The sequence below is a fragment of the Pyrus communis genome, chromosome 5 (genome assembly GCF_041283825.1).
Source record: "Pyrus communis isolate YQ-2024b chromosome 5, ASM4128382v1, whole genome shotgun sequence".
Lineage (NCBI taxonomy): Eukaryota > Viridiplantae > Streptophyta > Magnoliopsida > Rosales > Rosaceae > Pyrus > Pyrus communis.
The window spans coordinates 8,871,049-8,940,786 of NC_142569.1; the positions used below are offsets into that span (position 1 = coordinate 8,871,049).

Below are 69,738 nucleotides of genomic sequence, written 5' to 3' on the forward strand. Positions count from 1 at the left end.
ATGGGATGTGAGTGAGTGGGCATGGGATATCAACGCCAGTCTTGGATAATTCTATTACTTCGCTTCGAAGTTATGAGAAGGCATGGGATACCCATATACATTTTTTTTTTCATTTTTCAGTCGTTAATAAATACATTAATGAGAATAATGCACATTTCTTACATTCATTCCTTACAAGAAAATATGTCATAAAATCAAAGGAAAATTAATAAAAATGGTTTGAAAATTTTGAGTTTTTGAATTTTAATAATAAGAACAAAATAAATGGTAAAGTAATAGAATTATGGTACCAGAATTGACTTTTTAATGTATAAATATGATTTTTCGTTAAAATGAACAATACCAGAAGCTTTTCGTTAAAGTTCTTTAAAATTAAATCCTAATCGAATACATCTGTACTTTTAAGATGATTGCATTCATAGAAGGTTAAACAAAGCACGGGTCCCTCCAAAATATTAGTTTCCAATGTATTGCTAGAACAATATTTTTTTTGTGTCTATAGCAACAAAGAGCTAGTCATTTAGAAATTTATTCATTTCTAAATGATAAAAAATCCTAAGTTTGAATATCTTAAATAGCAGTTCAATAATACAACGACTGTCAGCTATGCATTATAAACTCTTCTAAAATTCTAATTGAACTCAAATTTATTTGTAAAATTTTCATATACTCATTTAAAATCATGATTGAACATTCCGAGATTTTTAATAAAATCTTTTAAAATCCCTGTTAAATACATAACAAATAATATTTTTAAAATTTTTTTTAGTAGAGCAACGAGAAGTAAAAAAAAGGAAAATAAATAGAAGGAACCAAAACCAAAACAAAAGAGGAAAGCCAAAAGGGTGGCCCTCAAAACCTGAAACATCGATCTCTGTCTCTCCCTCTTGCTCTCGCTCCACACCACAAAACCCTAGCTTCGAAATTCGAATTGGGAAAATTCGCCAACTTTCCTGCCCTACTGCTCTTCGTCTTCGTCAATTCAAGGTAACAATCCTTCGTTTAACTTTTTTTTTCTTCTTTTCTGTTTCCACTATTTAATTCTATCCCACGAATCGTAGTATTTGATCCTGTTTATAGTTTAAGGTAATTGTATGAAATTTAGGGTTAATTGCTACTTTACGCACACTAAATATCGGGTCTTTTCTGTTTCGATTGAAAAGTAAATGACTTCGGCGGAATTTATGTGCATCCTTTTCCTTTTCCCTTCGATAATTTGAAAAAATTAGGGGTAATGCTTTTTAGCCATATATCCTTATGTGCGTTTTAGTTTATTCAATTAGTATCAAAATTTAATGAATTTACCCTTAAAAAGAGTTTTTTTTTTTTTTAATATTTATTTATTTATTAATATATATATTTTTTAATCTAGTTGTTTATTGAATGAGATGACAATGTGCAAGATGAGTGCACTGTTTCTTTAGTGAGTTTTTTTAATTTTTGGTTTCCAGGTACACCGTTTGGTCTTTGTAGCTTAAGAGATTCTTAGTGATAAGGAATGCATGTAGAAAGTGTGTTGTGTGGAAATTATTGGGTTTCTTTTGCATTTTCTGAAATTTAATAAATTGTCCCACTGTGTATGCTTCTGAACCTTGATTAGGATTGAGGCAGTTCTGAGAAGTGGATGAATAATTATTTTGATCCTGGAAATTAGTTTTCCATATAATTTGGTGTGCTTTTGAAAATTTTAAAATGAAACAAAGATATAGGTCATATGATTGAGCTTGTTACGACCTCTTATATAAATCTTTGGTAGTGGAACTGGTCTTGTTTTGTGACAGGAAGTGAGGGATTCTTGATACATGAAAACGTGGACTTTCAAAAGTTATGTTGTGGAAGTATTTTCATTACCATGTATAGAGATAAGAGCGGTTGTCATAGGATTTCAAAAGGATGGATTGGGTGACTGTTTTAAACTTTTTATACTTCTTTATCATATGTGTGCATGCTATTATCTTTGCTTTTTGTTTGCTCATAATGTGTTGCTTACGATTTTTTTTCATATTTAGTGTGATTGGAATATAGATCCCTTCATTGTGTAATGGATCAAAATCTTCTTTTGGATCTTGGTTTGGCTGTATGAATCCTAGAACGCCACTACGCTCGGTTTTACGTCAAGTCTTCTGTTAGCTTCAAGTACTCCATGTCTTTTCTTATAGTCTCTTTTCAAGTCTTCCTAGGTCTTCCTCTACCCCTTTTGCCATGAGCCTCTGTCTCATATTCGCATCTTCTAACCGGAGCATCTATAGGTGTTCGGTTCACATGTCCAAACCATCTTAACTGATTTCTTCTCATCTTATCTTCAATTGTGGCCACTCCTACTTTACTTCGGATATCCTTGTTTTTAATCCTATCCTTTCTCTCGTGCCCACTCATCCAACGAAGCATTCTCATCTCCGCTACACTCATTTTTTGCACGTGTTGCTTTTTGACCACCCAAGATTCCATGCTATAAAGCATCGTTGGCTTTATTGCCGTCCTATAAAATTTTCCCTTGAGCTTTAGTGGCATACAACGATCGCACAACACGCTCTATAAAGTCTTCCCTTGAGCTATATTTGTCTTTAAAATAAGAAACAAAATTTTTATTAAAGCCAAGATACTGTACGACCACTATAGATAAGTTGCTCACGGCCATAATTATTAAGTACACTAATCAATATAGAAAGCACTACACTATCTAACTGCGGACATAATCCGGAACAACATTTAGACTATAGAAAATAGTATGTAACTATGTATGCAACTATCTGCTGTCTTAACTCTTCTCAAAAAAAAAAAAAAAAAAAAAAAAAAAAAAAAGCAAACAAACTATCTGCTATCTTAATTTATGTTGAAGCAGCAGCTGTTTTTAACTTTTCTTCCCCAGTAAAACACACATCCAAAACACGAGTAATGCTAATGAACAAAACTTGGAAGAAGAATACCATCGAGATGCTTCCTACTTTATGATAAAGTAACACGTGTTCATGTCTTGCCTTGTCTTTGATTCCCATTTGTGATATTCTTAAGATACCTTCCTGACTTTTGTTGATGACCTGTTGGCAGTTTTAGCACTGAACTATGAGCTGTCTACGTCATATACATTTTTAAGTGGTGAACAGAGATACATATGGCTTCTTTCTTGTCTGGTGATTCCTCTAATTATGGAATGAGTGAAGGTGGTTCCTATAAACACGCTCATGACATATCAGAAGAAGGAGCCAATTGGTATTTTTCCAGGAAGGAAATTGAAGAAAACTCTCCATCTAAACAAGATGGCATTGACTTAAAAAAAGAGGCATATCTGCGCAAGTCATACTGTACTTTTTTACAAGACCTGGGGATGAGACTTAAAGTGTGAGTAAGCCTTATCCATAAATTTATCTTCCTTCACTTGTTATCTCCAAACTAATAGTGTTACTGTTGTTTGATTGTCATTCTATGCTTTTTATCTAAACCTTTGTGCATTTTCCTTTATTATACCCTGTTGAAAAGGAATTGATAATCTAGCTTTGGGTGTGGATGAGAGCTTTGATGATTCAGTGCCTTAATATACTTATAACATACAATGTTAGTTAACCGTAATTGTGTTTTCTGACACCTTGCTGAAGGTTATTATATTCTGTATATGTACGTACGAAAAATTAGATGGCTTTTAAAAGGCTAGTCATGAGCACTGAATATTCTATTCCTTTCACTAGTTTCCTTACAAAATGTTTTTTAACTTCTAAAACCTAAATAAATATTGAATTCAGTTTACCTCAATATTTTGGTATTTAACTCTAGGAGCATATTAGTCGTTGGAACTGCGTATCATTGTAGTTCTCCTACTGAATAGTAGATTTGATACCAATTTCTGTTGTGACTTAAATTCTACCCCATATTTTATGATAATAATTTCTGAACCTGAGCAATTTTTTATGCAGACCTCAGGTAACAATTGCGACGGCCATAATTTTCTGCCACCGATTCTTCCTTTGCCAATCCCATGCAAAGAATGATAGATGGGTGAGTATGAGCAACCTTGAATGGCCCCCAACCCCTATGGTTTCTTATATCTAAGTTATCATTAAACTAATATATAATGCATTGTGTGCCTGTTTCATAATTGACACCCACACACATTAGCGCACCCACAGAGGCCCCTTAAAGGATCTCGTCTGTCAGGATTTGAGACAGACGAGATCCTTTAAGGGAAGGTTGAGGAAATAGGAAAATTTCATGTTCTAAGTTGAAAATGCACAAAGTTCCCGTCTAACAAGTAATAGAAAAATGACTCCTATTACTGAAAAAGGGAAGTTTTTATTGTACTTAACTAAATTCTGTAATACTGTTATGCAGACCATCGCAACTGTGTGTATGTTTCTCGCTGGGAAGGTTGAAGAAACTCCCAGGCCACTGAAAGATGTTATTCTTGTCTCATATGAAATTATTCATAAAAAGGATCCTGCAGCAGTTCATAGAATCAAGCAAAAGGTAGTTATCAACTTATCTCTTAGTTCTTGTGCCTGGCATTGCTGTACTTTTATGAATCAAAAACATTTATTTGGAATTCTACTTGTTTAGGTCTTTCTAATTTTTAACAAGATAATTCTGAGATGTGAACCATTACTCTTCTTGTCTATTGTTTCCCCCAAGTTCTCAGCTGCTTACTATCAGCCCTCTGGTTATACCATATCTAAGTGCCTACTTACCTCTATAGGTTAAGTACAAAGACTCTGCATACCCATGTTGCAATAGTAATGTGTAGTCAGCTGCAAAATCACATAGATTGCAAATCAACTTGCTTTTTCTCTTGTCTACCTCACACTTCCATGTTGCTTTCCTATTTTCATTTTAATATTTCTTTTATCCTGTCTACCTCATGTGTCCATGTTGCTTTTGTTGAGAGTGAATCCAACACTGGAAGCTTTTGGGGTTCCACCATGGACTTATAAGTAGTTGGGGTTCCACCATAAAACCAATTGGCAATATGGAGAGTAGCCCAACTACTTATAAGCACATGCAAGGTCCCTCCTTTTTCCAACGTTGGATTCACTCTCAACACGCGCCAACAGCTTTTCCCTCATTCATTCTTTTATTTATTTTATTTGAAGAACATACTTTTGGATGTTCCCCAGATATGCGCACTCTATCCAAATCCGATATTTAGTTTATTGTTTGTTTTGTTATACAATTACTTTTCTTTCATTCTTTGTAATTGCTTAGTTTATTCATACATCTGCAATGATTATGCAGGAGGTATATGAACAGCAGAAAGAATTAATTTTACTCGGAGAGAGGGTTGTTCTTGGAACCCTTGCTTTCGATTTTAATGTACACCATCCATATAAACCCCTGGTTGAGGCAATAAAGAAATTCAAAGTAGCTCAAAATGCCCTTGCCCAAGTTGCATGGAATTTTGTAAATGATGGGTATGGATCTCTTAGTTCATCTTTCTTGTTCTTGGGCTTTCTTCAGTTTCTTCTTGCTTGAACTTGGTATGTGGCATGCAGACTTCGGACATCACTTTGCCTGCAATTTAAGCCCCACCACATTGCGGCTGGTGCCATTTTTCTTGCTGCTAAGTTCCTCAAAGTAAAGCTTCCATCAGATGGCGAGAAGGTCTGGTGGCAAGAGTTTGATGTCACCCCACGCCAATTGGAGGGTGGGTGTCCTTGCTTTATTTCAATAAGTGATGCTGCAGAGCAATCAAAATTGTTCCTTGCCATCCTCTTTTTCTTCATCTGATAAATTTACTCCATCACTCTTCACTCTTTCATTACTTTTGGCCCTCTTATTCTTTTTGTTAATCACTGTCAAATCAATCCATAACACAGAAAATGTTTCGGAGAGTAGTGAAATCTCTTCTTCTCTCCTACCCTCCTACCTTTGTACAATCTTGAGATCATGTCTAAACTATTAGTTAGGATTCTTTTTGTAGGATTATTGTTTAATATGTTGGTATCAGTTTTAGCATGTTGGTATGAGTTTTAATTGATCATTATTTCTGCAGAGGTTAGCAATCAAATGCTGGAACTATATGAACAAAATCGGTTACCGCCTTCCAATGAAGTTGAAGGAAGTTCAGTGAGTGGTGCTAATCACCAGGCTTCTGCAAAACCTACAACTAGCAATGATGAACAAGCAACAGGCAACAGTCACTTGCAGGCTGGAGGTACAAGACTTGGAACCTCAAAGCTAGCATCGAGGCAAGGGTCTGAGCATTCATATATTGAGAATGGTGGACCCGCTAGAACTTCCCAAAGTCAAAATAATGACTACAGAAACATTGAATTGAAAGGTGCCTTGGAGCAGAATATGAATGCTGAAGCGAAAGATATTCAACCCCCTGAAGTGCGGCACCAGGAGAAGGTGGGTGAAGCTCAAAATGCATCAAGGTTTGTATCAGAGGGACGTAGTGAAGATGGTCAAGAAAGAGAGAACAATATCGGGAAAGGCGAAACAAGGGAAGGATGGGAACCAAAGGATAAACATTTTGGCCGAAATCTGGATAATAGGCAAAGTGCACACGGCCGATCACCTCAGGAAGCTATCAAAAAAATTGACAAGGACAAGGTAAGGGCAGCACTGGAGAAACGAAGGAAATCTGTTGCCGATGTCACTCGAAAGACAGATTTTCTGGATGAGGATGATTTGATTGAGAGAGAACTGGAAGATGGTATTGAACTGGCTTCGGGGAGTGAGAAAAACAAGCGAGACCGGAGGCAAAGCTGGCCAAAGCCCTCAAATAGACCAGAACTTGGAGATGGACCACATTTAAACAATATAGAAGAAGGTGAGGTATCGGCACTTGATTCTGGACATGAATTCCATTCACCCAAATCAAGCAGTCGCAAGAGAAGGGCAGGAAGCCCACCAGATGATCACCGTACTCACCGCAATCACGGTGATTATACAGATGATCACAACAGAGTGGGTCGGGCTGGCCACACAGAAAGAGAGAACAAAAGACATGCACATGAGAATCATCTATGAGGTGGTGTTTCATGCCTGCTGCTGGCCAGAGGTTTTTGTTCATCCCTCAATTTCTTTTCACGTCCAAGATTTTTGCGATTTCTTTGGTGATGATCATGGATACAGGCAAGCTGCTGCAAATATTTTTGCCAACGGTTATTCTCCAAAGGAATATGAAGTCGTGTTTTTGCTTGTGTGCTCTAAGGCTCCGTCGTTTGATGTTTTTGACGTGCCTCCTTGCAGACAACATCCTCGGCCGTTGAGAAATGTCGAAGAGGCTCATGAAAGCCCCAAAAGGACTAGTTTAAAGGTTCCTTTTGAATCTCACGTCTTAGTAAACAAGTTTGGATGTCAACTGTGTACGATAGTTCAAATGATGATAATTTTATTGTAGAATCATAGCAGTAAAAATAGAGAAGAAACCCTTTTGGATTTCTTTTCTAAACGATTCAGACGGTACCGTATCTCTATTGAAACTGGGTCGTAATTCATAAATATCTGCTCCTGTTACATTACAAAGGAACATGTTTTTTCTTACGTAGTCACCATGCTAAGGTGGGATTTGTATATTATTTGCACTTCAAAAAGTCCCTTGGACTTAAGGGGAATGCGAGATGACTTTTTTGTAGTGCCAATAATTATTTACTTTCAAATAGCGGGATTAATACCAAACACCATTTTCTCCCTCTGTAACGGATTGATTCAGAAATTCAGTTACAGACCGAGATACCAACTCCAAAGTTTTTAATTTCTTTGGTACAAAAGTACATTGCTGCAAAAAGAAAAACAAGTCTGCGTCGGTATTCGGATGTCAAAATTATACATCATGAGAAGTTTTTCTCGGGATCAAGATGCCATTATCACCTTCTATGTTCTCTATCCCTTGTAGCTCTATAGGCATCAACATCTGCACTTCTTTTCTTATGGACTGGCTCGTCTCTCTTGTCTCGACGGTCACCATCTGCATGCCTCTTTTTATAGTCTGTTTCATCCCTCCTCTCTACACTTCTCTTCCTATAATCTCCGTTGTCCCTCTTTTCTCGAAGGCTATCATCAGCTGCACTTCTCTTTCTGTACTCTCTGTCACTACTCCGTTCCGCTAGTCTATCACTATCTGCACTCCTCCTGTATTTTACCTCACCCCTCTCACCACCATCTGCATTTCTCTTTCCACTCTCCAGCTGATCGATCTTATCATCTATGTTTCTCTGCCTCTCCTTATGATTCTCTCTATCACTATGTGCACTCCTCTTTCTGTAATCTCTATCGCCCCTCCTGTCTGCATTGGTATCATCTGCATATCTGCTCTCACGCTGATCTGTTTTATCATCTGTGTCTCTTTGTCTGTCCTTACGCCTTTCTCTATCCCTTCCCTCTTCAAGATGATCTCGACCACTTCTGCTTCCACTGGATCGATTTGCTTTACTGTCTCGACTTGAATCCTCTATGTACCCTCTACTTCTGTCACTGTGCCTCTCCCTATAACTTGAGTCTTTATTTTCTCGATCCCTACGCCTTAGGTCCTCGGAACTCTGCCTATTCATCCTTTGTTTCTCGAGTCCACGGTCATTATTGTGACCTTGACTTCTCTTCTCTTGCCTTGGGCTTTCCGGAGTGTCTCCATCAAATACCATATCATAACTACAAAAACAACTTGATATCAGATATACATTTATATGATGTGTGTGTGTGTGTGTGTGTGTGAGAGAGAAGGAGAGAGCATGCAAAATTACCAACCTGGAGCTTTTGCCACCACCACGCTGTACATTATCATCCTTCAATATGAACTTTTGAGGTTGCTGTTTGTTGGCAGGATCACCGGTGCAATCCTTGGCAATGTGATCAAGTGCACCACATTTGAAGCAACCTTTGCCTACAACCACAAAAACATGGAACTCGATTAACTCCCAGGTTTTCGAATTAGAGGAGAAAGGATTCAATGCAATTTCAAACACAGGACACCTTTTTGACAATAAATCCAGGAATTTCACTAAAACCAAAGTTCATATAGCAAATTCCTTCCAATAAAAAGGCATCCAACGAATTTATAAATCATTTATTTCTCCAATTTCCTCTTTAATTTGCCTTATTTTAATCCGAAACTCAACTCCGAACCATCTAGGTGCCCTAGAGCATATAAGCATATCTATATTGATCTGTCAGCCGAATAACAACTTCCTCATTCAGGTAGTAATCAAACAAATACAGGTTGCATGAAAACTTACCACTTTAAAACATGATTGATCCAAGATATTACTAACTCATATTAAATTTACATGTTTACATTCTTTTTTTGCGGATTTTGCCAGCTAAAGGCCGATACATTGACACTTACTATGGTACATGATACAACAAAGACCACAAGAATGAAACAACTTCTGGATATTCCATCATGCAAGAAAACAGCCTATTACTGATATTTTACATCTACAATTAATTATTTTTTTAGGGCAAGCTACAAATTTTTTTTCACAACAATGACATATGAAGTTCATGCTAGTCATTACATGGCACAATAAACGAGTCCATATGTTGTCTAAGTTGCTTTTCATAGGTCCACTTCAATTTTGCCACATGTAGGCCTAATTGATTATGATAGTCAAAAAAAAAAAGAAAAAAAGGACGAGTGAACAATAACACATAATGAACAGAAAAAACAATAGCATACAAAAAGATATTCAAAATATTCCTTCAAGTAGCAGGTGATTAAGCAAGCTTCATCTGAGCACATATTGAAAAAATGGCCAAAAAGAAACCCAACATATGTGTTTTCTTCATGCTTTAAAGTCTATACCTTTGCCATTTTGATCTTTGCGCCTGTACTGGGACCACAGTTTTGCGACACTTTGACTAAAATCCACATGTATTCTCCGGTCATCAATCAAAGCATTATCCATCTACAAAAAGAAATCATACAAGACAAGCAAAGCAAAATGGGTTCATATAAAACATAAATTCAAATGATTTCACACTTTATTTTTCAATGGAACTGCATCCAGATGAGAAGAGAAGCCAAAAATATTCGCAAGATTTACATAAGCTCTGCAACAAGTATCTTTACAATCCTGACCGGAAAGGACTATCTGAGCATGCCTTAAAAATACACGTGGAAATGCAACAGATAAGGATATTAAATCTATAGAGTGAATCAGAAAAATGTCGAGGGGTTTTTGGTAGGGCAACAAAGTTTCTCTCTTTTTTTGTTCCCATAATCATAACTACAAGATTTCAATCATAATGAACTCTATTAAAGTTGTTACTGACTATAGCTAAGAACTAAAATAAGAATCAAATGATTGGAGCATGAACTAGGAATGGCAGGCATGCAGGCAGAAGATGCGTGTTAGATTCAACATATAAGTACATTTATTTTTTTCACAGTACCTTAAAATATGCTTGTTCGCATGCTTCTCTGGTCTCAAATTCTGGCATTACAAAATATATCATAGTGATTAGATTTCGTTCTCAGAAATATGAATATTAATTCAAAAAAGTTAAAAAAGAGAATAAAGAGAAAGAAGAACATAAGCAGGACAAAGAGCATTAAGGTGGAGCACTAAATTGTGAAACAGAAATATCGGTCGGAAGACTCATCAAACAAAGGTGCTAAAACCTACATTCTCCAGCATAACAGTCAAGAGATAGTGTATTTCCTATTACAAACAGAAATAAAATACTCACCTATGAATGCATAGCATAAGCTATCTCCAGTCTTGAAATCACGAATTATATCAGCCCTGCCATCATTCACATATCATTACATTACATACACAACTTTCCAATCCCTAATCCACCAACCCCAAAGTTTATCAATAATGAACAAACAAGGTCAATACTTACGCTTGAACAGTTCCAAAACGCGAAAAAATTGTGTATAAGTCCTCATCCTACATCAAAAGCAACCAACCAAAAATTACACGCACCACTCCACAAGTTAAACTATGAAATGGGAAAGGAAACACTACTTACTTCAGTGACTGGATTCAATTTACAAACAAAAAGCACATTGTCGGGAGGTTTTATCTCAACATCAGGAATATCCCCAATCTGTTGTACGGATATGACAAGCAAAATGGTAAAAGAGGATTAACATGTGATTACACAACAGCTCACTCTGAAACTAGAAGGATGGGATAATGATTCAGGTGCTTACACTCTCTAGCACAACTGCACTGGAATGTGCGTCTTTGGCACGAAGTCGCTCTTCAAGTTCTTGTGGACCTAATTGTTCATCCAGAGGAACCCAATCATCTTCAAGCCGCACATTATCATCATCCTAGTCAGGATGGAGATGAGTAAGAACATTGACAATTTTTTAATATATATTAATCGTCAGCTCAGCTTAAGCTTTTGGGAATGGTGGTTAACTAACAAACTTATCATGGTATCAACTATCCAAGAATAAGATTCTGAGTTTGGATCCCTACAACTGAACTTTTCCAATAAAAGCTGGATTTAAATGTTCAACGGCCTAGTGATGGAGAGAGACCCATATGTAAGGGTGGAATATAAAACAATTACCGTTCACATCCTAAAGTTGATCAGAATTAGCCAAAATAGGAGCCCTGTGTTTATGCTGAAGATCCACAACCATGCATTACTATCGAAGAATGCATGATTTCAAGTGTCATAAGGAATACATTTCTCATTGTTATCTTATTTTGGTTTTTCAAAATACCCTATAAATATGGAATAAAAATGGCAATACGGCACTACCTCATCCTTTGGTTTTCCTTCAGGGGAGGCGTCAGGAATTAACTCAGCTAGTTGTGAAGAATCATCAAAAGGGTCATCCAATATGTAAGTATGTTTGATTCTGCCAACACAAATAAAAAATGACAGTATAAGGGAAAGGGAAGTCAATCTAGATCGAGATAAACAGGAAATAAAATATATGCAAGGCCAAACAGGAACTGACCGGATATTTTTATAGGGTCGGTTGTTCTCATCCACATAAGCCTCATTGATCCTTGTCAATGTCTCAAACCCCTCTGCTATCTCACCAAAAACCTGCAATAACATACATTGCTTGAATAATGGCGGACATGAAACAAAAACCAAAGAGAACAATTCCATCCTAGCAGAAGGCATGAGAACATATATAGCTCAGCTTATATTTCGAACCCCTTTGCCGTTGGCTTATTTAGGAGTAGACTAACTGAATAATCACCACACAGGCATAAGGCCTATGCCATCTGCTTGCTTATTTTGTAGATTTATTGGAGAGGCTATCTATTAGTATAAAATTATAAATATATCTAATACACACTACATAAAGACACACAAAGGAAGGACAGTCATGTAAACCATCAAACAGAGAGAACACTATTGCACAGGAAGCTTTGCTGTAATTCACATATGAAACACAAACTCATAAGCACTTATGCACAGCAAGGTGATAACCACTTTTATTTTCCACATTAAGCAGTGTAGCAGTAGATTGAAATCCCTCTCCCACAATCCAGCACTTAACTAGCAGATGTAGAAACCAAGAAATATTGCTAACATGTTTAGAAATAATATTTTAAAAGACATTAAGACCGGAAAAAACTATTGTATCACAATACTTGTCTGATCCTATCTAACTTTATGCCTCAATTGACCTAAGAATCCATTCACCCAGCATAGAATTAAAAAATAAATAAAATTCTGTGTAGTTGACAGAGTTGAGTAATAAAAAAACATATAGTTAGCAAAACAATTGTAGATAGGACTGGACACTTACCGTGTGCTTCCCATCAAGGTACTCAAGATCATCACGCAATGTCAAGTAGAACTGAACAAAAAATAAATCAGTGCATCACTCCAAAGTTTTTGAAAAATGAAAAGTTCATCATCCAAAAGCATAAGTTTACAAAGATACACAACTCAACTAAATAAAACCCCTTTCTCAAAAAGATTGATGCAGGGAAAACAAACTTATAACAGAAAAGCATTAATCTCATACCTGAGAAGCATTGAGATTCTCTCCAGCACTAGCCATCGCAACAGTGCCTGTCTTAGAATGCTTCAAATCAAGATGAATCTCATCGTTGAAAAAGCGAGCCTGATCACCATATAAAAATCTGAAAGCAGAACATGGTCCAAGGTGATTTAAGCGGTAATCTAAAAACTTTAGTCACTTAACTTGTTGTCAAGTAGAGTAATTGAGAACCATAACACAACTTAAGTTGCTGCATGGAAAAGATCATGCAAATTCTTACTTGTAAACTGAATCGCCACCTGAACCCGTTCCAGTTGGGTCACCAGTCTGTGCAGTGAAATCCTTCTGAACCGTGTGAAAAAGGCACCCATTATAATACTTTATCCTGAATCAAGATAAAGGTTAAAGAAAAGACAAAAAGATAGTAATGAAATGATATGCCAAAATACAAATTAAATAAATACAAGACCAATGATTCACGTCCCAATGAACCATAACAATGATGATGTACAAAAAATTCTGAGGCAAGTAAGAAGCTTTATGAATTCAGAAAATATTTCTTACAACACGTAAGCAATTACACGAGAAACTAGTAATTACACAAAGCTGACTAGAATCTCAAGACTCATCAAATAAAGGGCAACTTAACCCACTTTTCTATGCTCAAGGCTCATATATCCATAGATCAAGAAATAAGATATTTGATTGCTGAGAGAAAATACATGAAATTCAACTTAATAAAGAAAAAAGCTTAGGCCTTAGATCTTTATTTATTTGCCAAGTTTCATAGCTGAAATAACGACGACCTGCAATCAGTCAGTGACAAAAACCAAAAGTAAACCAAATGCTATTAACTAGAGGGCAGTGAAGAATGAATATCGACTCACTTGCAGAGCTTCAAGAAGTTTTTACAAGTGAGAGGGCACTTGTCTGTATGCAAATCCACAACTATCTCCCCTAAGCTTGTCACTATAAGCACTGACATTGTCTCTCACTGCATTAAAACAAAACTAATTCAATTCGCTTTTTTGATAACTACTGAAGCTAAACTGAAACCTCCTGATGCAAATTATACTACATACAGCTGAAAAACCCCAAATTGGACCAAATTTTAATCCAAAACTTACGTTTTCAATTAATAATTTACTAATTTGTTTTCAATTCATGATTCTTGAACAGAAATTGGGCACTACATATCGAAAACAAACCCGGAAAAATTCATGAGCTTCAAACTCTAACAACCCAATACTGCATTACCAAAAAAATCCCCAAAAAATTACAGCTTTAATCTACCACATTAAAAAAAGAAAAAGAAAAAAAAAGATCCTTTAAATCCAAAAATAACAGTTGGGTTTTGACGAACCTTTCGCTTTCCCTTGTTGAAGCTGCTGATTGAAGAGCTGTTATTGTAAGCTTTCTGCGATGCAACAACAGAGAATGAGAAGAAAAATACCTAAGAAAAACCCTCAACACTCAACAGATAGCAACGAACAACAAATTTTTGCGGGAAATTTTACGATTGAAATTAGGGGTCTGAAGAACTCACTCGATTATTCGAGTTACGTCCCACAGCAATTGGAGGCAGAGAGGGAGAGAGAGGGGGTGGGAGACGGGCCGGGTATAGTTTTTTCTTTTATGGGCCAAAATACAAAACTTTTGTTCTGTGGGCCTTTATTGTAACATTGGGCTTTGTTTGATGGCCCAAATATTATTGGGCTTTAAATGAATGTTTCAGTTGAAGTTTTGAGGTAATTTAGTCAAACTTCACATATAATATGAAAGTTCAATATACCTTTTGTTAAACCGCATGAATTTATAACTCTTTTAACATCTTTCAACATCCCAATTGGACGCAGAAGCAGAAAAAAGGTGAGATACCAAAAGGTCCAAATCAACATTAATGGTCAGAAAAGACAGAAGCAATGTTTTTCAACTGATAATTCAATTGTAATACGACGTGGATTGACAATTATTACTTTTGCTGGAAAAATTAATAGTAACTTCAAATTATTTTTTAATTATTTTAATTATTATATTTTGTTCTAAAAATATTTATTATTGTTCAAAATTGTTTATGAAATATTTTTAATTTGACATATCAAGTAGAGAACAAAATTTAAAAAATCAAATTCTCATATAACCTGTTTTTTGTTCTTTAACAAAAAATATTATCTACATAAGAGGGAGAGGGGTAAGCTTAGCTTTATAATAGGCTAGCAATAATATGTTTCAAATTTACCTTTAACAAGAATCGAATATCACTAAACCGGTAGTACTATGATTACAAATAAGCTGTTAAACTTAAATTTTTACATTTTAAAAGACATCGAAGAAGATGCTCTTATGGGACAAAAAATGTGTTTTGGTGGGCCTTTATTGCAAAATGGGGGTTTGTTTTGGGCTCAAATACGATTTGAGCTTTATATGTTTCAGGCCTAATATTTGTTTGGATTTTGGAGGGAAACCCACGCAATTTTCGAAAAAAGACGGCGACCCCGTAAAAAGGCCTAAAGTAAGCTGAAAAAAAATATTTAAATATTAAATTTAAAAAAAAAAAAAAAAAAAAAAAAACAGGGAAAGGCCAGAGAGTGGGAATTTATTCAAATGAAACTTATTGAAATTAAAAAAATAAATAATAATTGTCGTTGTGCCCAATGTGATGTTCGAAGAAGGAAAATAATACAATCGAATCAAACCAACGGCCACAATCACCGCGCGGAGACTCGAAGCTCGGAGGAGGAGTCAGCTATGTCGCAGGGCAGTGGAAGCGTCGGTGGTGGTGGAGGTGGCGGTGGGCTCGACTTTCACCTGCCGGACGGGATCTTGTCGGTGATACCGAGCGACCCGTACGACCAGCTGGATCTGGCGCGGAAGATCACGTCGATGGCCATAGCGTCTAGGGTTTCGAAGCTGGAGTCTGAGATGGGGAAGATGAGGCAGAAGCTGCAGGACAAAGATAGGGTTGTGTTTGAGCTCGAGGAAAGGGTCTCGCGCCTCCAGCACGCCAACCACGAGGCTGAGTCCCGCCTGAGAATTTCTCTGGATGAGAATGTAAGAATTTCAACCCCCAATTTTCCATTTTTTTGGAAATTCATATCCTTTTGTCTTTTGAATTTGAAATTTAGGATTTTTCCCCCAATTATTTTTTGTATATTTTTACCCTTTATGTGTTTGCTTGGCTGCTGAAAATTGGAGGAAATTGAAGAGAAGGGAGACAATTTAATCTCTCTCTTTTTTTTTTTCTTTTTTTTTTTTTTTTTTTAAATCTTCTGAACGAAAAAAAAAGAGAAAGGAGGGGGGGGGGGGGGGGGGCGGGGCGGTGTTGAGGGGTTATGGTTGTCTACCTCTTTAAATTAGCATCAAGTAATTCGACCAAAAAATTTGCATCCGCGAAATGTAATACCTTGCTTCTGAATTTGATTCCGGTGGGAATTTTCAGTTGGTTGGTTGCTGAGTAAATTGGTTGGAATTGTTAGAATACGTATATTGTTTGTAATAAACATGCACATGTGTTTCTTTCGATTTGGTTTGTGAAAAGGATAGAAATTTACTAATACATTGATCACATTCACATCAACTTGTTGTGACATTCAGTAAGTTGGATTCATCTTTTTTTGCTGTATTACTGTCTCAAGAAACAAAAGAATAGTAGTGTTCAAGATTCAAGCATAGTTTTAGTAGTGTTCAAGATTCAAGCATAGTTTTAGTAGTGTTCAAGATTCAAGCATAGTTTTCTTTTCTCGTTAACTTTACATCCTCGGCAATGGATGGTGCATCACCCTTGAGTTTCATATTGAAACAAACTTGCATTAACTGTGACTTTGATATGTTCTTGTTGTTCATGAAGTTGAAGCTTTCCAAAGAGCGAGATTCGTTGGCATTGACTACTAAAAAGCTCAGCCGTGACTTATCAAAGGTGTGATTTGTTAGTTGTTTAAAGCATGAGGCTTTTTTCTTTGTTGTTCAAGTGTATCCCATTGCATGTAGATTCTTGTTTTGAAATTGAAGCTAACTCATGATTTATTTTCTTGTTCCTTCATCCTTCCACCTCTCGTTTTATTGCAAACTTGTCTCTTCAACTTGTTTTCATTCTTGTAGCATGTCAACCTATGGACTGACTTTTTTCCCCCTGTTAACAGTTGGAGACATTTAAGAGACAACTAATGCAGTCGCTAAATGATGATAATGGATCTGTAAGGACTTCAGCTTTACCAATTATGGTTTCTTTTTATATATTTGGAAATCTAAGTCTGTTATTTTTCTTCCAGTGATGGAGGTTTTCACGTGGAACTTTGTGTTCTTATATATATTTTATTGAACTCATTCACTATATTTTTTATTTATAGCCAGCTGAAACTGTTGATATTGGCACTGTTCCAAAGGCATATCCTGATAAGGGTACGGTTTCTTTGACCTGACCAAGTGCTCTATAGTTTTCTGCAATAAATCGGTTTTATGTCTAGCATTTTCCCCCTAATGGTGTAGATTCTAACTTTGTTTCTTATTATTTCCTTTCATTTGGTGGTTAATGTGGATTGTTTCTCTGTTCTGCTACAGATGAGGAGACAAATGGCTACATAGGACAATATTCCTCAAGTGGTTCCACAGATAAGGGAGCAACTGATGAAGGTACGTAATCTGACTCTAACGTCCATGGACCTTGATCCTGACTGTATGCTACCTGTTAGAATTGGTAACATTGCAACGAACATATCTGAGGCATAGTTTTTTGTTGGATTAGAAAAGAATATGTGGGTGATTTTTGAAATTTTAACGAAGGGTTTTGTGATGCTGAATCTTTTGAGTTTTTTAGGAGGTACCGATCCATAATTTAGTCAGTTTGGTGGCCTTTGTGACATTGGACCTTCTGGTTTCTTTGAGTGGGTACTGATAGATTAGTTAATAAACTTGGTGAACACACTTTTGTATCCGGCTATTTCTGTTTCTACACTTTTTCTTGTTTCTCTTAAAAAAAATGTTCATCGTACTTTTACTTAAATTATCTCAATTTGTTATGATGAGGTAACATATTCAAATATCATTCAGTTATTCTTTTTAATGAAAATCATGAAACCAACTTTTTGGCTGACAGTCTTGAAGAATTCCAGTCAAGGATTTTCTATAACTCCATATATCACTCCGCGGCTTACTCCAACTGGAACTCCAAAGATTATTTCCACAAGTGGGTCACCTAGAGGGTATTCTGCCATTTCTTCTCCTCAGCAATCATCTGGTGCCACATCTCCCCAAAAATCCGCCTATAAAGAACGGACTTCATTCTCTTCATGGTACTCATCAAGCCAGCAGTCATCAGCAGCAAACTCTCCACCTCGTGGACGTTCACATTCAGGTTTGAATTCATTTTTGCACCTGAACTCAGGAACTTCTGGTTCTCTGTGGCCTGTTTTATCATTTGCCACAAATCTGCGGTTATGTTTCGAAACCAACTGCTCCCCCCTCTTACTCCAAAAGTAAAATATTTCTGGGTCTTTCTGTACAACAGTCAGTTGTTGTTGATGATACTATATGAACACTCAATTCTACTATGTTGAATTACCTTTTGGAATTATAACTCTTCATCTTCTGCATTGCAAACTTGGCAGGGCGCACTCCTCGAATTGACGGAAAAGAGTTCTTTCGTCAGGCCAGGTTGGTGCAATAATTGTAATTCAAGTATGCTGTTACTGATTTGTTGCAATAGTAACTTGCCCTTAACGGACTGATCTAAATGTACTGCAATTCAGGAGTCGTTTATCATATGAGCAGTTCAGTGCATTTCTGGCTAACATCAAGGAACTAAATGCTCATAAGCAAACCAGAGAGGTAAAGCGATAGTCAATTGTTTGATGGTTTGCCAAACTGATACAGCTAAACTTTTAGAAGACCCATGTTTACCAATGTAGTTAAAATTTTATGTACATCTTTTTCAGGAAACTTTAAGGAAAGCAGAAGAAATATTCGGGACTGACAACAAAGATCTATATTTATCATTCCAAGGGTTGCTTAGCCGCAATATACACTAGCATTCACAGTGCAGTTGCTTGCTGCAGATAATAATTGGTATGTCAAACCTTAGTTTTTCTCTCACTCTGCTTTCATATGTGTGTGTGTGTGTGTGTGTTTGCACATGCTAGCCATATTGATGTAAAGTTTACGTAATGAGGCTCCAGACATCATTGTTATGAGTTGCATGAGATGGCACACCCTTAAGTCTTAAATTGACCTGTGACACTGGACAATGTATGGGCCCTTAATAACAAAAAACAGTTCTTTTTTATTTTTTTTAATTTGTGAAATCCATAATTGATGGGTTTTATGCGTTTGAGTTTTCTTTATTTTAAAAATACACCACCGACGTTTATTCTTCTGAATTATCCTGAATGTTGAGTTCATCATTGGGCCCTGTAGATGTTAGTGAACAATCGAGTTCTTTTTGACAGGTTGTGCAAAAGTTATTTGCAGATCCCTTCGTTAGGCTGTGGGTCGAGCTTGTTCTTGGCTGCTTTGGTCCTTTGGATGGAAGGTTCATGGCTTGTCCTCTGTGGCATATCATTTTTTGAGATGTAATCAACATCAAGTTGAGTTAGTGAACTAGAATAAGGTTTTGTAGGCTCCAGAATGTCCTAGAATGCAGGTTTGCCGTGTAAATAATTGCTTAATTATTCTGACTACCTGCCTGTTCATTTGAAACAGAGCTAATTGACATTACCTTTTCATTTGTTGACCTTGGATGTAAAGTTGAAGTTCTCTTCAATGCATCAACTCTCTCTCACTCAACTATATTAGATTGAAAAATATCAATATCTATCCAGTCTCAGGTTTCTTGAATTATTTCAACCGCTGTGCAAGTTTAGTCTTTGTTTTGTTCGGTCATAGTCATATCCACTCGCATCTGTCGCCATTATGCTGCATAATGTGTCCGAGCTGCCTGATAAATGTGAGTTGTTACAAACAATCAAGCGGATTGATGATCAGTGTAGATTGCAGAATATGTTCCTAGTCAATGTGGCACAGAAATTGGGAAGGCATCTCCTATGGTTTTCTCGCTTTGAACAGGTACAGTGACTTAGCTTAGCATAATATCTGCTCTCGACATCGTGAACATTTTGTTTCGAGCTGTTGGATTTGAGATTGGATGTAAAGTTTTTTTTCTTAGCTCGGAGTCGATCATATGATTCAAGATGTGCGTGCATTCAGCAGTATTTTCCTGTCTGCTTCTCGTATTGTGCCGAGTACAAGATAAGTACTGAAACATGTGAATGCATGCCGTAAAATTGAGACAAAAGGAATAAAGTGTGTTATTCCTGTTCCACAATCTGGGGTTCGCAAAATTTTGGCAGGCCACGTGCATGTGAAATACTTTTAATGCCGGCGACTTGAGTTCAACTAAGTTGGTAAGTTTAAATTAAGCTTTAACCGTACTTATCGCTCGAACAAAACAATATTGCTAATGTGCTTTTTGAATTTGAAAGAAACTATGAGAATTTAGTAATAGGAATTGTTATTAGCACTCCAAAAATCTCATTCTACACTCCTCACAAGTGTATTTTTCTTTCTAATTATAGAAAATTTGAAATGCCAAAAGAGATTTTTAGAGTTCTAATAACGTTTCCATTCGTAATTTATCGACCAGAAATGTCATAAATAAACATAGGTGTGCAAGAAGAGAAAAGAGAAACTTTTTTCTGAATTCTAATTAGGGTTTGGACATAAATAATATCTTCCAATAGATATCAAAATTTTCAAGAGATATACATCAAATGTCCAGTTGATATCTATTGATTGACTCTTCCCCAACCCTAATTTCTTATAAGATCTTTCTGGTCACAAACATATCTTCCAAAGGAATACGAACAAGAAAAAGCGGTGTAATGGGATTTATACAAAGGGGGCAATGCTTAGGCTTGAAGAGGATTTAGCCTGTACTGTAAAGTCTGGACAAATCTGAGCAAGGAGGATCTTGACTGGTAAATGATGGGAAACAGAAAGAAAAAAAAAAAAAAATGGTGTGGTGATCTGATGCTCCCAACAAAATCTGCCTTTGGATTTATTTCCAAACAACATGCACCTTGTACCAACATGAACATGTTGGATTGATCTAATTGAATTTGGGTTAGAAATCCCCTAAACAGAAACCCTACACCGTTTTTAATTTAATCTTTCTCCCAAAATCCTCCCTTTATTTTCTTTTCTTTAAAACTAGTGCCACTCGGCTTATGAAGGATTTTGTTGCTATTTTTCCAGTTAGTTTGGGTCATGGTCGTCAAATAAGGATTCTTGTTATTTGGTGTTATGCATAGTTAAATCGTCACAGACTCAGTATTTTTTTCAATATTCGTTCTTATTTATAATATTTGTTGCTAGAGGGGAGCGCACATTTTTTGTCATCTAAAATTTACATGTAATAATGCTATATATTGAAAAATTGTTTCTATTAACACTTTAAAATCTCGTTGTGCACTATTTGAAATGCCAATAAAAATACCCTCAACATGATTTTTTTTTATAAAGTTATTATATAATAATGCTATATATTCAAGTGAAACTATAAAGTTAGAGTTTTTTAAGGGTTTTTTTTTCTTGTTTAGTTGTTTAAGATTGAACATATTTTTAACATAATTGTAAATTTACAATTAGTGAGTCCTAAAGTTTGTTTTGATTTAGGTTATTGTCATATAGCATCAATACATTGTCCTACTTATTTTTGAAAACTATCTTAAAGAGGAAACCTTTTATAAATTTCGTACAGGACCTTAAAAATCTCAGAGACAGCCTTTTTTGTTTCTTGATTGGAAGTGATTGGTTTGATAGTGGCACTTTTGGTGGTGATGATATGCTTATGATTTAGGATATAGCTTGCTTTAGAGTCAGATTGTTCTGTGTTGTGTGAGCTTGGCTGGAAATTTGGCTTAATTTTTGTTATGTGGATTTTCTAATTGTTAGTGCGGTTTTTATGTCTCTGTAAATTTTGCCCCCTTATATTCGTTGCTTTTGTATATGACAATGGGATGTGCTATCCACACACCTCTTTTTATTCTTACACATCCTTTTAATTTTCAGTCGTTGAATCGGAAGAATTTAAGAAGATCAAATGATAAAAATTAACAAGGAATATGTGAGAAGTAAAAAAGAGATATGTGGATAACACACTTCATTGTCTTATACACGTGTTTGATGTACTCTTGCAATCAAGCCAATAAAAATACATTAAATATTTAATTTAAGTTTTTAAAAATAAACCTATTTTTACTTCAAGTTGTACATGGGAAGAACTTGGCTAACTTAAATAAAAATACATTAGATATTTAATTCAAGTTTTTAAAACTTGGCTAACTTAATTTTTCTCTAGGAGTAATGCTAATTAAATAGTCCAAAATTTTAGACCAAGTTTGCAAATTTTGTTATATGTCATCAATAAAAAATAAGCATGTTAATCAATACTTAAGTGAAATCTAATTATCAACAACCACGTTATATTATTTACAAAATATAATTTAAATAGATAATCTCTCTAACATTATCCTTATAGCCAGGTTAGTCAATGTTCACAAAACCATATTTAACTAATGATCAGTAGCTAGTGTTCTGATTTGATGGAATTTAAAAGTGAGTTTATCTAATCCACTAAAGATGCTCTTGCACCTACATATGTACCCTAGGAATAAGGGGTTGGCCTAATAAGATCTTATATATATATATATATATATATATAATTTTTTTTTTCTTTCTTTAAGATCTTTTATTTCTCTCAGATTTTGGGCAAATTGTGTCTGGATTTCATTCTTTCGTGGATGTCAAAAGAAGAGTGAGAGCCTTGCTTAGTGAGGAACAGTTTCACATGCAAGTGGGTGTTAGGGTTCTACAGGCAAATCTAGCTGGTTGATGCCATGGAAAGTATTACCAGGGGACCTGATACTATGTACTACTGCTGCCCACAATATCTTTCAATTCTATCTCAAATTTCACTTTTTGTGGCAAATAGCTAGTGACAGATAAACTTGCATCAAAAAATGGTACCAAAAAATTCTCTTCAAAAACATTATGTGTATCCGGAACACAATGTGGTGTACTACGTGTTATGATATAAATGGATGACATAATTGTTATGTCCCGTATATATTTTTTTAATATCTCTCTACTCATATTATGACACATGATGTATCATATTATATTTCGGAGATTCTGAAATCTCTTAGAAAACAGGTTCCCTAACTTGTGATCGCTTTTGAATTCCTCCATATTTTATTTGATACAGGAGTTGAGTTGGTATGAAAATAAATCCCAGAATCTTTCAAAGACAATGTGCAAAGCCTCTTCAAGAAATCTTGTTGAACCAGATACCTTCACAAAAATCAGAACTTCACAAGAATAAATAAGAAGATCGAAGCCGTGCTTCGTTTCCGTTTCTGTGTGTGACAATCTTTGCTGCTGCATTTCACCTCCATCAACATTTTGCCAAAATGTTAAAAACCCAAGTAATGGATGCTGTAAAATCAGGAAAAGGGAGTCGGTGCATACGAAAGTTCCTAATCTTTCCAAAAAGAAGGAAAATTACTATGTGTCTAGCTAGAAACAGCATATGCATACATACCTCAGCTAACCCCTAATGAATTTAAATGTATGGGAACATTTTTTTTCTTAGTATATAGCTCTTAGCTTCCAACCTAGAACTTTTTTTATAATTAACTTATCATAATAAGAAATATTCCACATCACAAATGTATGGATGATTTCTGAGTTGGTAATTTGGTCAATTCAGAAGAAATATTCCACATCACAAATCTTTTGGGTGAACTTGACACTACTCATTTTTATATGGTTTAGATTGGTTGGTTGGTTAACCCATCTGGGATTCACAATTTAAAAACTCAATCAAATCATAAGAATCAAGATAACCTTTGAATTGTGTGTTTAGATGATTGGTTTTCTCATTAAAAACATATAGCTTTTATATATACCAACCTGAACAAAAATAATCACATAATACGAAAAATAACTTAAATGGAACGAGTACACTTGTTTAATAGATATTTGTCACTAGTCTAGTAGCAAACATCTATTGAGCACTAGATTTATTTCTAACTACAGCCTAGTGCAATTAGAAATAATTTGGTAATAACATTTTATTTATATAGACTAAACATGAGATCTCTCACTAGACTGCAATTAGAAATTCTACTTTTAAAATTTTCCCTCACGCTAACAAATGATAGACTCACAAAGAAAATATGGTTATATTCCATCTACAAATTCCATAGGGTGTTCCTACCTAAACTAAATATCCTTATCTGATATTTATATATGAATGGTTAAGCATAATCAAACTTGAACGCCAATGAAAGCACACAATGAAATAGGTGGAGAATCCATTTTCTTAATAATGAAAAAAGCGCTGTAGCTCTTCGGAACATGCCCTGTATACGAGGAAAATTAAGCAATCCCTACCAAACTAAGAAACTTTATGAACATATAATTAATTTCATAATATGGTAGGCTTAATCGATTTATTGGCGTTGTTACACAGCCGTAATATGGGGCCACGATATGATTGAGATATATTCCTAGCATTAGAATGTCTCACAAGCATAACGAGCAATATATATATTTGCCATTTTATATAGGATAAATTCTAATATCTAATCACATATACATTATTCACATGCAATGCTAAAATCATGTTTACTTGTTTACCTAAAACAAGAAATAAAGAACAATAAGAACACTACCAAAAATGTGATAAAACAGAACATGTTCCCATGCTCGGGCATATTGAACTAAACAGCTTCCTAATCCTAACGACGAGGCCATTTGTCCAGACGTACACATATGTATCAAACAAATATCTTCCTACCAGAAGCATTCATATATTATTGTTGTAACCCGAATTAATTACGCATAAAACACTTCTTACATGTAAGGCAAATGACAGTGAAATAGTTCAGTTATATTTGGGTGTGTAAAGGAATTGATCAAGTTTAAGGCAGGCATATATGTTGTACTTGATTTGTTGATGCAAAAACCATACATGCCCCATGTGTTAGATTCTTGGCCTATAACTGGGTCAGTTCTTTAGTACGTAGTACCTATAGGTGTACAGCTTTAAACAATAAGAATAGTATTCACATGAGTCCCTCTCTATATCTCTTTATCTGGTCTCCTCAGGCCAACTTTTTGTTCTAAGTTGCCTACATATTCGTTCACCACTTTATCATATACGTACGCTTCTTCAAAACAGTTGTCTTGAAGAATGAACAAAAATACGTTATATTATTTCATAGTCTCTCTTTGGTTGTGTAGTTCTGCTCCTAATTGCCTACTTTAGTTAAAGGGGTATTTGCTTATATATAAGGGATTAGTTTATAAGAACATTCTACTAGATCATGTATGACATTAATGAGAGGCAAACAACACTAGGGCTTTTGGATCCAAGTCTCTATATTTAGCATTATTATTAGTAGAACTGAAAGCATTAATATCTTGTGTTTGAATGAGTATAGGGCATGCATGGTTTGATTGGACTTGCTTAGTAACAGAAAGACATTGTTGTGATTAAATAGTGCGGTAGGATAGAATCGTATGCAGCTAGCACTATGGGCATCCAAAGTTTGGTTAACTTTCTTGTGAAGTTAAACAGTCTCATGTACTTGAGAATTAACGAATGTCACATGTTTTAGAGACGCTAAAAAATGATGAGATTGATAAATAATTTATATCTTAGGTGGTTAAGAGTATTTTAATTTTGTATTTGAAGTTTTGTGTTCGATTATCCACTTCTTAATATCACTTGTGTCAACAAAAAAAAACCAAAGAGGGAGGGTTGCAATGGAGATTGATCTAAAAGATAGATAAGGAGTTAGAAACTTTGCATAAGCTTATAAGAAGGTGAGTTACTCCTCCCACTACTAATTATTTTACCGTGGAACATAACTAACTTTCATCAAGTATTGTCCAATTAAGGGCCATTTTGGAAATGATGTTGCTTCTTTTTCTTTTTAAAAAAAAAAAAAAAAAAACTATTTCTGACGTGTTTTAAGAATAATCAGCAACAAATTAAAGTAGTTGAGCGTTTTATAAATTGTATTTTTAAAAATATTGTGAGTATGAAAAACAATGTAAAAGCATTTGATAAATTTTAATGTAAAATTGATATATTGTATATAATGACAAAAATGGACATGATAGCAGTGTTGGCGATGGTGAGGACAATGGTTGTGATGGTGGTGGTGGTGCCAATAAATGAATGTGGTGGTTGGGTTGCAACGGTAACAATGGTGGTAGGGGTGGTGACAACAACGGTGGTGGTGGTTGTGGTTGTGGTGGCAGTAGTGACGCTTGTGTCTATGGTGGTGGCGGTGGCTGTTGGTGGTGGCAACAATGGTTATGGCAATTGTGGTTGTGGTGGTAGTGGTAGCATGTATTGTTGTAGTGGTGGCGGTGGCGCGATTGTGGTATGGTGGTGGAGGTTACTTTGTTCTCCAAGGATAAAGTGTGTCTAGAAGGATAAATAACATCATATTTTAAAATTAATGAGCAGATTACAATAATTAAAAATATTCATTAAAAGCTTAACGCCGCTTTTTATTAAAGTAACTTTTAAAAGCAATCTACATACTACTTCTAAAAACTGTTGTTTGGAGGCCATTTCTTTTAAAATAAGTAGGATATCATATTTTACTAAACATTTTTTTTTACTGCTTAACTTTAAAGTGAAGCAGCTTTTAGTGAAAAAAACAATAACAAATTGGACCTACAATATATATCCTAATTCCCATTTTTTACTATTTTATATAAAAGACTGTTAACATTACTTTGTAAAATATTAATTGTACAAACTGAGAAATTTTATAGGCTTAAACATGATTCATCACCAATATCACAATATTGTCCCAACTTAACCATTTATTACTTGGTGTTGGGTTTTATCACAAGGCCTAAGTGATATTAGGGATGGAAACTCCCATATATTAATTGTATATTATTTTATCATATGATCAATGTAGGATCCTATTATCCAATACACTCCTCATGAGTGACCCCACACAAGGTCAAAAGGGAAACTAATTCCCACATCGAGAACTGGTCAAATCATGACACCGGAGCTAACACAACTTTTTGAGAGCCCCAACATCATTCAAGTACTAGAGCCAACACAATTTTTGAGGGCCCATCATTTAATATCCTTATATTGGAGCTAGCGCAACTTTTCAAAAGCCCAACTTAAGAAGGCAAATTTGAGCCTAATAAATTGGCCCAAAATGTGTCTAAAGAATACCTTGCTCTAATATCATGAGAAACTTTATAAGACCAAACATGGTTCACCGCTAATATCACTAGAGAAAGCACAAATTATTATTGCCTTGCCCCTTCCCGCATGTGTAGGTACGTAACATCTTGAACAAATTCGTACCTTAATAGTTAATTAACAGCACTTTAGCTAGAACTTGTCGGTAACCTTAAACAGTTAAAAACCAAAAGTTTACGCGCTTACAACTTCTCAATAGCAGTAAAGTGTGATAGTTACACGGAGCTAGCTATATGATTAGCTCCAACTTGCTATCTTTGTCTAAGCAGCAGCACCCCGGCAGTTGCCCGAAACTGTACGGGTAGACCAACTTGTCGCCAGTATCTACTATCCAATTGGCCATTGCTATATAAATGTTCAAAGCCTCATCAAACCAAGTTCACACAAAAAGTCAGTTCCTTATTAACCCCTCACCAGCTAGCTCTCTTGTCCATATATGGCTTCCATTCCTCATCAATTCTACAATGACTATTCACTCCCTTCTCATTTTTATGGGTACCCAACTCCAATGGTGAGTGGAGAAAATGGTTGCAGTACTGCAGTTTTAGGTGGAACAATGTGGGGTGCTAGTACTACTTGTGAAGAAAGCTTGTTACCGTTTTGTGATATTAGCAATGCTGCGGCTAATTTTGAAGTGGTGTCACCAGAATCCGACATCTCTTCGTCTGTTATGGTAGCTTCGTTCCCGGAGCTACTAGGATTTTCGGAAGATATTGCTGTCCCTGGTACATACTCGGAATATGGTAATATGGGGATGCATGGAATTGCAGGGACTCCGAATTTTGGTGGAGAACTAAACCTACCTTATATGAATGATCAGTTGGGGGAGGATCGTTGTACTGGACTCATGCCAGCCGATTTCAAGCCGTTTAGCCTTGCTGGCCAAGAAAATTGGGTATGCTATTTCTAGCTGATCATATTTCATCATGATGAATTTCTGCATTAATTATTGTGTTCGATCATTTAGTATATATATGGTGCATAGTGTTATTGTGCATATGGTTAATTGATTTCAGCTAGAACATGAATTGCGTAAAATTTTGTGTAGGTAATTAATCAAGCGAATCAGCAGGTGCCTACAATTGAAGATCAGTCTACTATGAAGGTGGGAAGGTATTCAGAAGAAGAAAGGAAAGAAAGGATTGACAGATATTTGAAGAAAAGAAACCAGAGAAACTTCAACAAAACTATTAAGGTACAACGATTTAAAATTTAAACATGGATATCACATTATTAGCTAGACGGTGAATCTAAATCACAAAATGAGACAAAAGAACTTAATTAATGGGTTAAGTTTACAATAATTTGACAATATAAACAGTTTAACAACACAACCTGTGCATATATATATATATATATATATAAGGAATTCGTTACTAATTTTATGTGCAACTACAGTATGCTTGCCGCAAAACTCTAGCTGATAGAAGGGTCCGAGTTCGTGGGAGATTTGCAAGGAACACTGATCATCATGAGGAAATGGCACAAGAAAAGACTGAGAACAATATTCAAACCTGCAAAGATCAGCGATCAGAACTGTATTGTAGTAGCGGTACAGTCCAGGTAGGGTTCTTAATATATAATATATAACATTTCTCCAGGCAAATGAAATATCTTAATTGGTGCATGCATGCGTGCAAATTAACCCACACATACAATAATTAGTTATCATTTTTTGTTTGCAATAACTAATTACCATTTACTCGTTGATTTTCAGATGAAATATGACGATGATGATTGGCTGCAAGAGGCCATGGCAAGTCTAATGTACTTCCCTTATGTCACAGCTGGTTGACATGGTGAAACCTAGCTAGCTAGCTGTCATTTCAATGTTATAGTAACGAGTAATTTGATCGAAGATGGAATTTCATATTAATCGAAGAATTGCACGCTCTAATTAACTAGCTAATATTTGTAAAATTAATTGGTCGTCGATCGATATATTAAAGCTCAAAATTTCTCATTGAGTTCTAGTATATACGTACAGGTAGTTAAGACAATTTCCATCATTAATTTGTTGCTTTTAGACAATCCAGGACATTGACATTATATTCTTTCATGGCTTTGAAAAGTTGTTCTAGTGCGTGTGATCAGAACAATGCGTACGTGGACGAGGGCGTGTGCACAATACTTTGATTAACCTTAATATGATTAAGGTTTCTAATTCCACTTTACTATGGATAAATATTCTTCAGTATGCATGTATGCCCCCACACACTCCACAGGCTCTAATAATGAATTAAATTAAATTTAAAAAAAAAAAAAAAAGGAATAGACTGCTGTATGCATGGTAGATCTCACCCCTGTGAGTGACTAATTAATCAAACAAGTAATATAATTCGTTGGGATGATGACTCGGAGTTTGACTAATCTTTAATATACTCGAACTCTCGAATAGATTAGTTGACTTGGCGGCATTAATTTGTGGAATCTCTCAATATCGTAACCCTAGAATTTGGGAAATTGAGAGAAGAATGATTACATGCTATTGACTGAGATCTTTGTGGAGAGCCACCAGGTTTTGTGGATGCAAATCAACTCAACTTGGTCTGTAAACTGAACGTGTTACATGTATATGGCAAGTCAACCCAATTTGATTATTTATTTAGTGGATATTTGATAATCATTTTGTTTTTAGTTTTTAGTTTTTTTTAACACTTATTTTTTCAAATAGAAAAATTATTTTTTAACTACTGAAAATAAAAACAAAATAGTTATCAAACGGCCCCTTAATTTTGGATTTCTTTAACCAAATTCAGATCCTGCCTTATAAAAGCCATGAAAATGTTATTTACTGAGCCGTCGATTTTCTTCAATCAAATTTAGATTCGACCTTGTTTGTTAAACATCATCAAGCAAATTTATTTCCTTTTCTATGTCGATGATTCACAATCACCAGCACTGATACAATTAAATAAGTTTGAATTCGAAGGATCTTGGATCCCTTTCTTATTTCCTAAGCATACAAGTCCATCATCAACAAGGCTTGTTTGTGAATCAGGAGAGGTATGTTAAAGTATGACAGAATTCCCTTCCAGATTCTATCTTGTTCTAAAGTATACTAGCTAGGATCTCATTGCTTGTGCTTAGTTAAGATATATAGTTAGTTAGGACAATTTTCATGATCAGTTAGTTAATTATGTTTAACTTACAAATGATTAGCTCCTATAGTATATAAGCGTAGCCTGTACAGTTGTAATTATGATAATAAGTTGTTGAAAATGAGAATTCAGTCTTTCATCTTTCTCTGTATGTCCTCTCTAAAACCTTAGATTGCCTTGTCTTCAATTCTTGGTGAAAAACGGTGAATTCTGTGATTCATTTCAAGGATCCATGATTTCAATCACTTTTTGTATGCACTTGAGGTTGAGGTAACATGTCAAAGTTAATAGTCGAAATCGAAGTCTGCAACATAAGTATTTTTTTGTTACCATGCATAATTTAGTTTGATAAAATAACATTCCCTAAATGTTTTACTCTGCTATTGTGGAAAAGTAGTAGTACTATTGATTCCAGCCTTCAATCACTTCCCGATAGCTGTCAACTTCACCTAGTTCGAGTTTTTCCTAGTGCTGTTATTTTCATGATAATTAATATTCCCCACCAAATCTCAAAATGTATGATAACGTTCACTATTTATAGGGCTTCTGGTCATTAGCTCTAGACTGTTAGTCATATTCTTATCGATCTGGATAAAAATAAAATATAATGATAGCATGGCAACTTGCGTTTGCACCGCCGCAAAATGATTAAGATGCGTTCTTATATATGCATGGAAAGTGAGGACACATACTTGACCGACATAGTTTTTCAGTAAGTAGTCACAATTTTTGTTTGTATGATATATATATATATATATATATATATATATATATATTTAATTAGTATACTTTAAATCACGAATGAATTAGTATGGTTGTATGATAATTGTTTTTTAATTATTCTGTGGTAACTAATTAATATTAAATCTTCTTAATCAACATTAATACAAAAAACTCTTTTCAGTAAGATGTTGGTGCATGATTTGCAATAAGAAAGCCAATACATACAAGAAAAAAGAACAATAATTGAGCAAACGTGATCATTAATGAGGTAGTTATTGCTAAAAGCACGATAAAAAGTCAAAATTTAGCTGTAAAACCCATCGCTTTTCTTGTAGTATTGTTGATTTGCTAACTTTTAACACGAGCTCATATTGTGGTACTCGTACAACTTTTAACATGAGCTCATAACTTGGTACACTCATAAACTTAAGACAGTAATCATCTCTCTCAAATACAGAATAAACAACGAATATAAAATACAAGGCATAAACAGAGAGGAAAAATCAACGCTAATCTCAACTTATTTAGAAGAAAATATGAGCATCTCCAGCACACAATAGTACTAGTGTTCTATCTAGAACCCAGCCGTCGACAATTGGCCACAAATTCGAGGTATGAGATAGTACATACACCAAGAAGAAGGGCATGCCACCCCTTTCTCCCGACAGACTCCGACGAGCATCTGAACGTTGACTTCATCTCCACTAGGTCTAAACCACCAAAACTGACAATACCATCGGCTTCTCCTCTATATGCATGTTTCAAATTCCACATATCTGAAAAAATCAAAACCCAAACAGATGAGAACCTTTCCAAATCTAGGAAAACACTTCAATCTGCATCATAATGGAGTAAAAAAACATATGAACCCTCCAGTATTTGGGGTTGTTGAGCTCATCCAAATTCATTTATTTGGGCTTTTTTTTAAAATAAAAAAATAAAAAATTGAATTTCATCAATGTTCCTCAAGTACATACATACACGCACACACCAATTTCGTAAGGCATCTTGGTTTGGACTAATTAAAGCTTTCAATTATTGAGTTAGTCAATATGTAAGCTTCAAGCCTAACCTCTTAGGACTTGTTTGGTAACCATCTCTCTTTTTTATATAGTGATACTGGAGGAGGGAGATTCGAACTTAAGATATCCAGTGTGTAAGGAAGAATGATTTTAACTAATCGAGTTACTAGCTTCTTGATAACCATTTCATCTTGAGTTTGTAGTCTTCATCACATGAGAAAAACAAGAGATATGTAAGAGTTGGAGGAAGGATTCTGGGAAAACGCATAATAAATGGATGAAGAAAATGAGATACAAAATGAGAATAAAAAAACCAAAATAATTTTAATTTGTTCACTTTCAACATTTTTGTTTTTGTTTATTCTTTATGTATTACCTTCCCTCTCACCACCATATATACTTCATTCCTCCAAAATCTCATGTATTTTCACCCTATATCAAACACAAAAATAAAAACAAAAAGCAAAAGATAAATAGTTTTAAACGATTCGTAGCTTTTCGATTCTTGGGCTTTTTTGTAAGCAAGCAGACAAATCCTTTCTTTTCTTAATCTTTTTTATATTTATTTTCATAATTACTTAATAAAAAATTAAAAAAAATTAAAGGAATCGAAAAACTTAAAAATAGGAGAAGTAATTAAGGAAAGAGAATTAGAACAAGAAGTGCCCCCTAGTCGATCGAGTTCCTTATTTTTAAGGGAAAATTGCACTTTTTCGATTCCTTACATGCAAGTAAAATAGAAAAAAAGTTAAGAAGTGAAATGATTCTTTTATCTATGTTTCAATAAATGCACTAAACTCCAAAATCAAAATGATTTCAATTTCTATTCCTTATATTTTAAATCCTGTAAAAAGATTTTCTACCATTTTATCTTTCTCCCAAAAATACTGAGTGGTAATAAAACAGACTTTAAATGTCACTTAGTACTACGGTATAATGTAATTCATCTTCACTTGTAAGTAAGAGGTCTTAGGTTCGATTCTCGTCAAAGACGAATTTGAACCACATTATTGCTAGCCTATTGTGAAGCTAAGCACACTCTCTCCCTTAATATAGATAATATCATTTGCTAAAAAAAAAAAAAAAAAAAAAAAAGTAGACTATACATGTTATACTTATAGTTTTTTGAGTATCTCTCTCTCCATTTAGATATGGGTTGACTCGAAGGGGATTATTGCTTGGCCCTGGCATCTAAAGGCATGCCAAGTCATATACGGAAAGGAAAAGCAGCAAGGCTAACTCCTTTGGAAATTTTGTTATAACGATTCAAGTTTTAGGCAGTTTTTTTATTTTTTTATTTTATTTTATTTTTTACACTTCACTTCTTTGTCTCAGAAAGGAAATGGGGATAAGTAAAGAAAAGGAAAATGGGGTGTCACAAGTAAGCATTCTTACAATCGTAAGAAACCACTAGCTAGGTACCCTCCCAAAGTCACACCAATGTCATCATGTTGATTAGGTGACCCAATTTCAATATCGTACAACTCCCCTGGGGGTTTGAACGTAGTGACAAATTCATGATTTCTCAAAGTATTCGCATTAGCAGTTCAAAATTTTTATGGGAAATGTTTGACCAAATTTTTTTTTTTATGGGAAATGAATGTCAATTATAGGTAATTGCATTTGCTGATAATATATTGATGATCTCAACAAACACGCATATGATGAGAGAAGAAATTGTAGAAATGGTCTCTTAACTTTAACTCAATTGGAGCGATGATCTTTCAACTAAAAATCTGTGACTATCGGTCCCTTAACTCATCAAAACGAGAAGCTATGGTACTTTTTGTTAACTCCGATAACTTCCGTCAAAATGAGTCACGTGTCATGCATGTGAGACTGAATCAAGGGGCAAAAATGGAAAACCAAATGAGAAAAATTGTAGCAATGGTCCCTCAACTTTAACGCAACTGGAGCAATAGTCCCTCAACTTTAACCCAATTGTAGCAATCGTCCTTCTAACATGACTTATTTTGACGAAATTCTGACGGAGTTGACAAAAATGACCATACCTGCACATTTTGATGAATTAAGGGATCAATAATCATGGATTTTTAGTTGAGGGACCATTACATGATGATATTGAGAATATCAATAATATCAATGACATTAACCATATATATTGACGCATATCAACAACATATTTGTATTTAAAAATATGCAGTTAACCACAACATAGAAAAACTTTATTTTCTATGGTGGAAATCTCCTGCATCGAATAACAAATACATACTGTGAAGCTCATACAATTTTACAATTTTGATTAATCCTCAAACTAATGAGTGGCTTGGTACAAATCAAATACTATATATACATGAAAACTGATCAAAATCGTTCTTTGACCTTTGAAGGGGAGGGAAGGCTTAAGAGTAATATTAGTGAGTTGACGCCAATATATAGAATCAATGAAATTGTTAAACTATTGCAGTGGGGTTGCTGAATTACGTCCAGACTTAGCTCAATCGATCTCAACACTATTCAGAAAGATGTGTCTGTGATACTGGCCAACATACCCACCATGGATGACCCACAAGATTAGCAAGAGGCCACAATTGCAGCAGCTGCAATCTCAGGTCCATGGGATTGCAGGAACAATGTATTAGTTGACCAATTTTGGTGTGTACTCAAAATATAATCTGAACTTGAGGCCACAAGTTCATGCAGATTTTGTGGAGCCAAATGATGACAGAAATAGAACATATATATGAGCCTTGTATTAGTATTTCACTGTCATTAGTCAATGTAGATTCTTATAAGGATATGATTATGATGTCCCAGTTACACAGAAAAAAAATTGAACTTTCAGATACTGAATAATAAAGCCTACAAATGCTCATTATACTTGGTTCTTAAATAGTGAAGTCTATCAAAGATGTCTTATCTGAAGTGCGTCTTTTCCATATTTGTCATTATTTTGTCCCCTCAACGTCCTCCCAACTTGCGTAATTATGAGTGCACACCCTTTTGGACTCTTAGAAGGTGTTGGTCTAGGAGGAGGGACTATTGGGATTAATGAATATGTGAAATGTATATCAGTTTAGTTTCTAGGTTATATATTAGGGTTTGGTGTGTGGTCTGATTTTGACCTGGTTTGGTACTGAGGTGATTCTGAAAAAAGCTGGTATCAAAAAAAGCTGGGAGCTGTTTTTGTGTTTGGTAAACATTCAGCTTCAGCTTTTTTTCACAGTTTTGGGTGAAAAAAAAGCCAAAAACAAGAAGCTACAAAACCCAGCTTTGAGAAATCGGTTTTTTTTCACATCAGTTTTACATAAAAGTTTACCAAACACTATAATACTGTTTTTTTTTTTTAAAAGCACTTTTACAAAAAAGTTTACCAAACACTCTGCTGCTTTATTTCACAGCCGCTTATTCTCACATCACAGCAGAATCAGCTTTTTTTCAAAGCACAGCAACACCAAACCAGCCCTTTGTTTGGTTTAAGCGACTAGTAGCTTAGGAATGAAGTAATTTTGAGAGAGGGAGAAATGACATCAAACTTAAATAGTTTAGAGGTTTTAATTTTTTCTGTATTAAATGAATATTCTCTAATGTGTGGTATGAAATAAAACAGTAAATAACGTTAACCAATAAAGAAATGTCAACTATCAAGTCCAAAAGTAAAATAAATATAAGCAGTTGAGGGGGTTTTGAAAGGTCAAACTAAAACCAAAACAAAATGTACATATTTTCTAATATAAAATTCGATACAAAATTACTAAGATTGGGAACGTTATATATGGGTGTTTTTGTTCAACTCTCTAGTCAATATGATACTGTAATGACTGAATGTGGTTTGTCTCTTTAGGCAGAGAAACCCCCAACCGACCCACCCCACCACCACCCCCACACCACACCCCAACCCCCGCGGCGGAAAACACAAGAAAAAGAAACACATTTACGACCTATGTATGACCTGATTGCTTGAACAAATCCGTTTTTATCCCCCATTCTCAGTGAATACAGTGATGTTGATATACCCTATCTAAAACTTGGCCTGTGTTTTCTTTCTCTGTTTTGGACCGAACCACTTGACTGAGTGGAAGCTTTCTCGTCCATTAAATACAAGCAGTTGAGGGGATCCACCAGAAATCCGAATGAAAATGAAATCAACTGTAGAAAGTAGCAGGTAACTGGACTTGGATATGGACTGATGAGTACAGTTGGGCTAGAACAACCTGATTTGTTGCTTGGTAATCCACCGAACCCGATCATTTTCATGCTCAAAATTGTAATGCAGCAGGGACCGATTGGCCGCTGTAATTTCATTTTGTGATGACTAATCCTTATTGAGCATATGCATAACTATGTGTGTGCTTACTTGCATAAATGACATTTTTCTACAAGAGAGACTCTCTTATAATTGGTGACGTCACATGACAAACATTTATTAATAGTGAGATAATTTTTTAACACATGACAAACATTTAATGAATCAATGACACCACAAGAACTAGGCATAAGTTTCAAAGAAAAAAAGAAAGAGAATCTCTCCTTTGATTTCTATTGTGTGGAAATTTTTGCTTCCACGTTCTATATTATTTTGAGTACTGTTATCTCATTTGGAGATTTAGTTGTGATGTTCATTTCATAATTTAGCGAAAACATTAATTTAAGCAGTGGGACACCTATAGTGGCCAATGGTATAAAGAGCGTTAATTGATTTGTATCAGGCTACAGCTAGAAACCAACAATATATATACACACACCAAACCCACGTCAGAAAATACAATTTTATGCATACGTATTAATATTAAACAAGGGATTAGTTAACTAAGCTAGATCATCATATTTCATATTGCTAGCAGTAATATATGATCATAGAGGGTGTGAAACTACCCCGTATCCTACTATGACTTAATTAATTGTTACAAGATGGTTTATATCTACAGTGATAAATTAATTACTAACTTTTAACCCTAAAATGAAATAAAGTATAATAATATATGATAGTGCTTAAAAAGGCAGTCAACAACCTCATAATAAAATTGAATTTAAAAAGGTATTGTCACGTGAAGTTATATTAATTTCACGTATTATATATGATATAGGTATTGACAATGTTAATATTTATATTTTAAATTGTATTTTTGATAAATAATAGATATTTTATGACACAAGTGAACTATATACAACGTAACATCATATAACACAAAGTAAATTGTAGCATTCATCACATCAAGAATTTCACCATATGTATTAACAATATTTAAAGTAAAAACTCATACTTACAAAGTTTAGACATATTTACAATATGGTCAGCTAATTAATCATTATAGCATCCCCGGTCAAGTAGAGAGAGAAATGCACTACATAAGAAAGTAAAAGATATAAAAATAAAACAAAAACAAAAAAAAGAGGTACGTACTATAACTAAAGAGGAGCTAGCCGACATATAAAATATTATAGCAAAACAGATTAACTAATCAAAGTGGCATAGAGGCATGCAAATTCAAGTAGGTAGAGCTAGCATGACCACAAAGACTCTCCCATGTTGGCCTGATCGGCCGCCATGTCCATGGAAAAAAAGGACTTGGTGGTAGCCGTCTGATGACTGCGATGATAATGGTGATGATGAGGATTATCAGGTGCCATATTTTGGTCTGGTGAGCAAGCAGTCGTTGAAGCAATAGTAGTGGTAGTAGGGAATTGGCCCATTCTCATGTGCACCACTTCAGCTTTTGCAATGGCCAATTGGGTTTGGAGTGCGTCGATTTGTTGTTGTAAAGATGATATTGCTCCAACACAACCGTACACAGGATCCCGGACTCTTGCATTTGCTTCATACACCATGGAACTCACTGCATCACTGCGTTGGTGCTCTGGTAATTCCTAATTAAGTAATACCCATTGAAACTTCACTTAATAATGGTAAAGTAGACGTGATAGAATAAAACCCTAGTTAGTATTTTTTTTTTCATAAGTATTGTAATTAGATGTAAATTTAGCTTTTCTATTTTCTAAGAATCCTAATCTTTGAAGTCTAAGGCCTGTGATGTATGTATAAAGGAGTTTATTACCTTCTGAGATCAATCAATCAATTCAATTCAATATTTCTACATGGTATCAGTTCTTTACTAAAACCTAGGTTTCTTTCCTGTGCCGCACCTTATCCCCTTACAAACCCTAATCTTCCTTCTTGTGCCGCAAGCCCTAGCTCTTTCTATGAAGTACTAATATTTGTGTAGACAAGCACTTGAGAAAATGAAAAAAGAAAGGAAGAAGAATTGATCTGATCTTATTGGGAAATATAAAGTTTGACGATGAAAAAGTTAAAGTCCTCTAAGCCATATCACTGGCCTGATTTTGTGGATTAAGTGATCGATCATGAAAGTTAGAGAAGAAAATCAACAAAAGGAATCAATTCAATGGAGTTATTTTCACACTCCAACCGGTTTGTATGAGACACTTAATAATTTTTTGCCATTCTACCTTACCCATAACATTACCATACTAATTTTGTGTCAATTATTTGTGCCAAACAGTAATGGTATCGAACCAAAGATATTTGGTATGGTATTGATATCCAAAACCAACTATTATATATATATATTATGCAATAATAGTTACTAACTATTATCTTTAATATATCATTTAGTTTTAACTTTGATTTGATTTGGTTTTGTAACCCTAGTTTTTATCTTTAATCTTTTATGCATGGTTTTACTTGCTAAAGTGTGTAAAATAAGAATGTGATGTGATGAATGAGATTAACAGTCATGGGCATTTTACATGTTTAAATTAATAGATGTCATCGTGACATCATGGTAGTGTAATATTTATGTTCTATATTTTATATTTATATTCTATATTTTATTGAAACCTTACAATGTTCAAGAACTTTTACTTAACGTGGGGGTCAACATCTTTTTTGGACTATATGATATCTATTTTGTCTTTATCTAGCCATAATAAAGCAAACTGGCCAATAGAATACTTACGCAGACAGCCGAATTTCCTTTTCCTTAAGGAAATTTGGAGCATCTTTATGTAGCATTTGGGTCTAAAGTTATTTGAGAAATAGGTTGGGACATTGAAAATGTAAATAACAACCGGCGGTTTTCAACTGTATTTAACCACAATAACCGGGTAAAGGTAGAGGAAAGAATTGGAAGAACATACTTTTAGCTTTTTTGAATATTTTTCTTCCTAAAATAGTAACAAAGTATCAATTTGTTTGATAAAGTTTCAAATAAAATAATAGCATGATAGCAACACAACCCACCAAAATTAGATTTTTCCTTGGATGGAGCCAATATATTGATACAGGTGCGAGTTCCTCTAAGATAAACAAAGAGAAGCCACATGTTGAGGAGGATTGATCGGAATCTTTGTAAGTAGATCTCTTCTTAAATATTTTGACGAACATGTTTTAATAAAACTTGCATGCCTCTGATATTTGTCTTAGATGAGGCTAGATTTTGGATTGCGATGATTAGATGATATTAAAATGTTATTTATATTTATATTCTATTTATTTTCAACATATGGTCTGTTAAACATGGAGTATAGTTTATCTACCGTACAATATTTGCATGCGTTATATTTTCTAGTAGATGGTAGATTCACTAGTAGACGCTAGTGTGATAAATAGTCAGTGGATGCTAGTATTACAAAGTTAGACACCGTGCACACATGTGCATGTACTCGCACTAGTAGATGTTGTTAATATTGTAGTTCCTCAGGTATGATTTTTGATTTGTGACTAACATGTCTTTTTCAACTATTACATAGTAGATACTAGTACATAGTTTTAAGGAAGTTTTAACGAAAAGTCTGCGGTATTGTTCACTTTAACGAAAAACCACATTTTTACACTATAAAGTCAAACCTTGTACCATTCACTTTACCCTTGACTTTGTCCTTATTGTTAAAACTCAAAGTTTTCAAGCTATTTTCCTTAGTTTTCCTTAGTTTTAAACTATACAAGTTTTCTAAAATGAAGGTTAGTATATATATGTTCGAAAAGATTTTGACTTGATGATTGATTATGATTCTCTCACACTTTATTTTTGCCTCTCATGAGACCTAGTTGGACTAGTCGTATACTCTCTTACAGAGTAGGGTGATCATACTCTCTGCCTTTTGTCTTAGTTGTAGTAATAAATGAACTAATTTACGGTTACTCTTGCACATTGCATGACTACTTGTGTATATTGTTGCTTTACTACTTCTGTGCTATGAACTTATGTGACAGGTAATAAAAGGGATAAACCCTTTGGTGTGCCCTTCGGCGAAGTTGAGTTTTAACTGTGTTTTCCTGCTAGATTTTATTTGGTATTATTGTATTTGTAAGGGAGATTCTGCTGGATTTTTAGTTGAACCTAAAAATTTTAATTGTCACATATTAGTTACTTTATTTATGGCTTTGTAACCACACGATATTGACTAGCACAGTTTGACTCATGGCCTACGTGGCTATTTAATTGGTTCGGACTGTGTCAAATGTATACATATATTTCTCAAAAGAGTAACGCTACAATTACTATTTATTTGTATAATCTATATATATTTATCATCTATTTGTATCATCACTTGTACCATCTCTCTAATAGAGATGAGACTTGCATGCGTTGGTGTGTCCTCTGTTAAAAAGATGATACAAGTGATGATGCAACTAAATGATAAGTGTAGCACTACTTTATATTTCTAGATACATTGAAAAATCAACTAGTTTAACAGCTGAGAAATTGTTTAATATTGCAAAAGCTCACAAATAGGGAAACGCTTTCAAGAATTACACGATGATCCTTACAACATGCGTGGTCTACATCATCATTTTCATTTTTCCTTTTGAGTGAAAGAAGAAAATTGTTTCATAAGACCCTACTTTCCAACTGTGGTATCAATTAGCCAACATCTTATCAATTAGAGTTTTTAGAGATAATTTAGTTCTTTGTTAGAATGACTACTTTTCCTTTTTGTTTCTTTTCCTTTGGACAAACTAAGGCATGCATGTTTTTTCCTTGCCACATGCTAGCTACCTATAATATGGGTTTCATCATTATAAGACACCAACAAAAGATAGAATCAAAGTGTTTTTACATGCGCGCGGGTCGGGCCGGGTCACACACATACATATACATATATATGTTTAGATTTTATAACAATTAAGGATTTGATGAAGTGTGATGTGGATGCTTTTAAACATTAAATAGCGTGGATCATAACTTAATAAAGCCATCTCTTCAGCTGAGAGATGATAGCTAGAAGTAACCACCTCATGTAATCTATGGCCAACAACTCAAACATTGTTTTTATCTCCTAAAACTGAATCTTAGTATATTTTATGCCTTTTGGGTATATTACTCCATTTAATCCTCAACTCGCCCCACATCCATGCTACAATTGTTCTAATGACAAGAACAAGAAATTAACTAAGACAAGACATGTTGCAATGTCCTTCCCAAGTCACTTTCTTTTATTTAGAGTTGACGGCCTTGAAGAGAAACAGGTTAGATTTAAGTGAGGAATTTCCAGAAGTCCCAAGGAAATAGAGTCAAGTTATCAAGGAATGGATCATAAAATGTTAGATAGGAATGATTAAAACTGTCCTTCGTGAATAAGACATGTGAGATGGATTTTGTAATCGACTCCTCCCAAGTAGGGATTTGCAGTCTGATGCTTATGAAGGGATTTCTAATCCCTCAGACTTTGAAATCTCTTACCTAAACATAGCCTTCCTCAAAGCATTCTCAAAATAATTTCATAAAAATATTTGATTGGGGTAATAGTACTGCCTTAATTTATGTTAATTAGAAGTTTACTATAACTATCCAAAGCCGTAATTCCATCTATTCTTTACTTCAATATGCACAATAAGAGAAATGGTATCCTACCGGACAGTTTGAAATTACATTGAAATGGTTTAACCATATTAACCTGTCATAACCCTAATACATTTCATCATTCTCCCTCACCACTGATACCTCAAAGGCATTATATTGTCTTACTCTTGACTAGACCTTTTTGGTAGAACAATCTTTTATTTGAATGTACAATTTAGATTGAGATGTTAACAGTATGTCATGAATCTGGTAAGATCACATAAGCCCTAAAGAATAATGCTACGTATATATTGCACAAACTAATCAAGTACGTACTTATAGAGTAGAGAGAGTTGAACCTGTAGCATCTTATTGACATTGCTAGCACCAAAAACCTTGTGGACACTGGCAAACTTCTGGGGCTGGTCAGCTGGAAAATAAGGAGCAAAAACACAATCCTGAGCACATCTCCTTCGCAGAAGTTTGCATGCTGCGCATGGAGACGTAGAACCTTGTTTTCTACCACTCTGACCCTCCATTTTCTCAGCTGGAGTTAGAAAAAAAGAAAAGAGCTAAAAGCTCAATTACAGTTTTAGGGACCAATTGGTTAAAAACTGAAAAAAAGAAATTCAAGATATATTATGATTGACCAAAAATAAAATGAAGGTAGATTAACTGGCCAAATTTTGCTGGGTGTGTGTTGAGATTGAGAGAGGGATGGAAGGGGGGGCTTTAGGTGAAGGCGAGCCGGAGGTTATATAGAGAGAATTAAGTGTCAGAAAATCTTGGGAGGGTCCCAGAAAAGACGAGCCCGTAGATTTTGTTGGACAGAACATTGTTTTTGATAAGATCTTTAGCCCCACAACAATAATTTATTTTCCTACCTCGTTTATATAAAGCTTTTATATATATTACTAGACTTGAAATTTTTACACAGATTTGTTCTAGTTTCATTCTGGATTCTAGCATATTCCAACAATATTTAAAACTAAAAAAATAATAATATTGACTTCCATCTATTTTCACATATTTTGAGAGCATGATATTAGATGATTTTATAGTCCATATAATCAAAAGCAATTTGAGAAAATACTCCATTGTTTATACTTTTTATAGAAAAGTTGATATCTACTCAATTTCATTAGAATATTTAGAAAAACTTACGTCTTTGACTATGTTTTCATGTTAAAAAACTTGCCATGGTGAGATAATAAGCTCAATTAATGGCTAGGGTTCTCATTTATTATTGAGAGCTGCTAAACCCAATTCAAACCCTATCTTCCCACCCACTTTTAAATGAAAATTTTAATGGCACATTTGACTTTTAGTAAAATAACTTCTAAAACCGTAATAAAAATTAATCCTAAACTATTTTATAGTCAAAAGAAAGAAAAAAAATTAAAGTAGACGAAGAGAACGCACTAGCTTTCTTCAAATTGGAAGAAGAGAAAAACTGAAAAAAATTAGAATAATATAAAGAAGAAAAGGAAAGAGCCCAGCCAATCCGTTTCAAGAAACACACTTTCCTCTGAATCTTCTCAGATCAAATTTTCAAAAATTTATTTTTTAACTTCTTCTATTTCGAATCAAAACGACACCATTGAGATTTTTCTGGAGAAAGCGTTTCAAAGTTCCAACATATTCTTTGTTGATATCAGCGGCGACTACAATGAGGAAAATTGGGATATTTTTTGGAGTTTCCAGCTCTAGACAGGTGAACCTGTTCTGGAAGTACGAGGTGTACCACGAGCGGAACATCCGCACAATGCCCGATAGTTTGGAAGTTAATTAGGGTAATAGCCAAGGACGGGACGACAGGTAACCAAAATTTTTACGAGGGGTGAGAATATAAGATGGGATGGGGAAATAGGGTTTTGTGGGCATGGGTCCAGCAGCTCTCTTGTCATTTTGTTTCATACCTATTTTTTATCTTGTAAGTGATGTATTTGGAGCCGATGCTGCTGAGCGATGGATATGCGACAACATTCGAAAAACGATATATATGGGGATTATTTATGACTCGTTAGAAGTGCTTTTAAATTACTAAAAGCGTTTTTGATAAAAGGGCTTTTGGAATCAATTCTTAATAAAAAATACAATTTAAATCCTGGAAATGCATTTGAAGTGTTTTCTACAAGAAGCACATGACTGATGCTTCTTTCACCAAAAGCGCTTTGAGTCACTATGTTATATTTAATGTGATATATGCTGTACATGTGCGTTTTCTTTGTCTACGTGCGTATTAAATTGATTTTTGAATGAACAAAACTATTAGTAAAAGGAAATACACCAATTCCATTTTGTCCCACCTTAATATAAAAATTTGAGATTTCACCTTGATTTTTCAAAAATTATGATTCTTCACCCCACACTAATGTCGTCAATTATTTCATCCAAAACATGGCATGAGCAGTAGACATGACCCATTTCAAGAGTAACCTGATATTTTGAAAATATTTCAAAGTTCAATATTTTTCTTGAAAAAAAGCATCTTCTTTGCGTTTACGGTTACAAAGTCAAGTGTGGGAATGAGGTTGCGTATAGGCGCTTTACTCAAGGGTTGGTTGTGGTCGAGGGAGCTAAGTAAATTAAGGATGGAGGTGGGTTTCGTGCGGGTAGCGGCTTGTGGGTGGATGTGTTCGGAGGTTATGGCTGGGGTGGCTAGAGGAGGTCATGAATGTGGCAGTGAGGAGATAGAAGGTGAGTGAGTCTACGACAGTCAAACAAATAACTAATATGAACCTACTAAAATCAATGTTATTACAACACTCGTCACTTATGCAAAGCTTTTAGTTAGTACATCTCGAAATTTTTGTACATTTTTAAATTACGAATTTACATGTCTCGAAACTATGACTGCAATGTTGAATTATTTGTACATGAGATGAGGTACAATGTAGAACACATATGTTTATATACTTGAAATATGTGATGACAATTTAGAGTTGTGTATATATCTCTCCAAAACCTTCAAGATATTGCATTTTGGACAGTTTTAATTTAGTGTCAAAGTGTATTATATATATATATATATATATATATATATATATATATATATATATATATATATATATATATATATATAACGTTGTAACTGCATAGCATAGTCCACCATATTAAAATTTGAAGATTAAAAAAAGAGGAGGTGGTGGAAGTGGAATAGACGCAGAGGAGGTGGTGGAAATGGAATAGACGCAAAGGAGGTGGTGGATATGTTGGTAACAGGGGAAGACTACAACAATGTAGGTGGAAGGAATTATTTATGAAATCAGTGTCCTAACTTCCAAGTTGAGATCCGTTTGTGTTTGTTTTCTCTCCTCGAAAGTGCAACAAGGTGGTGCATACAATGACTGCATATATATGTTTTTTGAGAATAAAAATTGTTCCAATGAAATTATTTTGAGCAAATTTGGCTCTTCAACATCTGAGTACTGATATAAATGTTTCTATTCGAATTTGATCACAGTAATAAAATTAGAACCATTTGACAAAATTAATGAAAATAAAAAGAAAGAGAATAGCCACTCACAAGTAGTTAGAGCACTTAAAAAATAAAAAATGTAAAGATAAAAGTGTTGGATAAATATAAATTGGTATGATCAGTTATATTGCTGATAACACCCAAAATAACTTGCCTTTTAAATAAAAGGATAATTGTGTTCTATTAACATTGGCAATACATACGTCTGCCTCCCAAGACTTACATTTTTGTTTTTCCAAATTACAAGCAATAGTTTACATTAATTTACGTATAAAAGGGAGGGGAGGGTTTGAACTCAAAATGCAGTGACTTGAAGAGAAATACCCTAACTACTAGGGCAATTCAGCCACCACTTGCCCAAGACTTACATCTTCAATGCAGGATATATATTGTCAACAAACATGTTTGATCAATATGAAGTGTAGTTCGTCTAACATTATCAACGTAATCTGAAAGTGCAATTCCTCTATATACATCAAACTTCCTCACTGTTTAATCAATTATAATATAATGTAATCTGGAAAGTTCCAGTTCCGGCGGCCTCTACCAATATTACTCTTGGCAAGGATGAAGATCAAAAATGCAGTTCCGACTGGTTTCCGATCGAAGTAGGTGAAAGCATGCAATAGTAGTAAATTCTAATTAATGTGAGAAGGAGGTGATCAGAAAGAGTATAAAGGACAACCGCGCAAGAGATAAACATTGGTTGCACAATATATACAGTCAGTTCGAGTCTTCGTATCATAATGATCCTTCATCATCCTACTATATAAATTCGTTAATTTTGATAGTTGGACAACTACCACTTAAAATGTAAACTAAGAAGAAATATATGAGACATACACTTCATGGTTGAGAAAAGGTCTCCCAATCCTCAAAAGATATATGGCTCAGGATATGTTCATGTTGTAAGTATGGCTTCTGTTTGGCTCCTTACTATATAATTTTGAGAGAATATTATTCTCACGTTCTAAATGCCATATTCCTAGTCTCATTCTGAAAGTAAAGTAATAAAATACGCAATGTAATTCAGATGACAAATTGGAAATGTAAATAGCAGATTAAATGTTTTGGAAAGGACTTGCGTAAATATTAATCATGATAGGAGAAGTATATCTATGCATGTTGATAGTGCTTTGTATAGCTTAGTCTTGATTCTTAATACTCAGCTATAGCTATATCACTAGGTCGGTGTATCCTATTAATCTTATTATAATTGCCTCATAGACTCATAATATTTTTTAGTGACACATTGTTAGATATTGCAAGAGCTTTTTATATACACATAGTACATGGACTTATTTGGTGAACCAGAAAGCTAATATAAACCCTAATACTAAATTCCAACTGATAAGATATGAATGACAAGATGGGAATCAAATTTGCAAATGCAACACACAAACTAATACTTTGATTAGTGGGAATTTTTTGGCCAAAGAATATTATCTTATAATATGCTTTGCTGATCTTGTCAATATGGAATGATTTTTCCAGGCAAGTAACATCAATGTGAGAGCGAGTGCTTTGACACCAAGTGTTTTTTTTATATAGTTTCCACGGCAATCCTGCACCACTAAAAGGTCTCTTCAAAATTAATATATTGAATGAGTCAAATATTAGTGCTGCAGTCTTAAGCAAAGCTTAGTATGAATCATCTAATAAATCTGGATTTGACGCTTGTGAAAACATACGGCTGATTATCTTGTGTAGCTTTAAATAATACATCGAAAAAGTGTGTACAAATCTAACTACAACCACCATGGCATTGATGTACTTACCTAATTTTTATTGTTTTCAAGGGGAGATTGTGTACTTAAGAACTGGGTTATGGAGTCTGGAATGTTCTGCCAACCTGCACGAGTAGGTGGGACATATATCGAGTGGAGTGAATTAGCATCTACATATGTTAATAGCAATTATGAGCCAATTATAATGATCAAGATAATCATATAGATAATTGATAAATGACAACTGGAGAGCTAGCTTTCATTGATTTAACACGTAGGGTTAAATTCATTTTTTGAAATAGAAATTATTGGTACAATGATACGTACGCCAAATATTCTTATGAGGTTCTAGATAGTTATAATAAAATGAATATGGGACCATTGTTCAGGATTCAGGTAGGGTTTATGATATATGGAGTGTTTCGCTACTAGAAAATCTCACTTGATTTGCCACATACCAAATTTGTGGCTTTTAATCCAAATTTGTGATGAGAGCCACACTGCGGCAGGGTGAACACGAGCTCTCTAAAGGAAGTTGCGGTTTTATCATAAAACCAATTGGAAATATAAGGAGTAATCCAACTTATGTATAAGTTCATGCAAGAACCACTCTTCCATCAATGTGAGATTCAATATCAATACACCCCATCACGTGTGGAAGACTTTCAAGCCTAACACGTGAACAACATAAATTAGCTGACGTGGACCATATGTGTTCTTTAGGCTTCACACGTGGGATAACTTGCTCTGATATCATGAAGGAAGTTGAGGTTTCACCGTAAAACCAATTGGCAATATGGGAAGTAGCCCAACTTACTTATAAGTACATGCAAGATACATTCTTCCATCAATATGGAATTTATTCTCTACACTCTCGTGATATCCCATCGTTCATGTTTCATATTTTAACATTTGTAGTAAGTGGATTTGGCTATGATACTTAGTATTATTACCATTTAATGATCAAATATATTGTAATGACATTTAAAGAACACATATGACCGTCAAATGGTGATAGTACTAAATACTTGTAAATACTTTATCAATTATATGTTGACCATAGATGTAAAGGGACCCTATATGGTTAAATTTGCACTAGTAGTCCTTACATATAGTTTACTTAAACTTGCACCTTCTATTCATACTGTTGTTTTATTTTGTTGCATTTTCGTCCCAATATAGTTTATTCCATTAGCATTGTTTCTCCAATCTGTCCAATGAAGTAAAAATACAATATTTCAAGTTGGGTGCTTCAAATGAGAATATGTATGTGCACAAAAATGAATGAAAAAAAATATAAAAAAAAAACCCAATTTTAGTTGACGGATTGGACTAAAATGAAAACATAATGAGACTAAAAGGGCAAAAATAAAACAAAAGTAACCATATATAAAGATGAAAATGAAAATTCAGGTAAACTATAGGGACAATTAATGCTATATGATCAAAGATAAATTTCTCCACATACACTATAGGCACGATTTAATAACCCTAACTACCCAATGTATTTCATCCAAAATTGGAAAAGAAATATGGGGTATTGAGTTATGATAATTATGATAAAGCCGATCGACGACTCTAGAAGGAGGCTGGAGATCAACAAATTAATATTAAGTTGCAGTTTTCATAATCTTTTTCCAATGATCTTAACCAGCTTCATGCGTTTCATTGGTTACTTCTGTGGGATGAATCTAGACTTATATGGATTTGACTTTGTATTTATATATTACGCATGGTTCCATTATTCGGTGGTTTTTTCTCAAGCAAAACTTACAAAATTAAGGTCATGTAGTTAGCTTCTTAATATAGTGGTTGGTTCATTCACACGTTTGTTTGGTTGCATCACATTATATAGATTATAGATTTTCAAATCAAAGCAGACTATTTAAATGCTTCAAATTAAATAAAACGATTTATTTAATTACAATGCTAAAGGTGCATGTTATGGCAGATAAAATGTGAAGTTGGTTGGTGGATGGATTCTTGGTTGTTTAATATCCTAATTATTTTGATTCTCAAATTAGTAGCTTGCAAGAACAAAATGAATAAATAGTTAACGTAAAAAGAGTTCGGAGTTTGTAATTGGTGGTTTAGGTACAATCCAAGAGCCTTTTCACATCGCATAGATACATATCACATATATATGCATGCAGGCTTTGTCTGTGGGGAGTGGTGCACATGCCTTCAATTCCTCTGCGCCTTTGCTGTCTCACTCCACCGAAAGCTTAATTACATCAACACGCTAATCAATTTGATTCTTCCTAGTTCATGGTAGACATGCATTATTCATGCATCCAAATATCATATATAATATAGTACAAGTAAAATACTTATTTATTTTTAATTAATCCAAAAATACAAGTGTTGTAAGATTGTGAAAACCTCACCAGCAAATAAGAAAATAAAATAGAAACCTCGCCAGCCATGTATATTCAGTAAATAGGATCTAGAGACTTCAGTTCACACACAAGTAACATCATTATTGGATGACTTTGGTGTCTAAATTATAATTTTACTATCCTCACCAACCACATATATATAATTTATCAATCAATAAATCAAAGATAATTTTCATGGTTAAAAAATTAAACTTTCCGATATACGGTAATTTTTGTATTCAATTTTTTGTTTGTTTGAGAGAAGTACGATATTCATTGATGACATTGAATAATTCGTACAAAGAGAATTGAATAGGGTGCTTTAATCTTGTATTCAATTTTAAGGTTAAAAAAAAAAAGTTCTCTACAATCGGAAAGCCGTTTGTATGTTCTAACACTAAATTCTAACAGGGGTATACAAATAACCATGGGGATTATTTGGAAGTATTTTCACCCTTGCAACAAATATGAGAAGCAACCCGTTTAATTTAAGCCTAATATGATAAAGAGTCAAATTTTGATTACCAAACTGATTAGCTCATTATCTTAGACTCATTGTTTTACCCTGATAGACCATCATCTTTTGAGATAGATTAGTTTAGCAATTTTTTTTGGGGGAACAAAATCTACATTAAGAGGGGAAGGGATGAACTTTGCCTCACAATGAACTAGCAATAATGTTATAGAATCCTTAAAGCAACCAAATTCTCTTACATTTATGATAACTTTGCCTCTTTATTGCGAAATTGATGACACAATAATCATTTATAGCAAAAAAAAAAAAAAAAAAAAAAACCCTGAATTTCCTCCTCCTTCAAGATTTTCACCAAACTTTGGGATTTTTTATTTTTTTTTAACAAACGATATTATCTACACTAAGTAAGGAGGTTGGGGAGCGTATGTTAAGTCTCACAATAGACTAGCAATAATATAAACTCGCTTTTGATAAAAATGGAACTTAATACATCTCACTTACGAGTGAAAAAAATTCAGGATTGAAGTACTTAGTACAATCATGAATCATCCATTGACGGTCATATATGATTGTTAGCTGTCATTATTGTATATCTGATTGTTAATTAATGATTATACTAACTATGTGAATGTATTAATTTGAGTTTTTTTAGGAGCACTCAGATCCAGGTCCAAAAAAATCAGCCAATCTTAGATTGAGTTCAATAGCATGTTCTTACCGGTTTAGGTCTAATTGATCTTGTCTTATTCTCATTTTGTCCTTTATAGTAAAAATGTTGATATTTCTAAATTTCTAAATTTATGCATTATTTACTTAAATTTAAATTTCAAAATTTGAATCTTCAAATTCCTTCTGTCTAAGCCACCATTTAAGAAAAATAAGTTAAAGTAAGTTGACTACAAAACCACGACTTCAATTGAAATGAAAAATATATACAATCCACAAACAAAAATAATTTGTTCATTATAGGAAAAAAAAAAACATTTTCTACGTAGGTAGATAATTCAATTAATTTGTGATATAGGTAAATTATGAACAAAAATCTATAATACATGAAGATAAACACAATTAATTTGTATGAGAACATCAACAAATGATGTGTGTGCGTGTATGCACTATTAATCCATGTTTTATGTAGACTGAAAAAGACAACCTATGATACAGGTAGATAAACATAATTAATTTGAGATAGATTATAAAAAAATATTTGATATACAATTTATCCATGATATAGGTAATATAAAATTTTAAAATTATAGAAGTAGATTAACAAAAAAAAAAAAAAAAAAAAAAAAAAAGATACATAGACATCAACAAAATTCATAGAAAATGATAAATAAAAAAGATGATATTGAGGGAGGAAAATATGAAGAAGAAAAAAAAAGAGTTTTAGAAAAAAAATTGAAAACATGAAGTAAAAAAAGGATAAAGAAGACAAGATTGGCTAATTTATGCAAATCAAACCTTCAATGGAAATTAGATGATGGACATCTTTTGTCATCTATGGTTGGGAGCAGAGAGGAGGGGAAAAAAAAAAGCAGATTTCATGAAGGAAGAAATAAGAAACGTTTTGGAGCATGAAAGAAGATGAAGGGGATTTAAATTACTATAATTAATCGTATCATAAGCATTAGATAATTCTATGAATAAAGGATAAAAAATCATCATAAATAAAAGAAATTATAAGTATATTAACTAATTAATATAGGAATAAATTTGCCACTTAGTACTACGTTCTATTGGTATTTTTCTTCACTTGTAAATGAGAAATCTTTGTTTTATAAGTTGTCAAATATTTTAAGCTTTTAGATATAAACTAATGTAATCTTATGGCTAATATGCATTTGGTCTTACGGATCCTCAAAATAAGGACCTTAGGAGAGCATGACTTGGCATATTAAGAGGTAATCGGAGCAATGGTCCTTGAATTTAGCTCAATTGGAGCTTTGGTTCTTGAACTAAAAATTTGTGATTATTGGTCCGTGAACTTGTTATAATGTGGAACAATAGTCCTATAGTCTAACTTTTTAAGAACATCCATCTCTTTTTTGTCAGGGCCATTGCTTCACATTGTAACAAGTTCATGGATTTTTAGTCCAGGGACCCAACCTCTAATGGGGCCAAAGTTCAAGGACTATTGCTTCAATTTTCTCAGCATATTAAATTCATAATCCAAGGGGGAAGCAATGTTGGTAAGGGATGGTCAATGGGTGCCCGTGTATACTCCATATATCATCACCATCATCATCACAAGCACAAACATCACAACTCACTACCACAACAAACACATATCTACACTTAAATGGACCTCTATTTAACTAAATGTGTACCCATTAACCATCTAGGTGGCCTTTCCTTAACATTATTACTTCTTCCAAACATGAAATTTTATCGACTTCACTTACGCTAAAATGACGATTGATGTTGGATTCTCATTATTTTAGGATCATACTCTCAAAATGTGATAAATTAGAGAAGGATATATCTCATAATGTGCACCTTGTGGATGAAACTAAAAAAATGTTCGTTTAAACGTAACCGTGCACCTAGACATCGTAAATTTGTAATAGAATAGCTCATAGCCTAGCTAAATTTGCTCTCTAATATTGTAATACTTGTAAAATCGGAATAGAAGACGTTCCTCGGTGTTAGAGTCTACTCTAAATGGTGATATGCATGTGGTACCTTAGCTTAATGAAATTCTATTTCCTTAAAAGAAGAAAAATACGAACCTACTCAAAACTCAGAAAGCCATGAATCTTGCCTTCTGCATGCTAAAAATTAAATTTAAGTCAACCAGCTGGTAGTTGGCTAAAGCATATTACCAAATGAGAAATATATTTACATATTAAAACCACAACCAAATTCCATCGACCTTCTAGCTAGTATTTAATGTCACCCTTTGCCCATCCGTTTCATCAAATATTCATCAATCTAGTTATACACCTATATCATCAAATACACACAAAAAATCAATGGCTCCTAGTTTTGAAGATGGAAAATCACTATTCAACTTTGTTGTTCGAGATGGCAATGGTGTGAAGGGCATGGTGGACTTAGGCTTGTCCAAAGTCCCTGAGCAATACATACAACCACCACATGAACGCATAGTGAAGCTGAATACATCAGTTCATGAGCTACCACCAATTGATTTGTCAAAGCTGGATGGACCTGATCACGACCAAGTGGCAAATGACATTGCCAATGCTGCTGAGGTTCTTGGGTTCTTCCAAGTTTTGAACCATGGCATACCTCTCGAGTTGCTAGAATCCCTTAAAAGTTCTGCTAATGATTTCTTCGGACAAGCGCCTGAGAAGAAGGCTGCGTATAGGAAAGGTGTGAGCCCTAGCCCGCACGTAAAGTATGGGACGAGCTTTGTGCCAGAGAAGGAGAAGGCATTGGAGTGGAAGGACTATCTGAGCATGGTGTATACTAGTGATGCTGATGCTCTCAGTTATTGGCCCAATGAATGCAAGTATGATATTATTGATTATCCTTTTCATATATATTGCCTGCTAATTTGAACTACACATTCAAATTAATTACTAACAGCTTATCTAATCAATGGTTTGTTTGTTTATATTCAGAGTCTTACAACATATCATATGTCATAGTCTCATAATAAAATGTTTGCCTCTTAATACGTACCCAATTTCTCATAGACAAATTAAAATACCAACTTGATCAAGTGTTCTATGATTAATATGATATATTTACAGGGACGTTGCACTCGAGTATCTGAAAACCTCAACAGATATGGTAAAGAAAATAGTGAAAGTTTTGATAGCAAAGCTTGGAGTGACACTAGAAGACTCAAAACTTGAGGCACTCATTGGGTTAAGGATGGTTAACATGAATTATTACCCAACATGCCCTGATCCTGAGCTCACTGTTGGTGTCGGGCGTCACTCAGACATGGGCACCCTAACTGTGTTGCTGCAAGATGGAATTGGAGGTTTGTATGTGAAACTTGAAGAAGACATGGATGCTGGAAAGAAAGGAGAATGGATTGAGATCACTCCTGTCCCTGGTGCTCTGGTCATCAACATTGGTGATACGTTACAGGTTAGTTCATAGCTACAAATATATAAGATTAAGCTTTGTATATATTTGTTTCATGGAAAAAATTTCCTTGACGTGCATATTTAATTTAACTAGATTATGGCTTTTTCTTGTAAAATCTTGTGAAGTATTTGAATACAGTTTAGTTATATTTTAACCCTAGTTTTGAGTCTTTTGACCATAAGCTACAAGTAGATTATCAAATGTGTCTGAAAGTTTTGATATCAGATACATAAACTAAAAGTAGATGGTTATATTTATCCTTACAAATAAATGGGTTAACTTGTAGAAATTCATTATCAAATGTGTTTCAATTTTTTGTATGAAAAATGTTAATCATAATCTTCTGCGTGTGGTGAATGAATCAGAACATAAATTGAATGTGAGATTTATTTAACCATGCAGAAAATAACTTGCACTTGCTTATGGTAGACAAGTGTGGCTAGAAAAGCTCAAATTATTATGGATTTAACCATGTGTTCACTTGTGATATTGTTCTGCTGTAGATACTTAGTAATGGAAGGTACAAAAGTGCTGAACACAGAGTACGAACTACAAGCAGCCAATCAAGAGTGTCTGTCCCAATATTTACCATCCCAAAGGCAACAGAAAGAATTGGGCCATTGCCTGAGGTGGTGGAGAGCGATGGAGTTGCTCGCTACCGTGAGGTGGTGTTTGAGGATTATATGAACAACTTTTTTAGCAATGCGCATGACGGGAAGAAGTCTCTTGATTACGCCACTAGTTGATCTGCAAAAGATATCCAGTAATTTCAAACCAAATAAGTTACTATGTGCAACTTTAAATTAAGTTTGCTCCCTTGATCCATGTAATAAGGAGGGGTTGTATTTCTCTTTGTACTTTCACTTTCCTCGAGTCTCTTTTTGTTAACTGTTTTGTAATTTCAGTTATCTTGGTTATCTTTTATTTTGTGAACGGAGGGATCGAACCACGAGTATTTAAGGGTGGGATAGGAAAATAAAAAATGAACAAAAATCAAACCGTTCACTGAATTGAAACTGAAAAAAAATCGAACGGAAGTTAAAAAACCAAATAGAACCAAAGACTATTAGTTCGGTTTCAAAAATTCATAAAATTGAACTGAATTAACCGAATAAAATATAAATTAATGTTGCAATCCTATTGGATTAGGAATGTGACTCTGTAAATCCTAGTGTATCTAGGAGTATCTTATATATTCCTATTAGAGATGTAATCCTATTAGGGTAAATATTCTACCTATGCTACTACCATAAATAAAGGCATAAGGGGATGATACAACACACACCTCAGAATTACATATCTCTCTTCTCTCTGTTGTCGCCGGCCCCTCTCCCTTTTTTATCCTTTATACAGTTCAGTCAAATAGACCTATAACACGTTATCAGCATGCACTTGCCAAAAGCTAAGGAACTGAATGATTGTGGGAGGCTCTCTTCTACAAATTCAAAGACTTTCAATTGTTTTCTGCCAATCGGGTTCTTCTAAAATAAATTAAGATATTTGGAAAAAAAAAATTGAAGCATGAAAACATTCCCCATGATGCACGACCCCCTATATTTATATTTTCCTTTCAATTATATATATTGCATATATGTTCATATATTTTGTCAATATATATACTTGTTCATGCAATATGCAATTATGCTATGTGGAATTTGTGAGTCAAAGTATCGAAGTTAATTTAGAAGCAAGTAGGGTTTTTAACCTTATAATTTGAAGGGAAAAAAAGAAGAGATTTTTGCGGCATTTGCTGCCACACCATCGTGGCATCATCGTAGGACCATTGCTTTGGCCTACAGCCTAGCCGCGTGGAGCAAACCTTGGGAAGGCATCGTTTCGAAGCCTTGGACCATTCGTAACAGCCCTTTGGGCTTGCTGCCGCTGAACTGCAACTAGGCCTCGGCCTGGATTGGATCGCACCACGGGCCAGGAAGCCCCGAGCTCACACCAGCATGTCTGAAGCTTGCTGGGCTTGTTCCTTGTCTCGGCCCAATCTGCTAGTAAGTTTTTTTGCTTGTTGGGCTTTGCTTTTGCCACGGGCCACGACTCCATAAGCCAAGCCTATGTGGCTGGGCTTGTCTCTACGGCCCAAAAATCGAAACCTAGCTTCGGCTGGGGTTTCCACGCACCACCCGTAAGCCAGCCTTGGGCTAGGCTTGCCCCGTGCACCGGTTTCAGCCCATAACGTCAGCAGCCTTGCTGCTGGGCTTCCCAGACTCTCGGCATGTGGCCTGCATCCACTCGAGGCCCATACCTTTAGGGCTTTGCCCTACTCATGGTACCCAAGCCCATCGTGATTGGGCTATGGTTTTTCAAACCCAATGCTATTTTTTGGCATTCTCTATAATTTTAACATGAATGTTATAATTATTTTGTCTTCTACAATCGACCTTGTATGGTCCAACCTATTGAATTAATTAAAGTGATCAGCAGTCCATTAATCTGACAATTAAACCAATATTATTGGCCTGAAGTCCACTTTTTGGCGTTAATGATTAAATAAATTATTTCGTTTCTTTGAACCGTTGACTATCTTTCGTAGTCCTGATGCACTCACGCTTGGGTTCCTGAAACAATTCACAAATTCACTACACTTTATTGTATATTGTATTCTGTGTTCTTGCAGGTACCCTTAGATGAACTAAACATTCATAACTAAATCAAACTTGTAGTTTTGAATTTAGTGCCATTGTAACCCGAAGTTTTCATTCAAAACTTACCACATGAAACCCGTAGCTTTCATGCTTAAATTAAACCCATACATGTATATAGAACCTGAATGTTCTACGATATATGTCTATGGTTTTCCATATGACTAACCAAGTTTTGTTGTACCCTCTGTTTAGGGACATGTCCAACTTGAACAAGCTCGATTTCACCGCTCTGGAAGTCTCTGGAATAAACTACCTGAAGCGGGTTCAAGACGTGAAGCTACAGCTTACTGCAAAGAGTCTTAGAGCTACTATTGAGGAATCAATCGACGATGAACCCGTCGATGAAGCTCAGAAAGCTACTACTATGATCTTTATCAGAAAACACATCCATGATGCATTGCAGATCGAGTACCTCTCAGAGGAGGATCCACGTACCATTTGACTCGCTCTAGCGGATCGTTTCGATCACCCAAAAGACATTTACTTGCCTGAAGCAAAAACGACTAGCAGCATTTACGCTTCCAAGGCTTTAAGTCTGTGAATGAATACAACTCTGAAGTTTGTAGATTCCGATCACTGCTCAAGTTATGTAAAGAGGACTTAACCGAACATGATAATAATAATATAATGCTTCACAAAATTTAATAAAGCCAATCTCCGTAAAGTTCTGCCGTATTTCCCCTACCTGGATTTCAAAGCATTGCTCCAACTATTTATTACAAAAGTCTACTTTCAGTAACTCCTATTCACAAGTGTAGGCAATTACTAAAAAGCATGACATGAACTCTAACCCCAGTCTAATAACTTGGCATTACTAAATGAACACCAACCAATTCAAATGTCATTTTGGTTGATCTAGAATAGCTTGGTCATAACAAACTAAATGTTTGAATAAGTACAACTTTTAGAAAATCAGGGAGCATGTGAAATTTAAATATACATATGCATGTTTTCTTCTGGTATATAATTAAGAAAGGTGGCATTTTAAACCATGTATATGCATAATACAATTATTTCCAACTCCAAGACATATGCTTTACTTCATATATAATTGAAACTATTTATATCATATATGTCTGTAGCTTGATAACAAGATAACAAGCTTGGATCAAGTTAGTAGATAACAACTTTTTCCTCTGATTGGTGTGTGTGTGTGTGTGTGTGTGTAGTCTGGTACTAATATGTTGCTTTTTATATATAACTCGCTGAGAAATCAATTAACATATATACTTGAAGCGGTATTGCAAAAGATTGCAATATTGTAGGATTGGATTTTGTGAAGCTAATTTCATAAGAGCTATCACAAACAAACGATTCACTCTATACTATAATAATACTAAGACTTTCTTGTCTAACTCCATTCAATCACAACCCTAATTAAAAGCTCAGAAGCTATACCATTTAGGTCAAAGAATTAGTACTTACCCTTCTGTGTTCGTGTTCCCCTCATACTGGCAGAAAGACATTAGTCTACCGTAATCGACCTTGCTCCTTTATTTGATTCTTTCAAAGTCGACTAACCATCATCAACACAGCAGCTCTCTTCTCTTATACCTTAATTTGTTTCCCATTCTATTGCCATCTCCACAGACATCCAATTCAACCTTCATCTTAATTTCTTTTCTTATCCTTTCTTTCACTCACTCACTTTCTCCGACCCAAAGTACCTTTTCCCTCTTCTCTTTATTCATCTCTCACTAGACTCGTTTCTTACAGGAGTTTGCAGCTCTTGAGGTCCCTATTTATACTTATACAATCCTTGGTGATTACGCATCAGATAAATATATATAAAGGAATAGTCGTCAATTAGAGAGGAGGAGCTGTCGACTTGATTGAGAAGAACAAATAAGGCAGCTACACCTAGCTAATAGATAAGGCTTGGGTTTTTTTATCGTCATGCAAAGCACGAGCTTCAATTGTTCAATAATCAAAGTGAAGGGGGAGGTGTCACTCAAAAGGAAAGATGAAAACTGGTTTACCATCTCCAAATTAACTGGAGTGCTCTCCAAGTAGTCCTACTCATTCATCATTTCAAATTACAAGCATGCCATTCTTTCATTTGGCCAACACATGGACAACAATAACTAAATAAATTTGAAACATATATATATATATATATATATATATATATATATTTGTATATTTAATCAAAATTTCTTTAATTACTAAATAATAATATTTAAATATAGGTCTTCACAATTCCAGATTTGCAATCGTTGCAGTTTATGTCGACGACATAAACCTCATCGGAACTCCCGTAAAGCTTGAGGAAATTGCCGTTCACTTGAAATCAGAATTTGAGATAAAAGATCTTGGGAAAACTCAATATTGTCTCAGCCTGGAGATTGAGCTTTGTTCGGATGGAATCCTAGTACGTTAATCGAATTATACCCAGAAGGTGTTGCGACGTTTTAATGAGGATAAAACAAAGCCTTCAAGTATTCATATGGTCATTCAAACTCTATATGTTAAACGAGATCCCTTCTGTCCCAAGAAGGATGATGAAGAGATTTTGGAGCCTGAAGTTCCATACTAAGTGCAATTGGTGCTTTATTGTACTTGGCTCAATGCACTAGACCCGACATCTCATTCGCTGTTAATTTTTTGGCTAGATATAGCAACGCGCCTACACGCAGACATTGGAATGGTGTTAACGACATTTTCCGCTACCTTAAGAATATGACGAATTTGAGCTTGTTCTACACCCACAAATCCTCGAGAGGAAACGCTGCCCCCTTGGTCCTCGGGTTGATTCCCGCCTTGTTAGTTACGCAGATGCTGGTTATTTGTCTGACCCACATGGGGCACATTCTCAAACGGGCTATGTCATTACCGTTGGAGACATTGCTATATCTTGGAGGTCTACCAATCAAACGCTAGTTGCGACTTCTTCGAACCATGCTGAGATTCTCGCCTTACATGAAGCCTCGCGATAGTGCTTTTGGTTAAGATTAGTCATGGAACATATTCGAAGCACTAGTGGTCTTTCTTCGATCGTTGACCTTCCTACGACGATCTTTACAATGCAACATGTATTGAGCAGTTAAAGAAATGATACATCAAGGGAGACAACACCAAGCACATAGCGCCGAAGTTCTTTTATTCTCACCAGCAATGTGAAAACCCGTATTTTAGAATATATATATATATATATATATATATATATATATATTATGGTACTTTATTTATTTGGTATTAAGATAGTTCTTTTGTTTCATATAGTATTTCCAATGTATATTATTTTAATTTACATGCATTCATTTTAGTGAGACTACCCGGCCCCCTATTTTAACTTACCATTGTTGTCAACTTTAGAGTAGTTGATATAGGCATACATATCCTATCTTGGTGGCTTTCATGTTAGGAGGACACAAGTGCAACAGATGTCTTTGGCAAGTTAGAGATAACACCATCCAATTATTCATTCCAATCTTATTTGCATAGTCATTACATTGGAGCTTAAGGTTGTTCCGTGTGTACCATTCATCCTCTTTAAGTGACACCTATTTATCCACTTGGCAGCCAACTCTACTACCCTAACAAGTGTTAATCTCTCATACCTTATTATCCAATGATATTGGACGCCTCCTGCTATACTTGCCAACTTTCTACATCTACAAATAGCACCCCACCTTTCACTTTTATTCAGACAATTCCTCCAAATCTTTTTATCTTCGTTGCATGTAGTTTCCAGGCAGAGTACGTTGGTTTGTATAATATATTATATAATATCTATGTATATATAGAGAGATTAGGAAAAAGAGTGAAAGAAATACATGGCGTTAGGAGTGATCAAGGAGTTTACTCAAGTATGTGGAGCTTAGCTATTTCGGTAGTGACGTGGATAAGCACGTGAAGCTTAATTATTTCGGTGGTGACGTGGATAAGTACGTGGAGCTTAACTATTTCAGTAGTGACGTGGATAAGTACGTGAAGCTTAACTATTCCGGTAGTGACGTTGATCTTTATTTTAGCTTTGGAATTCAGGTAGGGGGAAATACAGCAGACCTTTACAGAAATTGATTTTATTAAATTTCGTAAAGTGTTATAATATTCTTGATCTTTTTGGTTGATTAATGTGGTTGGATATTAATTGGCTAATTGCTTCAGTTAAGTGTTTACTTGTTATTGGTTATGGAATTATTGCTGAAATGTTATTCATTGAGAATATATTGTGATACATGTGAATGATAAAATGACATTATTTGTGCATCATTCATGTTGATTTGGTTGGAATTTCAGTGTTCAGATTGGAATTATGGAAATGATATTTTGTGTAGTTGAATCTATGCATTGTGAAACTAGTTCCAAGCGAACGTGCACATTAGAATAGGATATTGACGGAAATTGTTGATGTGGGTGATTTGGGCTGGAGATCAATGACTTAGATAAGATAACTAGCAAAAAGGGTGTATGAACGTGGGATATCGTATGGGGGTTAGTTTTTATAATAGAACATTCGAACCACCACTGCAGTGGTAAAATGCATGGTATGGGACATGCATTTCCACGTGTTTTATTATATAAATTAACGGGGGTAGCCGAAGAGGTTGCATTGCATTCATGCATTGTTATCGATAATAATTTAATGTTTGGCTATATGATTTCATGACACTTAATTTAATGTTGTCAATTTACTGTGATGAGATTATGTCTCTACTGAGCTGTTGAAGCTCATCCCTCAATTGTTATGCAGGTTTACGACCTAGACATTCAAAAGGGTAGCCAGGATGAGATTGGATTGGATTGGAGTAGAGAAAGTTTATTCATCTATTTACTGTAGGTTGTAAAGAATTCTTGATTTGTTTATGAATCATGAATTATTTTTATAAGAGCAATTTATTTTCCAACCCGTTCCAATTTCCTTTTATTTATTGAGTTTTTAACTCACATTTCAGCTTTGGGTTTGAGTTTTTATTACCGACTCCAGGTCCGAGGTGGGACAAGCAATAACAGCATCAGAACATTGAAGTCAAACAAATCCGTCCCCAGGACAACCTAGCCAATCTCTTCACCAAGTCATTGCCCAAGTCTAGTTTTCAAAAACTCGTCCAAGGAATTGGTATGCGTAAATTATCTGAGTTGAATTGCTTGTAATTCTCTTATTTAGAAGTTATGTCTAACTCAGAAGGAATATACTAAAGCATATTCACTTGATCTTAATGTACTCTTTTTCCTACGATTAGGAGCATTTTTCCCCACTAGGTTTTTGCTACCTAACGAGGTTTTGATGAGGCACCCATCATGGAATGATCATATTCTGTTGAATTCACTACTTTTGTCCTGTTTGACGTTTGTTTTAGGCATTATGCATATTTCTCACCTTTTTCCTTAGCTTATGGGTTTTTGCCTACCTTAGGTTTCACCATAGCAAGGTTTTGTGAGTTTTACTACCAATGCATACTTACTTTCTTATATCTAAGACTCACATTCACCCATTGTGCCGACGATTTCATCAATTGTTCTACCTCATTTGCTGAAGATCTGATGCGACGTTTTGTTTGAGTATTTACACACTCAAGGAGGAGTGTTGTAGTCTTATTGGATTATGAATGTGATTGTGTAAATCCTAGTGTATCTAGGAGTATCTTGTATATTCTCTTTAGTAGTTTAATTCCTATTAGAGATGTAATCCTATTAGGGTAAGAATTTTACCCATCCTACTACTCTAAATAAAGGCATAATAGGGTGATACAACACACACATCAGAATTACATATCTCTATTCTCTCTCTATTGCCACCGGCCCCTCTCTGTTCATTATACAATTCAGTCAAATAAGCTTACAACAATTAATATATTTTTATTTATTAAATTCGTTTTCTTTTTTCAAGTCCAATTTCAAATAAGAGAAAAATCTGTATAACCCAAACTTCAAGCCCATACTTCTTGAAAAGTCTAAAAGTCAATCTTTTTTTATCCCCTAGACGCCTAACTTTCTCTCTTCTCTCCCACACTCTTCCTCCGCACGGATTGGTATGCTTGACCGGCTTCTCTTGTATATTTTTTATTACTTCTTGTGACTGTAAATGCTTTGTCTTTTGCTTGATTTTGATGTGCCATTGCACTCTTGAACACACAAGGAAAAACTTTGACCATTGTACATTTTTATGACTTTAAAGACTCCACTTTATTTATCTTCTAATATCTGCATGAGCAGGTGGGCTTTAAACTGCAATTTCTATTTCTCCAATATCAGCGCCAAGCTCGCACAGAAATTTTGAAACTTCTTCCAAATTTGCTGCCATAAAATTCAATGTAGTTTCTTAATTCTAACGATACTCTTTTAGGAAAGAAAGAATAAAGACTATGCGCAAAGGATATTGGTCAGATGCTTGAAGCTTCATGGAGATGAGGGAGAGCGAGAGGAGAGACACGGAACGCAGCATGAGGATCCTAGTCCATGAATCCCTTCTTGCTACAAGTCATCTCCAACATTCCTCGCGTACAAGTCATCCCTAATTTTCAGATTTTATTTAAAAAAAATAATGTTAAGAAGAATAAATTTTTAAATCGAATTTTGTAAATCAAATAATATAATTATTAATGATTAATTACTATGTTGATTAACATGCTTATTTATTATTGATGATATGCCAAACTAAACCGATAAAAAAAAGCTGAATAAAAAAATCATAGAAAAGTAAAACGAACCAAATCAAACTAAATTAAAATGTAATTGAGCACAATAATTACATGTATTAAATACAATTACTATTCTGACAATCAGATATTGTCCATATCAGAAAATATATTTTAATAAATCACTGACAGCCATAATGATAAACATTGCATCACAATTCGATAAATACAGAAGAAAAAAAAAACAGAATTTTTTTTTATATAAAAATAGAAGAGTCAGATCAGAAATATTGCGTTTTGCTGAAGCGTAGACACATGGTAAGCCGAATCAGTTGGCATTTAGAACTAATAAAGCATTTTACTTTTTAACTTCTCAAGACCACTCACAAACGCTTGAAACTTGAAGGCACAAAATTTTCATTTACCGTTTAATCCCATCTCTCTATCCCACTGTTTAATCGAGCATGGAGACGAGCAAGGAAGCGTTTCTGAGAGAGTTTGGTGAGCACTACGGATACCCCAACGGTCCCAAAACCATCGACGAAATCCGAGCTACCGAATTCAAACGATTAGATGGTCTGCATCTCTTTAATTCCCTTCTATGTTGCATCCCTTTTAATTTTTGCTTGTTTCCCGAGAAAATTGAGCTGGAAAATGATACAACAGAGCTTCTGAGATTAAAATTTGTTACTTTTCAATCTTTTTAGTTGACGCAAGTGAAAATTTTCAATCTTTTAACTGAATTATTATTGGGTTTTGGTTGTTGATGCTGTTGGGTTTGGAAAATGTAGGACTTGTGTACTTGGATCATGCTGGTGCAACTATGTATTCTGAGTTGCAGATGGAAGCAATCTTCAAAGATTTCACTTCCAATGCTTATGGAAACCCACGTATCCTATTCCGTGTAAAATGAATGATCGGTTTTAGAAATCGTTATGTAGTTTAAAACTTGAAATCAGATATTCCTGTAATCTTATTGCATTTTTTTTTTTCGTTAAGTTCCTTAATTTGTATCTAGATAGCCAAAGTGATACCAGTTCTGCTACGAGTGACATAGTAAGGGAAGCCCGGCAACAGGTATACCATGTTATCTCCATCTGCTTTCGTGTTAGTTTTCCCAATTTATTGTATTTTCGAAGGTCCAATCTTTTTCTAATTTTTCCAAGTCTTTAGATAGATTGTCAAATGTTGTGAGTTCTAATTGTTGTTCTGAATTGTGTTAGTGAGCGATATTTAATATCTGGTGGTTCATGTGCAAAATCAATAGTTAGTCCCACATTTTGTATTTTGAGTTTTTTGATAGCCCTGTCACGCTTGTATAGGTCCTGGACTATTGTAAAGCATCCCCAAAAGATTACAGCTGCATATTCACTTCTGGGGCTACAGCGGCGCTGAAACTGGTAGGGGAGGCCTTTCCATGGAGCTGTCAGAGCTGTTTTGCTTACACGATGGAGAATCACAATAGTGTACTTGGGATCAGAGAGCATCCTAGCATGCCTTACAAAATCATCATTTTTTAATCTCTGTTATAAGTTACAGCTTCCAAGTTTGTGCTTAATGTTTAGCATAGTTGCACATCAGTTTTGTCAGATGATTGACTTCTGATTGATGTTGCGCACTTATGTTGTGCTATCGCTTATGGCCTTTTGACCTGTATACGTGTTCCCGGTTTTATTATGCCTGAAATCTTTTTGAAATCAAGTCTGTTCCTTTCGTTTGCGATTGTTTGCACATACTGCTAAATTATTAATTGAAGTCATTATTCTTTTGTTTTTTTTTTGCCTTTTTCACCTTCTTAAGAGCCTGAAATCCATATAAATGTAGCCCTTAATTAGTTTAGATATGCACTGGGTCAAGGAGCTGCAGCTTTTGCAATAGATGTTGAAGAGACTTCGCATCATGGAGTATCTAATGGTACTGTGGCATCCATGAAGGCATTGCAGCACCCAATACAAAGGAGAAGTGAAGCTAGATCCCTGGAGGGAGAACCAACAGGTATTTCTAAGTGGACACTTTAGATATCGACTGGAAATTGACCTGAACTTTATCGCAGCACATCTTCCAAGCATCTTTGAATGGTTGTTTCCAACATATGTATTCACACACACACATATTTGATAGAGAAAGAGGGGGTCCAAACAGTTTGGCTGAATTATGAAATTTTTCACGGTTAGTCCTTGTGATATTCAAGATTATGGCAATCTCTCATTGGATATCTGTTCCAACATCAGTAAGTTGGAACATGACCTGTGAGGATTGTTTGAACCCATAGAAAATCTTGATTTATATTTCTCATGGATCGCTTCGAATTAAGCTATTTCTCTCTGTCTCTGTGTAAGACACACACGTGCACACACTGGCCGTCTGTCTTTCCCTTCTAAGTTACTTCATATGCATATATGGATATAGATATATAGAGGGTAATGTTCTATACTCTTATATAAACATCAGTTTTGCATACTGATATTTTCTTGAGAATTCATGATAACGTATGGGAATTTGATTCATTTAATTGACCTGATACAGGTGATGCATATAACTTATTTGCCTTCCCCTCAGAGTGCAATTTCTCAGGGTTGAGATTTAATCTTGATTTGGTGAAGACAATTAAAGAAGACCCAGCAAGAATTCTGGATGGCTCCCCATTTTGCAAGTATAATAGTCATACCATCGTTATCCATTTAACTTTTATATATGCTCTGCCATTTGCACTCAAGTCTAATTTGAATTAGTGAATGATGGCATATTTTATCTCGACAAAATTATTATTAATAGAGTTACTGCGATCAGTTTATATTACGCTTATCAGTCCTTTATGGATGTCTGTAGAATACATATTTGGAGTGAAGATGTGATAGATATTTATCCTTTGAGTCTCTCTATCTGTCATCCGGTCTTTTTTTTTTTCAATGAAGTGTTTTCCTGGAAGACAAGTATACTAAATTCGTTCTTGTAGAATCTTTGCTGATGATCACTCTATGATTGCTTCTCTGTTAGACAGCATATTTATGCCCATTCTAGTATACTTTCTTGTTTATATTGCACATGTGGGTAGTATACACTACAGAAATTTTGAGAATTTTTCAAACAATTCTTCAAATTGAGCATTATGCATTAAATATTGGTTCTTTTTTATTTTGTATCTCAGAAGTGGCCGCTGGATGGTCTTGATTGATGCTGCAAAAGGAGCTGCCACAGAACCACCGGATTTATCACAGTATCCAGCAGATTTTGTTGTTATGTCTTTCTACAAGGTACATATATTTGTTTGGATTGTATTAGAAACAATCACCTTTGGGTATTGATTTTTGGTTTTGATGTTTCTTGTTAAGCTATTTGGTTATCCAACTGGACTTGGAGTGCTCATTGCTCGAAAGGGTAAGTAATTAATCATGAATACGTCCTTAGCTTCTAATGGTGTGCTAGAAGTTTTCTCTAATCTTACATATTGTTTATGCTATACCTCAGATGCTTCCAGATTACTAAAGAAGACGTACTTCAGTGGAGGTCTGCACCTTTTTATCTAATTTTCTATCACCATCGGGATTGTTACTCAGTGGGTAATCATTAGAATATTTCAGGCACGGTCACAGCCTCAATTGCTGATATTGACTTCGTTAGAAGAAGAAAAGGTGTGGAAGAGCTGTTTGAGGACGGTACCATTTCATTCCTGAGCATAGCATCTATTCACCATGGGTTCAAAATTCTCAATTCCCTAACTGAATCTGCCATATCTCGGTATGTTATAGTTTGTTACTTTCATAATGCATTTTGTACAGAGAAAAATAAACCTTTTTCTTACTAATGTTTCTTTTGTCCAGAAATGTATTTTCTTCTCGGTTTTCATACTTTTTCATTATAATCTTTCATCAGTTGTTTCTGCCTACACACGTTTGATATGCTCTACTGCGTGACCCTTTTATACAGGCATACAGCATCACTTGCAACTTATGTGAGGAAGAAGCTCTTGGCCTTGAGGCATGAAAATGGAGCCAGTGTTTGCTCACTCTATGGAACTTCAAAGGTTGTAATTTAATTCTTATCGTGTTTCTATTGTTCTTAACAAAGCTGCTGCTTTTATTTAAACAGGGCCCGAATGAAGGGCTTTATCTTATGGGGCGGGGATGGTTATATTGTTATTTTTATTACAAGTAGACATGGATTTTTAAGGGAGTCTCTCTGCATGTAATTCTCAAGGGAAAGATAGTAGAAGGTGAAAACCAAGTTTATTGGAGTATCAAGATCCATTTTTTTAGTTTCTTGACTTTCAGCGAGTCTGGTTAACATGATGTATACGTTTGCTATGCTTTTTAACATTTCTGATTTATGGGCTTCTTATATGTCAACGTTAATTAGTTTGGGAAGTCTTACATCTGATGAGTATACTCTACTGAGTACTGACACTCAATCTCTTTCTACTATGTTTTTTGGGATTTGTAAACAACCATCTGCTGTGATTTGACACTTTCCTCTATTAGGCATCATTTCATGGATTTGGCCCTACAGTCACTTTCAACTTGAAAAGGTCGGATGGATCTTGGTGTGGATACCGTGAAGTGGAAAAACTGGCATCTTTATCTGGAATTCAGTTACGGGTAATATTTGTGAGATTTTCTTTTGGCATTCAACCGATCCTATTGTTCTTTGAATGGCATCAATTTTTTCCTACTCCACTTTATAAGATCAGTAACTTTACTCCCCTTTGGATAGGTTTTGACAGTCCCTTATATCCTGCTTTCTGTGTAGACAGGATGCTTTTGCAATCCCGGTGCATGTGCAAAATATCTTGGCTTGTGTCACTCAGATCTTCTTTCAAATATTGAGGTGTTTCTTGCTTCTCAATCAGTTTCTTTTATTATATTTACATGGTCCACTCATGACGTCTATTTAACAATTAGGTTTTTGAAATTAGGCTGGCCATGTTTGCTGGGATGATAATGACATAATTAATGGCAAACCTACTGGAGCTGTGAGAGTATCCTTTGGTTATATGTCAACGTTTGAAGATGCAAAGGTAGATATTCATTCTCAAACCATAGAGAGTTCTAGTAAAAATTTTGAGTGTACAGTGGCGCTGCATTTCTGTGTTAAAAGAGTGGAATATATAATACGCAGTATACACACAAGGAGAGAAATATAGCCGAAAACACTAATTTGGGGTTTTCTTTCCTGTCTAATTTTCTTCTCTCTTTCTTGTTTTATGATATGCAGAAATTTGTTGATTTCCTGACAAGTTCGTTTGTGGCATTACCAAATTGGAATGAAAGTGGTTATCAAATAAACCAAGGTTCATCCTCTTTCTGGTTAATTAGTATGCTGCTTTGTATTATCGGCTGAATGAGTTGAAAACTGGAATTAGATCAACGTCCTTTATTTCTGCTGTCAAATTTTCTTCGTTACACTTTTCTTAGTGGTTCTTGTGTATATGTGTTGCCTTCACAGTAAACTTTGTCAACTTACTAAAATTAAGTTTTAAAAAATTGTAGGTCCTGAAAGCAGACTACCAGCTGCTTGTTTGTATCTCAAGTCGATTACCGTCTACCCAATAAAATCATGTGCAGGATTCAGTGTGGAAAGTTGGCCTTTGAGCAGTACGGGTAGCTATTTACCATCTTCTCATTTCCATGGGTTGTGTAAATTTAAATTTTTTGGTTGGGTTGGAGCTTCTAAAGTTGATTTACAAATTGAATTTTATTTTTTTTTCTGTGATTTTTGAGCAGGTCTGCTTCATGATCGAGAATGGGTTCTTACAAGCCCAAGTGGTGAAATTCTTACACAGAAAAAGGTAAAAGTAGTTTCTGATGCAGAAGTAGTTTTACATGCATGCGCACATGTACAAACACAACTCTATGGGGAAACCTGGTGTATTTCCATCTACTTCCATATGTCCATTTCCCATTTCAAGCTTTTTAAATCCACCCTGCTAAAGCAGCCATGTTTAATCCATGGCGGACATATCTAAAGTAGTGATAAATGAGTTCCATGTAGATTATTTTGAGCTAGTCCTTTTAGTATTTATTTATTTAGTTGTTTTTTTGTTAAAAGGATTAGCTTTTTTCTAAAAGATGAGGGTATTTCTAGGTGAAATATGAACAAATAAAAAAAATATGTTAAACAGCATTCTAGATGTGACCCACACGGTTATAATTTCCAAGTGTCTGATCTATTCTTCATAGAGTTTTTCATAGTTTTGATACAAGTGATATTAGGGGAGGGGGGATACGACCACACGATCTTGGGGGAGATTTCATAATTTTGGATTATGTGAACATCAAATTGTTTAATCATTTGACCAACAAAATTGATAAATATTAACTTAATTCTTCTAAACTTGGTTTTGCAGGTTCCTGACATGTGCTTTATCAGTACTTTTATTGACCTCAATGAGGGAATATTGTTTGTAGAGTCACCAAGATGCCAAGCGAGACTGCCAATCAACATTCTGACAGCTTCATGCAATGGTGTGCGAGAAGAAATTAAGTTAAATGGCCAGAGGTAAGAGAAAAAATTTAAACTGAAATCCCATGATCTTTTAGATTTTCCGGTCGGTCAATTTAACTGCTTTTTAATCTTCACTTCTAGATTAGTATGGCCTTGTTAGCG

At 34.8% G+C, this 69,738-nt stretch overlaps 7 protein-coding genes and 1 long non-coding RNA gene across 21 annotated transcripts in view; 5 read left to right on the forward strand and 3 right to left on the reverse strand.

Annotated features, from left to right (window-relative positions):
- Positions 1-770: 770 nt before the first annotated feature.
- Positions 771-7,458, forward strand: LOC137725170 (cyclin-T1-3). The gene is made up of 7 exons (XM_068463762.2): positions 771-987; positions 3,049-3,339; positions 3,909-3,990; positions 4,324-4,458; positions 5,221-5,396; positions 5,478-5,629; positions 5,978-7,458. The coding sequence occupies exons 2-7, from the start codon at positions 3,113-3,115 to the stop codon at positions 6,958-6,960; spliced, it is 1,755 nt and encodes a 584-aa protein (XP_068319863.2). The 5' UTR covers positions 771-987; positions 3,049-3,112; the 3' UTR covers positions 6,961-7,458.
- A 100-nt stretch (positions 7,459-7,558) lies between these two features.
- Positions 7,559-14,469, reverse strand: LOC137725169 (peptidyl-prolyl cis-trans isomerase CYP59). 3 transcript variants are annotated; one of them, XM_068463761.2, is made up of 16 exons: positions 14,409-14,469; positions 14,226-14,279; positions 13,750-13,856; positions 13,143-13,247; positions 12,887-13,004; positions 12,665-12,715; positions 11,858-11,949; positions 11,656-11,755; positions 11,093-11,215; positions 10,909-10,986; positions 10,780-10,826; positions 10,621-10,676; positions 10,324-10,364; positions 9,734-9,836; positions 8,677-8,812; positions 7,559-8,580 (listed from the first exon to the last, which is right to left on the reverse strand). In XM_068463761.2, exons 3-16 carry the CDS (start codon positions 13,845-13,847, stop codon positions 7,800-7,802), a joined length of 1,929 nt encoding a protein of 642 aa, XP_068319862.2. In that variant the 5' UTR covers positions 13,848-13,856; positions 14,226-14,279; positions 14,409-14,469; the 3' UTR covers positions 7,559-7,799. The 3 variants fall into 3 exon arrangements, with proteins under 3 accessions (XP_068319862.2, XP_088550248.1, XP_068319861.2); XM_088694122.1 differs by having other exon boundaries at positions 14,380-14,409; XM_068463760.2 differs by lacking the exon at positions 14,409-14,469 and having other exon boundaries at positions 14,226-14,383.
- A 1,004-nt stretch (positions 14,470-15,473) lies between these two features.
- Positions 15,474-19,639, forward strand: LOC137726220 (uncharacterized protein At4g15545). 2 transcript variants are annotated; one of them, XM_068465110.2, is made up of 10 exons: positions 15,474-15,913; positions 16,710-16,778; positions 17,002-17,055; positions 17,209-17,260; positions 17,420-17,491; positions 17,955-18,212; positions 18,466-18,511; positions 18,607-18,685; positions 18,793-18,922; positions 19,325-19,639. In XM_068465110.2, exons 1-9 carry the CDS (start codon positions 15,611-15,613, stop codon positions 18,883-18,885), a joined length of 1,026 nt encoding a protein of 341 aa, XP_068321211.1. In that variant the 5' UTR covers positions 15,474-15,610; the 3' UTR covers positions 18,886-18,922; positions 19,325-19,639. The 2 variants fall into 2 exon arrangements, with proteins under 2 accessions (XP_068321211.1, XP_068321209.1); XM_068465108.2 differs by having other exon boundaries at positions 15,483-15,913; positions 19,303-19,639.
- Positions 19,640-27,530: 7,891 nt separating this feature from the next.
- Positions 27,531-29,131, forward strand: LOC137724346 (uncharacterized). 2 transcript variants are annotated; one of them, XM_088693252.1, is made up of 4 exons: positions 27,531-28,059; positions 28,237-28,359; positions 28,563-28,727; positions 28,882-29,131. In XM_088693252.1, the coding sequence occupies exons 1-4, from the start codon at positions 27,601-27,603 to the stop codon at positions 28,957-28,959; spliced, it is 825 nt and encodes a 274-aa protein (XP_088549378.1). In that variant the 5' UTR covers positions 27,531-27,600; the 3' UTR covers positions 28,960-29,131. The 2 variants fall into 2 exon arrangements, with proteins under 2 accessions (XP_088549378.1, XP_068319186.2); XM_068463085.2 differs by having other exon boundaries at positions 27,533-28,059; positions 28,213-28,359.
- Positions 29,132-37,185: 8,054 nt separating this feature from the next.
- On the reverse strand, positions 37,186-42,517 carry LOC137726994 (LOB domain-containing protein 4). The gene is made up of 2 exons (XM_068465947.2): positions 42,134-42,517; positions 37,186-37,839 (listed from the first exon to the last, which is right to left on the reverse strand). The coding sequence occupies exons 1-2, from the start codon at positions 42,311-42,313 to the stop codon at positions 37,474-37,476; spliced, it is 546 nt and encodes a 181-aa protein (XP_068322048.2). The 5' UTR covers positions 42,314-42,517; the 3' UTR covers positions 37,186-37,473.
- A 10,185-nt stretch (positions 42,518-52,702) lies between these two features.
- Positions 52,703-54,817, forward strand: LOC137724436 (2-oxoglutarate (2OG) and Fe(II)-dependent oxygenase superfamily protein). The gene is made up of 3 exons (XM_068463178.2): positions 52,703-53,310; positions 53,555-53,900; positions 54,404-54,817. The coding sequence occupies exons 1-3, from the start codon at positions 52,811-52,813 to the stop codon at positions 54,644-54,646; spliced, it is 1,089 nt and encodes a 362-aa protein (XP_068319279.2). The 5' UTR covers positions 52,703-52,810; the 3' UTR covers positions 54,647-54,817.
- Positions 54,818-56,579: 1,762 nt separating this feature from the next.
- LOC148696696 (uncharacterized) lies at positions 56,580-58,350 on the reverse strand. The gene is made up of 2 exons (XR_015962498.1): positions 57,980-58,350; positions 56,580-57,130 (listed from the first exon to the last, which is right to left on the reverse strand). It is a non-coding gene; the product is annotated as an uncharacterized LOC148696696 (long non-coding RNA).
- Positions 58,351-63,427: 5,077 nt separating this feature from the next.
- The window catches only part of ABA3 (molybdenum cofactor sulfurase (LOS5) (ABA3)), an 8,159-nt gene continuing 1,848 nt past the window's right edge, over positions 63,428-69,738 (forward strand). For 3 of the 10 annotated variants that reach the window (XM_068465786.2, XM_088694123.1, XM_088694124.1), the window contains exons 1-18: positions 63,430-63,711; positions 63,927-64,025; positions 64,154-64,212; positions 64,458-64,618; positions 64,976-65,130; positions 65,662-65,788; positions 66,284-66,389; positions 66,468-66,513; positions 66,604-66,642; positions 66,717-66,873; positions 67,063-67,159; positions 67,614-67,730; positions 67,882-67,959; positions 68,048-68,149; positions 68,347-68,422; positions 68,622-68,732; positions 68,856-68,920; positions 69,479-69,630. In XM_068465786.2, the coding sequence (XP_068321887.2) occupies positions 63,600-63,711; positions 63,927-64,025; positions 64,154-64,212; positions 64,458-64,618; positions 64,976-65,130; positions 65,662-65,788; positions 66,284-66,389; positions 66,468-66,513; positions 66,604-66,642; positions 66,717-66,873; positions 67,063-67,159; positions 67,614-67,730; positions 67,882-67,959; positions 68,048-68,149; positions 68,347-68,422; positions 68,622-68,732; positions 68,856-68,920; positions 69,479-69,630 (1,859 nt within the window). In that variant the 5' untranslated portion in view covers positions 63,430-63,599. Of the gene's footprint in view, positions 63,712-63,926; positions 64,026-64,153; positions 64,213-64,457; positions 64,619-64,975; positions 65,131-65,661; positions 65,789-66,283; positions 66,390-66,467; positions 66,514-66,603; positions 66,643-66,716; positions 66,874-67,062; positions 67,160-67,613; positions 67,731-67,881; positions 67,960-68,047; positions 68,150-68,346; positions 68,423-68,621; positions 68,733-68,855; positions 68,921-69,478; positions 69,631-69,738 lie in introns of all 10 variants that reach the window. The other 7 variants (XM_088694125.1, XM_088694126.1, XM_088694127.1 and 4 more) reach the window with 5 other exon arrangements.

Excerpts from the sequence above, each read along its gene's own strand:
- LOC137725170 (XM_068463762.2), top strand. The coding sequence starts at position 3,113 with ATGGCTTCTTTCTTGTCTGGTGATTCCTCTAATTATGGAATGAGTGAA. Across the intron at positions 3,991-4,323 it reads ATGCAAAGAATGATAGATGG|ACCATCGCAACTGTGTGTAT; the intron begins GTGAGTATGAGC and ends ACTGTTATGCAG. Across the intron at positions 5,630-5,977 it reads CACCCCACGCCAATTGGAGG|AGGTTAGCAATCAAATGCTG; the intron begins GTGGGTGTCCTT and ends TTATTTCTGCAG.
- LOC137725169 (XM_068463761.2), bottom strand. The coding sequence starts at position 13,847 with ATGTCAGTGCTTATAGTGACAAGCTTAGGGGAGATAGTTGTGGATTTG. Across the intron at positions 13,005-13,142 it reads GGTGGCGATTCAGTTTACAA|ATTTTTATATGGTGATCAGG; the intron begins GTAAGAATTTGC and ends TTCTGCTTTCAG. Across the intron at positions 11,950-12,664 it reads ACCTTGATGGGAAGCACACG|GTTTTTGGTGAGATAGCAGA; the intron begins GTAAGTGTCCAG and ends ATGTTATTGCAG.
- LOC137726220 (XM_068465110.2), top strand. The coding sequence starts at position 15,611 with ATGTCGCAGGGCAGTGGAAGCGTCGGTGGTGGTGGAGGTGGCGGTGGG. Across the intron at positions 17,492-17,954 it reads TAAGGGAGCAACTGATGAAG|TCTTGAAGAATTCCAGTCAA; the intron begins GTACGTAATCTG and ends TTTGGCTGACAG. Across the intron at positions 18,512-18,606 it reads GAGTTCTTTCGTCAGGCCAG|GAGTCGTTTATCATATGAGC; the intron begins GTTGGTGCAATA and ends ACTGCAATTCAG.
- LOC137724346 (XM_068463085.2), top strand. The coding sequence starts at position 27,601 with ATGGCTTCCATTCCTCATCAATTCTACAATGACTATTCACTCCCTTCT. Across the intron at positions 28,060-28,212 it reads TTGCTGGCCAAGAAAATTGG|GTAATTAATCAAGCGAATCA; the intron begins GTATGCTATTTC and ends AATTTTGTGTAG. Across the intron at positions 28,360-28,562 it reads ACTTCAACAAAACTATTAAG|TATGCTTGCCGCAAAACTCT; the intron begins GTACAACGATTT and ends GTGCAACTACAG.
- LOC137726994 (XM_068465947.2), bottom strand. The coding sequence starts at position 42,313 with ATGGAGGGTCAGAGTGGTAGAAAACAAGGTTCTACGTCTCCATGCGCA. Across the intron at positions 37,840-42,133 it reads ATGTCAATAAGATGCTACAG|GAATTACCAGAGCACCAACG; the intron begins GTTCAACTCTCT and ends TTACTTAATTAG.
- LOC137724436 (XM_068463178.2), top strand. The coding sequence starts at position 52,811 with ATGGCTCCTAGTTTTGAAGATGGAAAATCACTATTCAACTTTGTTGTT. Across the intron at positions 53,311-53,554 it reads TATTGGCCCAATGAATGCAA|GGACGTTGCACTCGAGTATC; the intron begins GTATGATATTAT and ends ATATATTTACAG. Across the intron at positions 53,901-54,403 it reads ACATTGGTGATACGTTACAG|ATACTTAGTAATGGAAGGTA; the intron begins GTTAGTTCATAG and ends GTTCTGCTGTAG.